General features: G+C 34.5%; 4 protein-coding genes across 5 annotated transcripts; all 4 read left to right on the top strand.

Moving 5' to 3' along the window:
* Positions 1-28,119: 28,119 nt before the first annotated feature.
* On the top strand, positions 28,120-31,994 carry LOC112015325 (uncharacterized). Its single transcript, XM_024047711.2, has 3 exons — positions 28,120-28,734; positions 30,130-30,210; positions 30,886-31,994. The coding sequence occupies exons 1-3, from the start codon at positions 28,356-28,358 to the stop codon at positions 31,302-31,304; spliced, it is 879 nt and encodes a 292-aa protein (XP_023903479.1). The 5' UTR covers positions 28,120-28,355; the 3' UTR covers positions 31,305-31,994.
* Positions 31,995-33,170: 1,176 nt separating this feature from the next.
* On the top strand, positions 33,171-38,591 carry LOC112015326 (uncharacterized). The gene is made up of 7 exons (XM_024047712.2): positions 33,171-33,822; positions 35,009-35,340; positions 36,075-36,414; positions 37,163-37,311; positions 37,410-37,503; positions 38,090-38,161; positions 38,278-38,591. The coding sequence occupies exons 1-7, from the start codon at positions 33,283-33,285 to the stop codon at positions 38,320-38,322; spliced, it is 1,572 nt and encodes a 523-aa protein (XP_023903480.2). The 5' UTR covers positions 33,171-33,282; the 3' UTR covers positions 38,323-38,591.
* A 4,079-nt stretch (positions 38,592-42,670) lies between these two features.
* Positions 42,671-45,339, top strand: LOC112015327 (tetraspanin-19). Of its 2 annotated transcripts, XM_024047713.2 has the most exons (5): positions 42,679-43,032; positions 43,384-43,483; positions 44,026-44,106; positions 44,196-44,300; positions 44,956-45,339. In XM_024047713.2, exons 1-5 carry the CDS (start codon positions 42,869-42,871, stop codon positions 45,211-45,213), a joined length of 708 nt encoding a protein of 235 aa, XP_023903481.1. In that variant the 5' UTR covers positions 42,679-42,868; the 3' UTR covers positions 45,214-45,339. The 2 variants fall into 2 exon arrangements, with proteins under 2 accessions (XP_023903482.1, XP_023903481.1); XM_024047714.2 differs by lacking the exon at positions 43,384-43,483 and having other exon boundaries at positions 42,671-43,032; positions 44,019-44,106.
* Positions 45,340-52,367: 7,028 nt separating this feature from the next.
* On the top strand, positions 52,368-58,121 carry LOC112015329 (aspartate aminotransferase, cytoplasmic). The gene is made up of 12 exons (XM_024047715.2): positions 52,368-52,674; positions 53,105-53,176; positions 53,883-53,944; positions 54,033-54,116; positions 54,267-54,366; positions 54,496-54,616; positions 54,922-55,085; positions 55,339-55,476; positions 55,834-55,955; positions 56,243-56,337; positions 56,658-56,778; positions 57,820-58,121. The coding sequence occupies exons 1-12, from the start codon at positions 52,405-52,407 to the stop codon at positions 57,902-57,904; spliced, it is 1,434 nt and encodes a 477-aa protein (XP_023903483.1). The 5' UTR covers positions 52,368-52,404; the 3' UTR covers positions 57,905-58,121.
* The last annotated feature ends 13,968 nt before the right edge of the window (positions 58,122-72,089 follow it).

Below are 72,089 nucleotides of genomic sequence, written 5' to 3'. Positions count from 1 at the left end.
TCAAACATGAGAGGTTTATTTATATTTATTAATTATGCACATAACTTTAACAACTGCAATTGGTAATGCTAATTTTAAAGTCTATATACAGATACGTTGGGTTATGTGTGTTATGAGTAAAATATGTAAATGCTCAACAATGAATCCACCAGTCGCTAAAGAAGATAGTATACTTAGTTGATTTTCATATTGAAGCTGGACTCAAAACAAAATCGGCGGGTGACATTTTTCAAAAATGTTTTTCATATATATATATATATATATATTTAAAGAGTTTTTTCAAAGATATTTTGGAGTCCAATAGAAATTATGAAATCAAGAAATTAAGGGTTATATAAGCTAGGGACATGACAGTGATATTAATTTAGTCCTAGTGGCTTGTGGGAATATAGTGTGGTGGAAGGAAATAGATATAAAATTGTAAGTAATGTGACCTCATTTGTAATTCTCTAATCTTTGGGCATCAATTGCATGTGTTGATGGACATTATTGCAATCTGTAGAAGTTCAAATATTTTCTTGACATTGTTGAGAAATTTAAGGAATAATTTTGAAAAAGTTTCAATATAAGTCAATAACATTCAAAAAGTTATTGATTAATCCTATAGCTAAAGATTAAGATTACTAAAGATCTCATGTCCAATCTCTCTCTTGGGTTTTAGAAGTCTTAAATAAAAATAAGATTTTAAATATATCATATCAGGAGTTGGTCATCAGAACTACTGACATCTTCTGGAAACCCAAAAAGAAACAAACGTAAATATTTTGGGAGGCAACACGCTTAGGTTGTTAAGAGAGGTACACAATTTTGTCCTATTTAGAATCTATGATTGTGTGGTATAACGATCTTTAAATGAAAATATAAATTTTGTTTTATATTACTTCTGCAAATCTATAAGTTAGCCTATCGAAAATTGAAAAACTTGCTCTGTTTCTTGCACTTGATGAAGAGTCTTCAAGGTCTCACAAGTGCACGGAGGGACAGAAGTCAGCGTACTTAGTTCATCCCAATAATTTGATTGTTGTATAGTAGCTTGAAATAGACATAGACTCTTGCTTCAAGGGAGAGATGTCCTGCTTCAGCTTGTAAATTCAAGGATTATTGCTTTGTGAAAAAACAAGCTTCAAGATGGAGCCAAACAGCCTGAGCACTGTCATGGTATATGATATGAGGCTAGCGACAAGATTTTTATCAATGGAGTTAAGAATCCATGATAAAACCATGTCATTGCTGTGGTCCCAGAGTTGTGCATCAGATTGGGATTTTGTTGGCTTTGTGATAGAACTATCAATGAAGCCAAGTTTGTTCTTGGCATTGAGAGCCATCTTCATGGCACGTTTCCAAGTGAGATAATTCTCATTGTTGAGAGGAGTTGATAATTCTCATTTAAAAATGCGAAAATTGATTATTCTATTACTATTTTGTTAACAAATTTATAAAAATTTTAAAATATGTTTAATGAATTTTTCTTTTAAAAGAATATTTTATTAAAAGGAATCGCTTACTTCTCAAGTTATGTATTTTCCATCCATAACAGCAGGATCAATTTAACATTTCTTAAAATTCAGAAAATTAATTATTTCAAATTTAAAAAGACAAATGGTGATGTCAAAAAAAAAAAAAAAAAAAAAAAAGAAAGACAAATGGTAAATTTGATTTTGATCCAAAATTTAAGGAGTAATTTGTGTGTGTGTATTAATGCATACTTATACTAACGGAGAATCAAAGGGAGTGGAGCGATGGATAAAAACTCAATGCGTACCATGCAAATGAAGAAAAAAAATGTAGTGTAAGTTGACTATATGCAAAAGTTGCTTGAGAGTTTTTCTTTCTATAATCAATATACAAAAGTTCATAGTTGCTTGAGAGTCTTTTTTTAATTTTTTTGTTTCAGTAATGAGTAAAGAAGAAGATTTCTTCCCGAAGAAAAATAATGTTATTTGCAATCTATTCTTGCAACTTGATGGATATCATAAAAGGAATTTATTGCTAAGAAGAAATAGGAAATGTGAAATACATATACACTCTGTTTGTTTAGTTGGAAAACTTTCTATAAGGATAGTTTTTCACATTTTCCAGTATTTGGTAGTATAAAAAAAGATTGGTTAATGGAAAACTATCTTTGGTCAATGGAAAACTATATTTGGTCAACGGAAAGCTCTTATAAAAATGAGGCTTATTTTCTATATGTTGTTTTCCAATTTTTTTTTTTGGAAAGCAATCTCTCTCTCTCACACAGTGTATAGCTCCTATAAATATTATCTTTATCTGACCTAAGAAAAAATATTTTCTTTCTCTCATTCAACCTTTCTCACAATAAACTCTCTCACTTCTTCTCCTCCCTTTGTTTTTTCTCTCTTCTCACACTATCATCCCCTCTAGCCTCTTCTCTTCCCACAGATTCTCTCTCTATCTGCCTCTCTTCTCTTTTTTCTCCCTATTTCTTCTCCCCTCTATAGCATCGTTATTTAATAAGGTTTTTTATTTTTATTTTCTCCTCACATATCGGTCAACGGTTCTATAACAATTTTTGGTATATTTATCAAACTATTTGCACTGGATTAGTTTGCCAGTAAAATTATTTGGCCTATATGGCATTTTGAACTATTTAAAATGGAACTTAAGGTTCTAATGGTTATTTTGAATTATGAGAAGTATGGTTTATATATATATATGATGTACGTTACTATTCATATGCATGAGCAAGATGAGTATTTGAGATCATGAAAATTGGATAGGTAATTTTGATTGTATCTGTTGTCAAAATTTTAGTTTGAAAACCAAATTCATTCTTTTTTTTTTTAATTATATATTTATATTGATTACATTAGGTGGATTTACACAATACATATATTATACATGTTTTAAATTATACAAGAAATGTTATAAAAATTGTGGATACCAAATACCAGAAAACATTCTTAAGCCCATTTTTAAGATTGTTACCAAACACCAGAAAATGAGATAGTAATCCAGAAAATGCTCTCTGAAAGATTAATTATTTTTCAGAAAATGTTAATGCCGATACAAACAGAGCCATAATATAGTTTATTATTTTTAGGAATGAACATTTGCATTTATGTATTTTCTTTTGTAGAGTGATAAATATAGTATGTATTAGTTTTTCCTTCAATAAATAAAACAATGTTTTCCCTTTTGTTGAGTATGTTAAAGGATTCATAATATGTGTAAATGTTACATTATTAGGATTAAAAAAAAAAAAAAAATCATCAAATGAGACGTACCTGTATATCTACTTGGAGAGAGGAAGATAATAAAATTGATGGGACGCGCAGAGTGTAGTGGTCCAATTTTGAGTTTGTTCAATTAACGTGCCATCCACGTGTACAAAAATGATAAACATAGGGTGCATTTGTATAAGCTTGTTTTGAGTTAAAAATAAGTATTTGTAAAAAAGTTACGAGAAGTTGTGATTGCAAAACAAAATTTTAGGTTTTAGTAATGTTTTTTTAATCTCTCAAAACGCCTCAGTAGTAGTTTAATCATTAATGAAAAGCCTCATATTCATATATGCGTCCACTATATTCTTTTCTCATCTGCCAACTTCTTCTTCTTCTTCTTCTTTTTGGTGTGTGTGTCATACATTTAATTGCTACCATTATATGTATGATAACCAAAAAAAAAGAAAAAAGAAAAAAAGAAGAACATTAATTGAAAGACCATATTTTCATTTACCTTAAATTTTAATTTTACTTTGTTACCCCTAAACTTAATTTTGTTTCTTTTCTGAGGTTATTTGCAATCTATTTTATTATTATTTTGTGTTGTGGGAGTTCGAGTGCCATCATTGGCATACTTGTTGACATACAAATATTTGTATCTAAAAACAATTTGATGATAAAAAATGTGATTAAAAACATTGGACATGGAGTTGTTGTGATGCTAAACAATTTGTATATGTTGAGACATGGTTGAGCTAAACTAAATTATCTTGAGACTTTCACATGTCTAAGGGCAATGAATTTGACCACTCAAAAGATGCACACAAAGATAATTACAAGTATTTGATATGAAAGATAGAGAGAGAGAGACAGAGAGCTAGTTCTGTTAAAATAATAGGACCTTGTTTTTAGATTCCAAGCTCTTAAGTATAGGAAAAAGATTAGTGGTCATCCATTCAAAAGCCACAAGGATTTTGACATGTTCCAATCCTCATTCCTCCACCTAACTAGCGTCTTAGATTACAGTGGCTAGGTAGGTGAGGTCCACAAATTTTTGTAGGCCAATTAAGTTTGTCTTTCTCAAGTTAGTAAAGATTAAACTAATCAAAGTGATAATGATGATGATGATGATGATAACCATAACAACGTTCATAATCATGCCTTGTTAAAATAACCATAAAGTGCACTTGGCTCAGCTCAGCTAAGCTCTTAATAATTAAAATTATCAGTCGAGTATACTTGTATTGGTGGGATTCATGATGATGATGATGATACTCAGTAGAAGATAGGCAGGCAAGTCCAACTTAGTTTTCAGGATATGTTTTTCTAATCTTTCTTCTTTAAGGGATTGCTGGTTGCCTACGTATACTTCATTTTAAGTATGTTCAGAAGAGATAATGATATGCATATGTAAACATTACAAAATTCAACCATGACCAATGTAAGTTAATATTGGATCGATATCTGCTGTATGTGTTGTATTGGACAAAAAATTAGAATTGATACCCTTTGGATGTACTAGATAAAATACCAGTCTATACCAGCCTGTAACGAGGATTTTATATATATATATATATATATTTGAGAAACTTTTATATATATATATATATATATATATTTTTTTTTTTACAGTGTTGTGACCACTTCATTTGAGTTGGTACATTATGTTTATGTATTTAGGCTTATAAAATAAGTGGTTTTAAATTCTGTGTTAATAAACATATAAGTAATAAATCATAGGCCACAATTTGAATGACCCCTTGTGATTAAACCAATTAATTACTTAGCCAAGTTATTAATTAATCAATTTATCATGCAATTGCGTAGAAGCACAAACAAATCACCAAAAACTAAATATGCAGCGGAAATTAAATAATACGGTAATTTGTTTACGAATGGGGAAAAACCTCGCGGCAAAAACCCCACCGGATGATTTTCAGGTCACTACTCCCGAAACTCCACTATTATCAAATCAAGCGGTTATAAGTAAAAGAATCCCAAGTACCTTACCAACTTACAGTTGAACCCTTACCCTAATACCCAATTGGACTTGATCTGTAGTGACAGTTCCCCCTTTTGATGCACGGCTCTCAAATACGTGACTAACCAATTTGATGCGCGGATCCCAGTACGCAGCTTACTCCTTTGCACGAATCCCAGTACGTGACTAACTCCACAGCAACCCTTTGATTGTTGTAGTTGATTTGTAGTAGCTTCACATAGAAACACCAATAAGATCTTCAATGTTGGTGCAAGAGACTTTGCTTGGTTACAGAACCCAAAGGCGTACAAGAAATGCAGCAAGAACTCTTTCTTCTGTAGGAGGAGGCTAGGGTTTCAAAAAGAAACCTTATTAAGCTCTCTAGGGTTAGGTTTTTCTTTTTCCCACCTCTTTTAAATAGGAGCTTAATGGGCTCTCCTATTCCAAATAGGTTTACACAAACCTTAGGCTTTCCTAGTCCAATAAGGATTATACAAACCCATAAACAAATAGCCTTTTGGAATAAAAATATTGTGGCTATAATCTGAAAATCCGTAAGCTCGATCGATTGAGACATCTATCGAGCTTTAATGAATCTCGACAGATAGAGCTTTTGTCGAGAAGGTATCGAGACCTTCAGATTGCACTTTTCTTGAGCAGTTTTTGAGTAATCTTCATGTCTTCAATTTAATCACTTGTGATGATCATCTTGAACCTACTTAGATTTATCCAAATGCAAGTAAAGTGCGTTTTGTCAAAGTATATGCAAATTACATAAAAATATATCCCCAACAATTTTCCCCTTTGGCAATCTGTGACAAAACCATAAGAGTACATTGAATGTCCTAGAATATATTCTCTCAAGATTATAGAATAAATAAGCCTAGTCTAAAAGATCTGAACCTTGGAAGTTGCTGCAAGAAGAAGGTTCGGAATCTTGACTTGGCTTTAACTTGTCTTTCCTAAAAGGCACTAAACAAAACACATCAAGGTACCATGTGGAAAATAATGACAAGTTAAATAAATAAGAAACATGTGTATAAAGAGAGAAAAGAAACAACATATGTGAGATAAAGAGTGAAACACATACATTATCATCAAATATAGAAATAACACATGATGTATGTAAATGGTTACAAAACCAAAAGACACACAACACAAAATATATGTCAATATTAATGTGTATCAAACTAACTCTCCCTTTTTATTAGTTACATCAAAAACATTCTTCCCTTTAACATGAAGTTCTCCCCCTAAGTCTATTACTCCCCCTGAGGAATGACATTCAATTCTCAAATTTCTCCCATTTTTTGACACGATTGTCAAAGGGCATAAAAAGCCAAAAGACATGACAGGAGACAGACAGAAAACTGACAAAGAGGGAAACGAGGAGAACAAGGAACCATAGACCTACAAGAAAAAGAAGAACAAGATGCTATGGTCACAAAAAAAAAAATGCAAAAAAAAAAGAAAAAGAAATGCATGCAAGGGAAACTCGATCGATCGAGAGGTGTCGAGACAGGTGTCAAGAAAGAAGGCAAAGACACAATAACAAAAGCTCGATCGATCGACCAGGTATCGAGAAGGTATCGAGGAGACAGGAACTTTCTCGATCGATCCATCAGGTGTCGAGATTGCGATAAGAAAAAAATTTGAGAATCTCGACAGATAACCAGGTATCGAGGAGGAGTCAAGGAGGTGTCGAGGAGGTGTCGAGCCAGCAAATAAAAGCAATTTTTCGAGAATTGAAAAACACAGTTATGAATGCAATCCAACAAACACCTCAACCATTGATCCAATCAACATATAAAGCTCTCAAAATCATCTCTCAACAAGGAATTAAGCACATGGATCCTCAAAAACACACAAACACACACACACACACACAAAACCAGTCTAATCAATTTTATTTTTCAAAAACAAGTCAAGACAGTTTAGTGAGCATACATTAGCACATGTAAACACTTGTGATGGCCAAATCACATTGTACCTGCACACGTATCAAAAGTAGCAAAGAATATTGCGTGTTGTGTCTGAAAAACATCGCAATATTGCATATGTGTATACATGTTATGACGATTTGAGATATGATAAAAATAACTTTAACTCACACACAATCATAACTGTTTGATGGAAATTATCACATTTGAGGTACATCCTATAACTCCCACATCTCCTAGAACACACACTTGCAATCATATTTAAAGCATTTTTGATCTTTTGCTTTTTTTATTTTTATTTTTTTTTCTTTGCATATTTTCTTTTATTTTAGCATACCATACATGGGTATATAAAAGAGAGAAAAGAAATACCTAAGATGTTAAGCATTTGACATCGCACTTTTGCTATGCCGAAGTATACGAATGTCTTTGACACTGCACTTTTGCTATGCCGAAGCATACAGGTGTCTTTGACACTGCACTTTTGCTTTGCCGAAGCATACATGTGTCATATTATGATTGGCGGGCAACAATGGTGAGATGGTTATTTATGCCTTTCTCTTAGGATTTTATAGTCCTACTTGTCAAAAAGAGTGATACGACTGTTAAGTTTACGAGATAACTTAATTTTACTCATCACAAACAAGAGCCACAAAACTCACTTGCTTAGTTGTGCATAGAGATGCTCATCTAAGTTACAAGAGATACAAAGTTTAGAAACTTTGTTTTAATGGCCATCCAATGTACACAAGTACCAAAGTACACAAAACACACACTGTTTTTGTATTTTTCTAATTTTTCATTTTTTTTATTTGTTTATTTTTTAATTTTTATCAAAAAACAAAAATAAGAAAAATTGAAAATAAACAAACAAAAACATGTTAAGTAAAGCATGAAAGAGAGATGCATATGCATAAAGGCATGATAGAAGAGTGCAGATGCATGAAAATATGATTTCAAAAACAGATAAGAAATCAAGCAAAGAAAGTCCAACTTTAAATAGAAAGAATTAAAGCAGAGGACAAACAGAAAAGACAATTAAGTCTTAGAATCCTTTATCACCCACACAGCACGAGTCTTTGGCCGTGAAGATGAAAAGGCACGTGTCCTAGTACGATTACTAAAGGACATAGAGGAATTAGAATTCCCCTGAAATTGAGTCAAAAACCTTAAAACTTTTAATAACTCACCAAGAATAGGTATAAAGCCTTTAGACAAAGGATGAGACCTATTTGACACTCACTTGTGAGGAAACAACTTGAAATAATTAGGGTGAGTGTGACTAGAATCACCACAATGGTGACAAATATGAGTAGTTTTAGAGCTACTTAACTTCCTAAAAGGAGGTCTAACCTTAGAGGTTGACAGCCTAGGACAATTTGGCCTAATATGACCAACAATATGATAATGATAACAAATGGGGACAAATTCAGAATTTTTATTCAACCTAGGAGGAGTTTTAGACATAGGTTTAGAAACTTCAGCGTTAACATCAGGAATTTTACCTTTGTCTATCCTAGCAATATTAGCCTTCAACTCTTCATTATTCCTTTTAAATGGGGGAATATAAATTTTTTTTTCTTTTGAGTTAGGCTCAACAACAAGCTTGGCACTAGTTAATTTTTCAACTTCAGTTTTAAATTCAACTAGTTGCTCTTCCAAACTCTTAATTTTGTCCACCTGAGATGAAATTTGATTTTTAAAATTCTCATTCAAATTATTGGCTTCATCCAATTTTGCAATCAAATAATCTTTTTCAAGTTTGACCTTTTTAAATTTAGCTTTTAATTTTGAAGAACATTCAAGAGATTTCATACAAAAATTATAAAGCTTGCAATAGGCATCTTGAATATCATCATCATCATTCAACATAAGATCATGCAAATCAAAACAATCAAGAGTTTCCATAACAACAGGGGTCAATAGATCAACACAACAAAGATTAAACCTAATCAGAGTGTGCCTGCTTTGATACCACTTGATAGGCCAAAATCTGAATGACCCCTTGTGATTAAACCAATTAATTACTTAGCCAAGTTATTAATTAATCAATTTATCATGCAATTGCATGGAAGCACAAACAAATCACCAAAAACTAAATATGCAGCGGAAATCAAATAACACGGTAATTTGTTTATGAATGGGGAAAAGCCTTGCGGCAAAAACCTCACCGGGTGATTTTCAGATCACCACTCCCGAAACTCCACTATTATCAAATCAAACGGTTACAAGTAAAGGAATCCCAAGTACCTTACCAACCTACAATTGAACCCTTACCCCAATACCCAATTGGACTTGATCTGTAGTGACAGTTCCCCCTTTTGATGCACGGCTCCCAAGTACGTGACTAACCAATTTGATGCGCGGATCCCAGTACGCGGCTTACTCCTTTGCATGAATCTCAGTACGTGACTAACTCCACAGCAACCCTTTGATTGTTGTAGTTGATTTGCAACAGCTTCACATAGAAACACCAATAAGATCTTCAATGTTGGTGCAAGAGACTTTGCTTGGTTACAGAATCCAAAGGCGTACAAGAAACGCAGCAAGAACTCTTTCTTCTGTAGGAGGAGGCTAGGGTTTCAAAAATGAAACTTTATGAAGTTCTCTAGGGTTAGGTTTTTCTTTTTCCCACCTCCTTTAAATAGGAGCTTAATGGGCTCTCCTATTCCAAACAGGTTTACACAAACCTTGGACTTTCCTAGTCCAATAAGGATTATACAAACCTATAAACAAATAGCCTTTTAGAATAAAAACATTGTGGCTATAATCTGAAAATCCGTAAGCTCGATCGATCGAGACATCTATCGAGCTTTAATGAATCTCGATAGATAGAGCTTCTATCGAGAAGGTATCGATACCTACAGATTGCACTTTTCTTGAGCAGTTTTTGAGTAATCTTCATGTCTTCAATTTAACCACTTGTGATGATCATCTTAAACCTACTTAGATTTACCCAAATACAAGTAAAGTGCGTTTTGTCAAAGGATATGCCAATTACATAAAAATATGTCCCCAACAATAAATACATACAAACATGCATAAACATATATAAATATAGTCAATGGCTTTAAAATTGTAAACTGATATTAACTCGTGCAGAAATATTTCCAATGGCTCAAAGTTTCTGGGAAGGTCAAACATTTATGTGGAGATCATGCATAAACTCCCTTCCAGTAAAGCTGAATCTGCTCAAGAGGAAATTTTGTAGCGACTCTAGATGCCATTTGTGTGATAAGGGTGAAGAATTTGTTATGCACGCTCTTTGGGAATGTGATAAGTTTCGGCAAGTTTGGTATAAGAGATTTAGGTGGGGTAGAAATTGGCATTGGGCTTGTTCTTAGAGTTAACCTTCTTGATTCAGGAGAATGCGCAGATGTTGGAGTCTTTCACGGTCATGGCCTAGTAAATATGAATTCACCGGAATAAATCTTGGCTAAATGACGTTCTGATTCTGTTGGATAGAGTGGTTGAATTGGTCTCATCCTATCTTCGACTCTTTCAAAAAAGTCAAGTCATTAAGCCGAAACATCAAACTTGTTGATGAGAATCAACAAGCATTCAAGGATCCATTACATGTTCCAGTTGGACCTATTACTAAAGCAAGATAAAAGAAGATCAAAGAAGCACTTAATGGGCTGATTCAAGAGATTTGGGTTGATTCTAACGGAGGACATTCCAAGCTTGGCCCAAAGGAAGATAAATGTGTAATAAATTTAATCCAAGCTATTGAGGGCTAATCTGGCTTAATTGGGCGTGATTTATGGCATGGATTAATGACTGATTGATTTTCCAACTCCATATCAGTTAATAGATATTTTTCCTAGTCTGGAGCATCTAGTTTTGGACCAGATCTACCTTAATTTTAGGTTTTTATTATTTAGAACGTTTTTAGCTATTTTTTCTATTTTGGATCTGCTAATTTAAGACCAAATCAACTTTTATTTAGGGCTTTACTATTTTGTACGTTTTTTATTTTATTTTATTTTATTTTTTTTTTATATTTTTCTATTTTCAGTCATGCCTTATAAATAGCATGCACTCATTGTAATAAGAGAGAATTGAATAAAAATCAGAAAAGGTGAGGCTTTGCTCTTCTTTTGGTTCTTCAAGAACTGTGAACTTATTAGGGATTCTTTCTTGTGGCGTTCAAACTTTATACCTTTGGTTCGTGATTCATTATAATCATTGGGTCAAGGTCTATTACTTATACATTTGGTTCGCGTTTCGCTTATAAACGTTGGGTCAGGGTTCTATCAAAAATTTGAATTTTAGCTTTCTTGGGCAAGTATTCCAATATTTTTGTTGGGTCTCAAAGCGTGTCGATTGAGGTTCGCATCACTTGTGCAGGTAAGAATACTTAGATTCCTCATCCACTAGATTCTTATAAAACAAACTTCAACGGAGCTGTTTTTAAAGATTCTTTTGAAACTGGAATTGGTGTGGTAATCCAAAACTCCGCTGATGAGATTATTGCAGCTATGTCAGAGAAAATTTCAATGCCTCCCTCTGTGGTTATACTGGAATCTCTAGCTGCTAGAGAAGCTATTCTTTTTGCCCATGAAGTAGGAATTACTAAATCTTCTTTTGAAGGGAATTCTGAGATTGTTATTAATTCTTTACAAGCTAGGGATAAGCTCTCTCCCTCTTTTGGCCATTTACTTAGGGTCTGTTTGGGAGTTTATAAATGAATGAAATGGAATGATCATTAAAAGAATGTAATGGAATTGAAAGGAATGGAATGGATTTAGTAGGAAAAGGAATGGAATGGAATTTAAAAATCTTGTTTCGATGTTATAAAATAAAGGAATGAAAAGTAAGTAACACCGTTTGAAAGTAACATTGGAAGGAATGGAATTGAATCATTTTATAATAACATTACTATTATACCTCTCATTTTAAAGAACATAAAAAATAATCAATGAGAACTTATAATTGCTTTGAAATATTTAGTATTTAGTGGATGATATGAAACTAGTTAGCCACAATTAGGTCTGTGTTAGATTATTGAATTATAATATAGTTTTGTCAAGGTGAATAGATTGCATCACCCTAATTAGGGATGACCATACCCATTGGGTAATGGATATCCAACCCTACCCGGTCCAATTATTTTGGGTAATACCCAGTTCTTAATGGGTAGAAGGCTACCCATTTACCCATTATTACCCATTTAACTAATTAGATCTAACTCAAACCCAACTTAACCAAATTATTATGGTCAAACCTCAATCCACCCAATTACCCAATAATCAAAATTACAAAATTGCCCCTAAAACTTGAAAATGACCAAATTATTCCTAAAATCCTCTAAAATTGCTGAAATGCACTCTAAACCTAAAAAATGATCAAAATACCCCTAGAAACTAAAAATTACCAAAATACCCCATAAACCTAAAAAATGACCAAAAGACCACCAAAACCTAAAAATTACCAAAATAACCCCTAAACCTAAAAAATGACCGGAAGACCACTAAAACCTAAAAAATGACCAGAATACTCCCAAAACCTAAAAATTACCAAAATACCATCAAAACCTAAAAAATGACCAAAATACCTTCGAAACATAAGAAAATGACCGAAATACTCCTGAAATCTAAAAATTACCAAAATACTCTCAAAACCTAAAAAATAACCGAAATACCCCTGAAACATAAAAAATGACTGAAATACCCCCGAAACCTTAAAATTACCAAAAAAAACCCCCCTAAAACATTAAAAAAATGATCGAAACACCCATGAAACCTAAAAAATAACCAAAATACCCCTGAAACCTAAAAATGGACCAAAATACCCCCGAAAGCTAAAAATTACCAAAATAACCCCTAAACCTAAAAAATGACCGAAAGATCACTAAAACCTAAAAAATGACCAAAATATCTTCGAAACCTAAAAATTACCAAAATACCCTCAAAACCTAAAAAATGACTGAAATACCCCCAAAACATAAAAAATTACCGAAATACCCCATGAAACCTAAAAATGACCAAAATACCCTCCCCAATAAATTTAAAATTACCAAAATACCCTCTAAAGCTAAAAAATGTTTGAAATACCCCCGAAACCTATAAAATAACCAAAATACCCCATAAATCTAAAAATTGACCGAAATACTCCTGAAACTTATAAAATTACTAAAATAACCTGAAACCTATAAAATGACAAAAATGCCCCTAAAACCTATAAGATGATAAAAATACACCCAACCCTAAGAAATGATTGCAATAACCTCGAAACCTAAAAAATGATCAAAAGATCCCAAAACCTAAAAATAGCCCCAAAATATAAAATTTTTTGAAATACCCCTAAAACCTAAAAAGAAGAAAAAAAAATTCCCCCATAATCTAAAAAATAACTAAAATACCCTTAGAATCTAAAAAATGACCAAATAACCCCAAAACCTAAAAAATTACCAAAATTCCCTCAAACCTACAAAATGACTGAAATATTTTTAGAACCTTTAATCTTGACAAAAATACCCTCGAAACATCCAAAATACCCCAAACCTCTATTTTGGTAATTTAAGAGGTTACAAATGTATTTTGGTCATCTTATAGGTTTGGGGGTATTTTAGTCACTTTAAAGGGTTCGAGGGTGTTTTGGTCATTTTAGATATTTTCTTGGGGGTATTTGGTTGTTTTAGAGGTTTAGGGCTATTTTGGTTGATTTATAGGTTTCGGGGTATTTTTGGTAATTTTAGAGGTTTGGGGTTATTTTTGGTCATTTCAGAGGTTTTGGGCGTATTTGGTCACTTTACAGGTTTAGGGTGTATTTTGGTCATTTTATAGGTTTGAGGGTATTTCAGGCATTTTTTAGGTTTATGGTGTATTTTTACCTTCATATAGGTTTTAGGGGCATTTTTATCATTTTATAGATTTCAGGAGTATTTTGGTCATTTTATAGGTTTTGGGGGTATTTTGGTAATTTCTAAGGTTTACGGGGTATTTCTGTTAATTTTTAGGTTTCAGGGGTATTTTGGTAATTTTTAAGTATTAGGGGTGTTTTAGTAAGTTTTTAGGTTTCTGGGATATTTTGGTCATTTTTTAGGTTTAGGGGTTATTTCAGTCATTTTTTTATGTTTCAAAGTTATTTTGGTAGTTTTTAAGTTTCAAGGGTATTTCATTCAAATTTTAGGTTTCTGGGGTATTTTGGTCATTTTCTAGGTATAGGGGTATTTTGGTAATTTTTGGGTTTCAAAAACATTTTGGACCTTTTTTTAGGTTTCGTGGGTATTTAGTCATTTTTTAAGTTTCGGGGGTATTTTGGTCATTTTTTAGGTTTATGGGGGTATTTTGGTAATTTTAAGTGGTTTTTGAGCATATTTAGCGATTTTAGGGGTATTTTGGTCATTTTAGAAATTTCATGGGTATTTTGCTCATTTTAGAGATTTTGAGATATTTTGGTCATTTTAGTGGTTTTTTAGCATAATTAGTGATTTTAGAGGTTTCATGGGCATTTTGCTCATTTAGAGATTTTGAGAATATTTTGGTTTTTTTTAGTAGTTTTTGAGCATATTTGGTGATTTTATAAAAATTGGGTTTGGGTAGGGTATGGATATCCATGGGTAAACAAACTGGGTAACAATTGGGTATGTATACTAATTGGGTAAGGTAATTGGATATCCATGGATAAATTAATTGGGTTGGGTATGGGTATACCCTACCCATGGTCATCCCTAACCTTAATCAATAATTTAACAGATGAAGTTAATGGCATGAAAAATTGACAATAGCACAATTTCTTTATTTCAATTTGCAAATTTTTGTTAGGGGCTGCTAGTTTTAGATTGGATCTTTTTTGGCTGGTGTGCTTTACAATGGATTTGATAATTTAATACATCTCCATCTCCTAATTTCTTTAAGGAAAAAGGAAAATTTTTATTGTAGCTAAAAAACAAGTTATGCATATTTCTATGTTGTAAAGCAATTCACGCATCATATATTTATTCTCAACAAAATAAATATTGTCTAAAAAAGCAAACAAATATCTTTAAAAAAAAAAAAAAACTCCGGTAATGAGTCTTGCCATTTTTAATTTTTTTTACTCTTGTTTTTTTTCTTAACCACACAACTGTCTTTTGTCTAAACTTGTACACTAACTTTTGTAGACATTTCCTCTTAACCATACACGTGGTGAAGCCTTGGAGATATTAACTAATTGGATGGTTGAATTAAAACTTCAAGTTTAACACACCACTTGCTTCGTAAGAGCACTTACAGCAGTAGAGGCATATTGTTATATTGCTAAAATTTAGTTCTACAAATACAAAAATCTTGCTGCAGCAGTAGAGCTAAATCTAAAAATTTTAGCTCCATTACTACAGTGCACATCTATAAATAGATGTGCACTGTTCATGAGAGCTAAAAAAAAAATTATTTTATTCGATTAAAATATTATCACTTGCTCTCTCTCCCTTAGGCCGTGCCTCTCTCTCTCCCTCAGACCGTGCCTCTCTCTCTCTCATTCACTCCCATCTCATCTCTGAAGCTCATCACTCTGGTCTTTCACTAACCCACCAGCCACCATTCGCCTTAGACCCACGCTGCCGATCTGGGTTTTAAGATTTCTAATTGTGCGTATTGTGTGCTCTTGGCTTGGGTATCTTGAGGGTGAGATTTCCGGGTTTTTTTTTTTTTTTTTTTTTTTTTTTTTTTTTTTTTTTTTTTTTCCAATTGGTTGCTAGTTTTTTGGTTGAGCTTGAGGCTACTGTGACGGTGGTTGTGGTTTGGTTGCACTGCGATGGTGGAGGTGGATTTTGGTGTGAGTTTGTTTGTTTTTGTTTTTGTTTTTGATTTTGTTTTTTGTTTTTTTTTTTTCCTGTTGTGGACTGGTGGTGGTGGTGGTGGTTGTGGCTGTGGCTGATGGTAGAGTGAGTTTGTTTTGTGGTGCTGTGTTGGCGGTGGTTGTGCCGTGTTTTGTGATGCTGTGGGGTTTNGGTTATTTTTGGTCATTTCAGAGGTTTTGGGCGTATTTGGTCACTTTACAGGTTTAGGGTGTATTTTGGTCATTTTATAGGTTTGAGGGTATTTTAGGCATTTTTTAGGTTTATGGTGTATTTTTACCTTCATATAGGTTTTAGGGGCATTTTTATCATTTTATAGATTTCAGGAGTATTTTGGTCATTTTATAGGTTTTGGGGGTATTTTGGTAATTTCTAAGGTTTACGGGGTATTTCTGTTAATTTTTAGGTTTCAGGGGTATTTTGGTAATTTTTAAGTATTAGGGGTGTTTTAGTAAGTTTTTAGGTTTCTGGGATATTTTGGTCATTTTTTAGGTTTAGGGGTTATTTCAGTCATTTTTTTATGTTTCAAAGTTATTTTGGTAGTTTTTAAGTTTCAAGGGTATTTCATTCAAATTTTAGGTTTCTGGGGTATTTTGGTCATTTTCTAGGTATAGGGGTATTTTGGTAATTTTTGGGTTTCAAAAACATTTTGGACCTTTTTTTAGGTTTCGTGGGTATTTAGTCATTTTTTAAGTTTCGGGGGTATTTTGGTCATTTTTTAGGTTTATGGGGGTATTTTGGTAATTTTAAGTGGTTTTTGAGCATATTTAGCGATTTTAGGGGTATTTTGGTCATTTTAGAAATTTCATGGGTATTTTGCTCATTTTAGAGATTTTGAGATATTTTGGTCATTTTAGTGGTTTTTTAGCATAATTAGTGATTTTAGAGGTTTCATGGGCATTTTGCTCATTTAGAGATTTTGAGGATATTTTGGTTTTTTTTAGTAGTTTTTGAGCATATTTGGTGATTTTATAAAAATTGGGTTTGGGTAGGGTATGGATATCCATGGGTAAACAAACTGGGTAACAATTGGGTATGTATACTAATTGGGTAAGGTAATTGGATATCCATGGATAAATTAATTGGGTTAGGTATGGGTATACCCTACCCATGGTCATCCCTAACCTTAATCAATAATTTAACAGATGAAGTTAATGGCATGAAAAATTGACAATAGCACAATTTCTTTATTTCAATTTGCAAATTTTTGTTAGGGGCTACTAGTTTTAGATTGGATCTTTTTTGGCTGGTGTGCTTTACAATGGATTTGATAATTTAATACATCTCCATCTCCTAATTTCTTTAAGGAAAAAGGAAAATTTTTATTGTAGCTAAAAAACAAGTTATGCATATTTCTATGTTGTAAAGCAATTCACGCATCATATATTTATTCTCAACAAAATAAATATTGTCTAAAAAAGCAAACAAATATCTTTAAAAAAAAAAAAAAACTCCGGTAATGAGTCTTGCCAAAACAAAACAAAATAACATAATCCATTCCAAAACTAAGGTTGGCCAAAAAAGTCCCACACTTTTTTAATTTTTAGGCCTAGACATCTGTGTCAATAAGACACATTTGTACTTATGATCTGGGCAACCAAAAACATCTCCTTATATGTTAGATTTTCCATAAAAAATATGTAGACCTCAGTCTTTGATATTGGATCTAAGTCCAATACGCCCGAAGCTGCGTGAACTTTTGCTCCATATGACTTTGAAAAGCACTTTGCCATAACCTCATTCGCCCTATCAATTGCCTTTTATACACTATCAAATGACTGAGAAATTATATTCTCGAGTTCATCATCTTCTGCCAGTCGCCTTTTCTTACTTTTAGAAGACATTGCATCTTGTGATGGCACTCGAGAATGTGCAACATTAATTTTTGGTGACCTCTGATCATCTTCCACTTCAAAGTTCTCCAAAGAAACTTCATTTTGAGATATCAAATTATCAATCTCATCAATAGTGGTCGATGCAGCATACCTAGCACATTTCTCCTTTGTAGTTTCAGCATGATCACCTTTTGCTTTATCTTTAGCCCAAAGTTGTGCCATCTTAGAGTAGTTGGGTATAGGTGTTGTCATCCACTTCTTGGCTGTAGGTTTAGACTGTTACAAACCAAGACAAATGGTTAAACAACAGATATAATTATGTAATACAAAATTAAACTCACAAAAAATGGTAATTTACCGCTATGAGTGGCTCCTAAACTTCTGGTTCAGTTGTCCACATATTTAAAGAATCATTCCATCCAAAACCACTCAATCCATCTTTAAATATGTCATAGCATTCATGAAAATTCTTCTTCAGTGTCTTCTGTTGATTTTTCACCTTATCCTTGTTAATCTCCATGTCAAATTTTTTGACCAACTCTTTCACTATGTCATCAAATGCCTTAGAGGTAAAAGTTCCATTAGGTCTAAGTAATTGAAACATAGCATAGTCTTAAACGACATGACAACAATAAACCCAAAAGTTATCACATTTGGATATAGTTTTGCCACATGACTGATGCTATAAAATCTCTTATAATATCTCATTGCCTAGTATCCTCATCATTTTCTCTTGGATAGGGGCCACACGTTCACGATGAGAATGCAAAACCTCTTCATCAACTTCAGCAATAACCTTTCATCAGGATCGACACCCATTAAATAATTATGAAGTATGCAACATGCTAAAATGATTTCATTTTGTGTGTCAACACAATAATTAGGCTCTGTAGTACTTGCTATGATAGGAAATCTCTTTTTAAGTACACCAAATGCTCTTTCAGTAGTAGTGCGCAATGATGCATGTCACAAATTAAACAATTTTTAGCATTTTCAGGAGATGAACAGAGTACTCTTTTAAATGATAACGCACTCTCCTATAAGGTGCAATCAGACGACTTCTATTCATGTATCTCGCATCAAAAAGATAATATTTACCTAATAAACAATAACAACCATTAATTCTATACTACAAAATTTTTAATTATAAATAATACACCCTAATACGTATTGAATTAATTTTTTTTTTTTTTCCCCTTGCTGTGGACTGCTGGTGGTGGTTGTGGGTGTGGCTGTGACTATGGCTGATGGTAGAATGATTGTGGTTGGTGCTGTGGTTATTTTTTTGGTAGTAGGATATATTATTTTATTGTAGTGGTTATATTATTTGATTGCGATGTGTATATTATTTTATTGTGTTGAAAGCTAAAATAGATTCATTGCTGCAGTATGTGTAGGTAAAATAGATAAAGTGACTTTTTGTGTAGTTAAATAGCTAAAATTTTGCCTTCACTGCTGTGAATGTTCTAAATAACAGAAGAAACAAAGAGGAAGCATAGTAAAAAGCAAATTAGTTAAGTTCTCTAGCAGTTCTCACTTTCAAATTTACAACAGTTCTACAACAGTTTTCCAACAGTTCTCACTTTCAAATTTCTAAATACAATTTTTTTTTAGCTGTACAGGTAACTTTCTTCGTTTCATTTCTTTTCATTTTTTCCATTTAAAGGTTTTTAGGTGTACAAAATGCTAGTTTGTTTTGGTTTTTAGGTGTACAAAAACACTATATATCACTCTCACGAATGACTAGCAAACAGTTCATTAAAAAGAAAAAAAAGAAAAAAAAAAAAGATAAAGACTAGCAAAAAACCGAAAAGAAAAAGAAAAAGATAGACATACTTGGTTTGAGCAATAACCGAAAATTGCAGCAAACAAAAGAAAAAGAAAAAAAAGACCAGTGGCAGCAGCTTCACTTTGCAGAGGACGAGCAATATGGTGCAAGAATGATAGCTATATTTTTTTCCGGTTGAATGAGAAAAATAGGGTTGATATTAAAGGGGTATTTTAGAGATTTTAACAAAAAATTCATAAAACCTAAATCCATTCCCTCCCATTCCTCCCAATTTTGAGGGGAACAAAAATTTGAGGTTTTGAGGGAAAAGGGAGGAATGAGCATTTCCTTCTAACCATTTCATTTCCTCCCACTTAGACTCCTAAACAAGAGGATGGATCTTCTATTCCCGCTGTTAAAACTCCCAAACAAGGGGAAGGGAGAATATTCTAAAAATATTCCTTTTATTTCATTCCCTTCTCTCCTCCCAAAATGGAGCCTTAGAGACATTTTATTTTACGCTTGCTCGCTTTTCTTTCTCCCATACTATTAGGAAAGATAATACTGTTGCTCATGCTTTAGCCAAAAGAGCCAAATTATCTTTTTTGTTGCTTGTTTGGATGGTGTCTGTTTCTCTAGATTCATTTTCTGCAGTTGCAACTAATTTTCCAGCTATTTAATAACTTGCTCGATGTCTTTTTTCTCAAAAAAATATGCGGTTTTAAATTCTGTGTTAATAAACGTATAAAAAATAAATATATACAAACATGCATAAACATATATAAATATATGCAATGGCTTCAAAATGGTAAACTGATATTAATTTGTACAAAAATATTTCGTTTTTCTAGCTAAATAAAATATATCTTTCGATACAATATTAACTACTTTAATGGTTTGACCTTGTCTCGAAAATCTCCCTAAACCCAAAGGAAAACATGGGTATAGGTAGAAATTTTTATACTAGTGAAAAAAATAAGTCAACTTGTACCCACCGCATTGAAATACCGAGTTGAGTTGACCCACGAGTCACATAGGTTAACCCCTTTTTGTGTAAAGGGAAATTTACTTTTTACATATTTTTCCACTATCTAGTTATGTGTAAACATGTTTCACACTTTCACTTTTGCTCTTTTTTTTTTTTTTTTTTTTTTGTCCCCCCCCTCCCTTGATTCAATTTGTACAAAAACATTACAAACTAATATATTACCAATCACAAAAATATAAATTAAGTCATATTGTTGAAATTATTAATAATACTCACTTGAATGTCATAATTTAAGTCATTTATAAGACATGTTTTCTTTGGACTTGGCTAGAGCACTGAACTTGTTAAGATCGCCACACATGTCTACTATTGACAACATGTCACAATTGTAACGGGTTTTGTCCAAGTTTTGCCTTTTTTCTTCCCTGTGGAAATAAACCAAACTGGGGGCAAAACCATTATTGCCTCCAATTCTTGACCTAACCCTATTTTTGACATGTTTTCACCAATTTTCACTTGTTTTGGGGTATTTTTACCGGACTGAATTGGTGCACGGTTCTTGATTGAACCAGATGAACTGGCTGGTCTGGTTTTTAAAACCATGTTCTTCCAATTGAATTTCTATTTTGTTGGGTAAAAGTTAATAATTTGCATTCATTATAATTTGAAATTACTAAATTTTTCAATCACAAAAATAAATAAATAAATAAATAAATTTTAGGGATGTGATGAGTATTATGCGTTTACCGGTAAAATAATTTTTCATTTGTAGGGTTAGGATTTGTGGCCCAAGCCCAGAACAATGAATTTGTAGAGAATGGGTGAAAGAGCTAGGTTGATTATGAAATCGACAACAATTAATCACAACCCTCAAGCATAAACCAACATGAAGTTACTCATAAAAAAATGGAATGACTTTGTTCCCGAAGAGGCATATCATTGATCATATAGCGGTTACAATTCTTAAAATTACAGTAAGATTTTCTTTTTCCTTTTTCTTCCCCCCTTTTCTCAGGAGCCTCCTTCCTTTATATATCCTCTCTTCTCCTCATCTCCATCGTCCACTTGTACCTCATCCGTGTGCCTACTTGAGTATATGTCATGTCAAGCATTTCTTTTAGCTTTGTGTGAGTGGCGGTAGGTGAGGTTACACTGTTCAGGGGTCTTCTCCACATAAATGCGGCCAAAAAAGTTGCTGCAGAGCATTAAATACGGTGGTAGCAGCTTTCTCTTTAGATATTTTTTCATCCTTATCGTCTCCAAGTATACTCAGAGCTTATCTTAATCAGGAGAAGTCTTCGGAAGATCATTTTGACCTTTTATACGTTCAATTGATCCATACTATTCACGTCAGAGGAATATAATCTCTTCGGACAGAAGGCGATCTCTTCGGATTGTAATCACTTTTCTTTCTGGGGGTCCTTCTTCCAGATGGGCCTTGCCCTTACCTCTCCTTCTCTTCGGACGCACAGTAATCTTCGCATGGGGTTCTAGGCCCACTACATTAAACTAGGCCTTTTCCCCCCACATCATTAATGCTAAGTTAAAATCCATATATATATTTTTTATATTATCAGTACTGAATTCAGTCCCAAATTTGTGGGCATATCTAAACTTTTATTTTTTATTTTTAGTGAAGTATATTCATTTTTAAATGTTTCATTTATCCAAACTTTTATTTACACATCTTTCCTCAACTATTTATTATATTTTTTTAAGAGAAAATTCTGATTTATTGATGGGAGTTATCTACTTATCTTCAATCCTAAAATTTAGCCACCTAAAACACATCCATAACAAAAAAATTAAAAAAAAATAATTTAAACTTTCATTACTATATATTTATATTATAATCAATGTTAATAATATTTTATCATATCATTTATTTTTATGAGCCATCTCAAAAGGAGTAATATATTGAAATAATTATAATTAAAATCCTTCAAATATATTCATATTTCATAGTTTTATTCTTAAACAATCAAATATAACTTTTAATGTTTTTTTATTCTTTATTATTTTTATAAATTTTCTTATAATTTTTGGAGAATAATTTTATTTTGCTTAGATATAATTTTTTTTTTAAATCAATTGTAGGGTCACAATTTAGGGCCTGAGCCCAAAGAAGAATTGAGAGATGGCCCAATGAGCCCAATATAATAAATTTGTAGAGAATGGGTTAAAGACCTTGGCCTTAATGAAGTTAATAATGACTAGTATGGATTTAGAAGATGATCAAGCAAGAACAAGACTCATTGGATTGAATAAATTCACTGTCCAAGGAGATCATTCGGAGTATAAATCAATATAGCTGTTTATAAATAAAACTTTGATTACTACAGTGTTTCTTTTCTCTTTTTTCTTCAATCCCCCTCTCGTGGAAGGTCTCTCACATTATATAGTTCATTTCAAGCCATCCTGATCCTACACTTGTCAATCATCTAAACTTTCATTTGAGTGTCTGTCTCATCAGACGCCTTCTTTGACTTTTTGTGAGTAGTAGTAGCGGAGACTGCACTGTTCAGGGGTCTTCTCCACATAAATGCGGCTAGAAAAGTAGCTGCAATGCATTTAATGTGGTGGTAGCAACTTTTCCTTTAGATATTTATGAGTTCTTATCACTCCAATACATGCTTGAAGCTTATCTTCATAGTGTAAACCTCCTGATATGTCACCTAGGTTGCTGGACTATAGATTCGAACTGTATTTTTCGTGTCCAAGGAGGATTTACTCATCGGACCGTTCTTCGTCTGTTCCTTCTTTGTGAGACTTTAAACTTGGAATCTCTCTCAATTACTTACCTCTCCTCGGACACGCCAACGTTCCCAGATAAGGCCCAATGCTCAATATACAAATTTGAGCCTTTATCCCTACATCAATGTTGCTCAGTTTTTTTAAATTTATTTCATTTATTTATATTTTAGTTAATTATTAATTCATTATGACATCATCACGATCCAATCTCGGTCCAACCTCTAAAACCTTTAACTTCTCTCTTTTTCAATTCTTTGAACGGTCTGAGTTTCAAAATCATGATTATATTTAACCCACAATAATTTAGATTAAGAACGAGAACTTTCTATCACCAAACAAGAGAATTTCATCTTGCCTAGCAAGTCTAGTCTACAATGCATATAAGGTATCATCATATGAAAATAGCTAATGTAAATTTGATAGTGAAAATTATATAAAAATAAGTAAGGATAAAAGATATGTTTGATACTGCAGGGCAGGGACGGACCCAGGTGCAGGGCAAAGGGGGCCCGGGCCCCCCCTGGGTCCAAAAAAAAAAAAAATTTAGTATATAAAATTTTAAAAAAACAGGTTTGGGCCCCTTGGTTTTTAGCTTGGGCCTCCCTTGGTTTTTAGCTCAGGCCCCTCAGCTAGCCAGCCCATGAAAACCTTAAAAAAAAAAAATTGTCTAAATCTATAATAATAATAATAATAATATAATATATAATAATGTGGTTTATATTAGAATATTATATTATCTATTTATATCTGATAATAGTAGGAGGACAAATAATTTTTTAATTGTTTGATTTGATCTAATTGCACTTAAATAGTAATTTGCACCTCATTGTTCACACTTTTTTTTAACAAAAATTATTGTATAAATCTTCAAAATTTCATACCTATTAATCAATTTTTTATCCTAAATGCTGAAACATTAGATGTAACTTCTTAGAAAAGCTCTAAAATGTAAAAAGGTAAGTGCAAACCTATTAACCTAAGCACAAATAATTTAGTACAGTGAAAAAAATGTAGGCACAAGTTTACTTAAAGTTAGTTTGTGAAATAAAGTAATTTAATTTTGGCCATAATTTGGGCCAAATTAACTTGAGTTTTTTGCATTTTGAGCCAATGTAGGCTTAACCTATTAACACAATGTAGGCATAACTAACTTGCTCCTCCTAAGAAAATTTCCTGGCTCCGCCAGTGACTATATGGATGTGTGTTTGAATTTTTTTTTTTTTTTTTTTGCTTATCTCTGGCCCGCCTAGCTTGAAATCTTGCATCCGTCCCTGCTGCAGGGTGAATATTTAAGAGATAGACTACACTAAAGATTGTAATAGAACATGGTGGTGGAATGAACAAAAATTCATTGCCGCCAAATTGGAGCCAGAGAGGATAATACAACCTATTTCCTAAGCTTTGGTCCAACACGTGGGGGTGGTAGGAGGCACTTTGTAGTAAGTGGCACTTTGTAGTAAGTAGTGCGGTCACCATGTGGATGTGGACGTGGTCTTAGTATTAGTAGGACTATAAACAAGTATTCAAAGTTCATGATTATTAATAATACAACCTATTTCCTAAGCTTTGGTCCAACACGTGGGGGTGGTAGGAGGCACTTTGTAGTAAGTGGCACTTTGTAGTAAGTAGTGCGGTCACCATGTGGATGTGGACGTGGTCTTAGTATTAGTAGGACTATAAACAAGTATTCAAAGTTCATGATTATTAATTTAATATTGTTTCACACACAAATCAAGCTTGAACTCAACATCAAACTATATTATATGTTCAAGTTTGATTCATTTTCTTGTTAAACAAGTTCAAGTTTGTTTATGAATTACTTAGGTGGGGTTTGGATTCGGCTTATTGCGTCCACGTTTTGCTTTTAGCGCATTTCAGGCTTTTTTTTTAGTTGCACTTGTTGACTTTTTTATGTGAACAGTGCATCCGTGCACTATTCACGGACCCACAAATTTCATTTTTCAACAATTTTGTTATTAAAAATGAGTCCCAATGCACTATTCATACATTTAAAAATTATTTTGTTACAATATTTTCAATTTTCAGTTTTCAGTTTCAGCAAAATAAGTTCTATCCAAATAAACACTTAATCAAATAATTATTTTTCTTATATATAATAAGCACAATGATTAATAATTTTGTACTCTTTCTTTTTTTTTTTTTTTGGTAAAGGGGGAGCAATTTCATTAATAAACAACAGAAGTTTCACAAACAGGGGAGCCAAGCCTACTTCGGTGCTTGCCCATAAAATCAAAATTTAAAAGGGGGATAACACTATGGGGAGGGGTAACAAAATAACTATCTCCACCATCGCCAGCAGCTCCCAAACGTGCCAAGGCGTCAGCGCAAGAGTTGGCCTCGCGGTAGCAGTGCAGCATCCTAACTTGAGGCAACTGCAGCAACAGGTCCCTGCAATCATCAACAAGGCCAGAGAGGTCCCCATTAGTATTGCTATTCCCAGAGAGAAAGGAAATTGCTGCTGTTGCATCAAGTTTGATCTCCATTGCCTGTGGCTGCAAGTCCAAACAGAGGGTGAGCCCCTCCCTCAACGCCCACATCTCAGAAGCAAGACTCGAATTAACCACCACAGTTTTTGCAAAACCCCTAATCCACAACCCATTACTGTCCCTAATGAGACCCCCACATCCGGAATTGACACCTTCACCCCCAAAGGAACCATCCGTATTCAGCTTGAGCCACCCATCACCTGGTTTGGACCACCTAACATGCAAGATTTCCTTGTTCCTTATCTCATCCTGGTTAGCCACACAGTAAAAGAACTCTCTAACTTGCATCTCCACCGCCTGAAGAAGATTGAGGCTAGCTTCTTGCTGTTTAAAGGCCTTGCGGTTGCGTTGCAGCCAGAGATTCCAGACCCCAAATAGAAAAAAACACTTCCACGGATAGTCCTTGTGAACAGCCCGAAGTGGGCTATGGGCATTCACCTGAAGCCAATCCACGAGACCACCAGAGAAAGAAGCTTGAACTTGAGGAGGGCACCCAGCCACGCGCCAAAACTCCTGTGCAACTGGGCACTCCCTTAACACATGCAGAATACTTTCATCATTGTCTGAGCAAAAAACACAACCTCCTAACCCCACAATGCCTCTATGCGCAAGGATGCTTTTTACAGGAAGGCTATTATGGAGGCATTTCCAAAGAAAAACTTGGATTTTAGGCAGAGTCTTGACCTTCCAAACCCACTTCCCGAAAAAGACACTAGCAGTCAGGTCTTCTCCACTAGCCAACAGATAGGCATTTCTAGAATTAAAATCACCATTGGTGCTCGAAATCCAACTCAGTTGGTCCTCCTTCACCGAGACTCTTCTAAGCGTGGTTGCCTGAATAGCATTCAAGATAAAAGGACTAAGCGGGACAGAGAGCAAATGCAGATCCCAACTACCATTTGCAGTAACATCCTTGATCATTAAGTTGTCCTCACCACTGGTCAGGGGACCTTCAACTAAGGATCTCAAAGTACCTATATTAAGCCATTTATCATGCCAGAATCTGAGACTACTATGGCTACCAATAGTCCATTTGGCTCCTTGGTCGCAAATAACCTTGCCCTTTTCCACAGCAGCCCACACACGGGACTGCCTGCTACTCTTGGTCTGCCTCCTACACTGATACTTCTTGTGAAGGACTTTAGCCCAGCCCGCATCCTTGCACCTATTCATTCTCCAGTACAGTTTGGCTGCAAGAGTAAGGTTCCTTCCTTTGGCATCCTGAACACCCAAGCCACCTCGATCCTTAGGTTTAGCAATCTTAGACCAGCTCACCAAGTGCATTTTTTTCCCCACTTCACTTGCACCCTATAAGAAGTCTCTATTGATTTTATCAAGGTGGTTGAGTACCCTACTTGGTAAGACACAGCCTTGCATAACATAAGAGGGGATAGTCGAAATGACTGATTGAGACAATATGACTCTCCCGGCCATTGACAGCATGTTGGCTTTCCAACCTTGTAGTTTAGCCTGGACCCTTTCAATAATGAAATTGAAATCACGAGAAGAAGAACCCGGATGCTTTAAGGGGAAACCCAAGTACTTCCCTAAGTTAGGCGTAGAGCTAAAACCCAAGACCTCACAAAATTCGGCCCTAGATTCTTGACTGACATTTGGGGAGAAGTAAACCTTAGACTTGTGTAGACTTACTTTCTGCCCAGACAGTTCGCAAAAGGAGTCAAGTGCTTCTCTAATATGGCAGCAGTTCTTAGAGTCAGCTTTGACAAAAAAAACTAGATCGTCCGCGAAGAACAAGTGAGAAAAAGCCGGGCCATTTCTTGAGGCTTTAACTGGGTCCCAAAGCTTAGCCTCACATTTTTCCCAAATAAGAACACTCAACATCTCCATACATAAGATAAAGAGATAAGGAGACATCGGGTCTCTTTGCCTAATTCCACGAGAGGGCAAGAAAGGCTCTAATTTTCAAATCTATACTAAAATTTACTAACTAAATTATATGAATTATTTTTATTATCAATGAATTACAAATATTTATTTGAAAGTCGAAACTAGTATTTTAACACTCGAGCCTAAAAACTTTCAATAAACATAAACAAGTACTTTTTCCGAGTCAAACTCAAATTGTTGAACAACTTAGTTTATTTCTAGCCGTTACAACAAACTATGACCGAATTAATAGAAACACAATACTGAATAAAAGTAAAAGTTAATCAGGGGATTAAAATCAATCAAAATATACAAAATTAAACTGAACGTTAATTTTAAAACGAAACAGATTGGTCCCAAGTGTCGGTTCCTCGTATTAGCTCATCCTGTTACGAATCAATACTAGAGTTCGTGTTATCAAAAAAAATAAAATACTAGAGTTCGAGTCACTGTACACGTCACCACACGAGAACACCCGCCAAAAATCTCTTAAAAAAAAAAAAAAAAAAAGCACAAAACATGCGTGAAAATGTTGCTCTCCAAGATCTGAAAGGTACGACACAATGTCTATCTATCTTTTGTTTTTCATTCATTACTATTTATATCAAACAGATCCTAATTTTGAAGCCTAGGTCTCCAAATCTTCCAATTAGGGTTCCTCAAAATTGATTTTTCTCAAATCCCCAAACTCGAGCCTTTTCAATTAGGGTTTTTGTTTTGGTTTGGCTCCGATGGCGATAATCGGCGACGCTCTTCGCCAAGCGTTCATGCCGAAGCACGAGTACGAGAGCCTCAGGGACGAAGAGAAAGCTTGGGGAAAGCTTCAGAGACCTCTTGTGGTGACTCTCATGGCGCTTGTTTCGGTCACGGTGATTGTAAGTACGGTTATCAGCTTGAACATCGTGTTCCCTGGTAGCAATGGAAAGAGACCGTTTTGTAGCGACGAGAGGCTTCAGCCTCTGCCTTTCAACGCTAAAGGCCGAGGCTATATCGAGCATTTTCCGGGTGCTTTTTTTCTTACGGATCAGGAAACTGTGGATTATTACTGGATGGTTGTGTTCCTTCCTTCGATCTTCATTTTCTTTGTCTCGCTTGCCTATCTTGTTGCGGGTAAGCAAAAATTTGCGGACTTTTGTTGTCTCATTTGTTTCGGTTTTTCGATATGTGAATTGGGTTTTTCAGTTTTCAGTTCTTTGTGTTGGTTTGGTGTGTGAGTAGAAAAAGATTATAGGTGATTTGCTTCTTATCAAAAGAAGAAAAAACAAAAGCTGTATAAAGAATAAAATTTTTTGTTGCTTATGGCTGCTTTCCTCTGTTTCATGTCAATGCTAAGTTTTTGGAAAGTAGTGTGTATTTCAGATGTAGCTGCAGATTTGGAATATATGGGAAATGGAATGCAGGGTTATTTGGTATTTGCTCTTATAGTATTTGGGGAGCTTTGTGCACTGGGTGCGACCTTTATTATTTAGGAGCTTATAAGATTATCAAATTCTGAGGATTCACTGTCTTTCTAAACTTGATATTGATTCCAAAAAATAGTCATTGCATGTATAATTTAATTAATAGGGCATCTTGTGTGTGGAAAAAAAATGTAAATGAAAAGGTTAATAATGAATATTTTGTTTGATTCCTAATTTTAGTCATTTTCTGTATAATTTGATTTATAGGGCATTTTGTGTGCGGAAAATTTAAATGAAAAAGTTAATAATTAAGTATTCGGACTTAATATCGTCAACTATTTAATTTGGATTCTTAAGTAGTTGATTTGCATGCTGTAGCATGGGGATATGCTGTCTTTGCAACATCCTAAGCATAAAGCATACTTACTTGAATGGGAATCCGATCTGAAATATGTATACAGTGAGATGCATGGAGTCTAATTGGAAACTCTATAATTGCCTTATGCAAACCCTTTTTCTCTCTTCTTCTGTGCTAAGTTAAGAAAGTACGAAAGTTCTCCAAACTTCTTGTTATGAAATTATATCTTTATCTTCTCCCATCATGTCTGAGGCATAGGGTTCTGACCAGAGACCTAGAATTTTTATCTAAATTTATAAACTTTTGTTACTTGTTTTATCTAATGTAGGATCTTTTAGATATTGGGTTTGCAAAATTGAGCATTGAAGCATTTGAAGATACTGCACTGCGTGTAAACTGATATATGTGACAAGGATGAAGGACCAAACTCCCTTTGTTGTGTACTCTATGTATTTATCAATTGGATTGTATTATTTGCAGCATTGTTGTTTACCGAAAGAACCTGGCAATATTTTCTGGCCTCTTGTATATAAGCTCTGATCCTTCAATTGTTCACTATTATATGGAAAACTCATGGACTGCATTGATATTTAGTTGCTCTGGGATCAAATCTGAGGGATGTTGTTTCATTGGAAAATTTCTCACATAGGTTCTACATTGTTTATTTGTAATTATAACTAGGTAATCTACTACTTTTTTTTTTAAGCCTGATGATTTTCATTTCTCATAGTTTTAGTTTTGCCACAGGAATCACTGTTGCTTATTCTGCTCCAACAAGACATGGGTGCTTAAAAGTAGTTGAGAATAATTACTGTGCTTCAAAAAGAGGTATGCTCTCTCTTTTCCTCTCTGTGACTGGCTTTTTTCTCATGTGTAAATGAAAATTTAGTTGGTACTTGGTATATGTGGTATTGTTCTTTCCTGCTGAATGTTTGGCTAAGTAACACCCCCTGCTCTCTCTCTCTCTCTTTCTTCAATTCTTGAACACATCAAACAAATAATTATTTACAAAATAGATCAGGAGTGAGCACGTTCTGTTGTATTTTAGAAATAGCTGGACATAATATTTGGGCGTTTCAATGCTCTCTTCTTTGAATCATTGGTGTTTTTCTCATCTCTAATGCTCAGATTTTAACTAATTGAATTCATATTTATAAAATAAAATAAAACAATAACAAAAACAAAAACAAAGGTGAATTTATTCTCAATTTAGCCTGCAAAATTTTGGTTTATGATGATATATTCTCCCTAAGATAGCCGTATTATGCTTCCTTTGTTTGCCAACAAGACTGAAGAAAGAAAGGTTGGAGCCTTATAGCTTCTAGGTAGTATGGATACAACTTTATTGATTTGAGGCCGATTCATATGAATAATTAACACCTTTTTGGCCAGGAATATAAGGTACTTGATCGCAATTTTGTTTAAGTGAATTACTGTTTGGTTGTTTGGGTGTTGACTGACAACTTCAAATAAATGGATTTTAAGCTTCCTTGTAATCTACAGGTGGGGTTCGTTGTTTATCTGTGCTGAATGTTGTCTTTGCCATCATCTTTGGTCTTCTTGCATTATTTCTTGGATCAACCCTCCTCACTTTAGGGAACAGCTGTGCTGAGCCCCTGTTTTGGTGCTATGAGATCTCATCATGGGGGCTGGTTATTCTTTATGGGGGAACTGCATTTTTCCTAAAAAGGAAAGCAGCAGTTTCTCTTGATGAGAGAGACTCTGGTGGTCGAAACCTTGGGCTGGAAATGTTGGAAGCACATCCCTTGGACGTCACACCAGAGGTGGAAAGGCGTCTTAATGAAGGGTTTAAGGCATGGATGGGGTCATCCCTCCTATCCTCTGATGAAGAAGATGAATCTGAGAGTTATCAGGAAGTGCCTCATATTATTCATACTAATTCTAACAGGCAAAGAACGTGATCTTTAAACTAGGTGTTCAGAGCTAGACATCTTCCTTGCAAGCAACTTATGACTGAAGCATGGGGAGAGGAGTTCAGTGTTGTTTATTGAATGCATGAGCTTTGTGATGGTCCCACTGATGTCATTATAACACGAGTTAATGCTAAATTGGATTGGGATGATGTACACTGTATAAGGTGTTGGTTCCGTCATCTTATTCTTAGGTAATCTTTATAGCTTGTGAATAATTAACTACTTGGAGAGGGAAGAAGAGGAAAAAAAGGGGGTTGGGGGATGAGTCGGGAAGCCTGAGTCACGGAAATGGAAGCATTTGTTATACCCTTGCTGGGTTTTGTATCTAGTTCTGGGAATTCTTTGATGACTGATAATTACTAATGGATGTGAGAAATTTCTGCTTCTGACTAAACATGGTGGGCAGATGGTGCACCTGTTGGTGCAGATCCCTTGTTTGAGCACGGGGCTGTGCATATTTTAATATGTCTGTCAATATGCACTACCAGTCTACCACAAGTTACTAGTTATGAGACTGGTGTTGTGCTTACTTTAATCTGGCTGTGGTCATGAGTGGTCATAATTTTTAGTTGGTTCCAGCTGATGTCTTGTGCGTGTGTGCACAATGTTCTAAAACCTGGCTACAGAAATGGATGCCTTTTTTCAATTAAATATTCTTTCTAATTGTTTTTCTCTTAAGATTTGAATATGCTGAGCTATTTATCAGCATTTATAAGTCTAGAAGATTGGGGAAAGAAAAAAGCGATGCTATTCTTAAGCAAAATATGGGAGTGAATTGGTTTCAAATTGCAAGTCTAATAACTATTCTTAGAATCTATCTAAAAGGAAATGACACTGTGAAATGATTGCTTTGCCACTTTGGCAAGGAGTCCAGCAAGGACAAGCTTGAAAGGTTTCAACTTCCAACATATCTTGAGTCGCCTTCCCAGCCAAGCAGCCTACAAACATAGAATTGTTCCACGCGATTAGGCCGTGGAAATTGCTGCATGTGAATGGATTGGTGCTTACGAGACTTTGACCAGTAATGAAACAAAAGTTAAATATATACTAGGATGTTTGTAGAAGTAAAAGTAAAAATAATTAATGTAAAGAAAATAAAATGCAAAAATAAAATATTTGAATTGAAAATAATGAAAATGATTTTAAAATTGTATATGTTTCTTTATGATCATTATATAAATTAAGAGTTGCATTCTAAACGGGGGAGAAAGGCTTATGTCTCATGCGTCCTGTGCATTGACCCAATAGAATGCTGCCATGTGATAGCATCCTATCAAGTCCAGTGTACAGGACACCAAATCCAAGCCAAACTCTTAAAACTATTTATTTTAAAAAAATTAACTATCAAAAAAATAACTAATTTAGAGTACATAAGTAATCCAAATACATTTACTAATTACTAATTCATTAATTTGACCGGTTGGGTCAGTCTCGATTTAATTACTATGCTAAATTGTTAATGTGAAACACATGATAATTTACTATTGAAGATGGATTCATCTCAAAAATTAACAGTCTATAGAGTATGCCAAGATTTTTTTAACTCAATTGACATTTCTTGAAATTTCCAACGAGGTCATAAGTTCAAATGAATCAAATTCCCTCTTCTCGAGCAGTTTTTATATGCTGTACCCGGCATATACCCGGCATATATGCCGGGTACAGCATACAACACCTCCTTCTCGAGCCAAGAATTATCAAAACAAAAAAGGGCCCATCAGGCAGGCTGTGCTATAACCTATGAGGCTATTATACAGTTAGGGCCAACATATTGGATTTTGGGTATTTGGGTCTCTCACATATTCACAATAACCAAAAGTCCAAAATCATCCAAAAACCCAAATATCAATAACGATAGATCCGTTTCTCTCTCTCTCCCCCCACAGTAACGCATAAACCCTAACCTCTCTCTCTTCTCACTCTCTCTTCCTCTTCTCTCAGCCTCAAACACTCTGCTAACCCAAAAATGGCGAACTTCGATCACGACGATGCACCACCCAACTCGGCGGCTCCACCACCACCAGCCTCCTCCGATGCACTCGGGTACGACCCGAATTTCGTACCCGACTCCGTCAAATCCTTCGTGGTTCACCTGTACCGTCACATCCGAGAGAAAAACGTGTACGAGATCCACCAGATGTACGAGACCTCGTTCCAGACACTCTCCGAGCGACTCTTCAAGGACACGCCGTGGCCCTCGGTGGACGCCGTCGCTCACTACGTCGACAACGACCACGTGTTCTGCCTCCTCTACCGGGAGATGTGGTTCCGGCACCTGTACGCGAGACTTTCACCTACGCTGAAGCAGAGGATCGATTCTTGGGACAATTACTGTAGCTTGTTTCAGGTTGTGCTTCACGGTGTTGTGAACATGCAGCTGCCGAATCAGTGGCTTTGGGATATGGTGGATGAGTTTGTGTACCAGTTTCAGAGCTTCTGTCAGTATAGAGCTAAGATGAAGAACAAGACTGAACAGGAGATTGCGCTTCTCACTCAATTCGATCAGGTCATTTCATCTTCTTCTTCTTCTTCTTCTTCTTCTTCTTTTGTTTCTATATTGCTTTATGAGAATGGATTACTCGGTTGGCGAATTTGATTGCATAAATTGAATTGATATAGTTTCAAATTGCGTTGTAGTTAATTGTTTGGAACAACTGTGGTGAGTTTTAAGATATTAAAATTTTGGCATCAATAAGTCTAATGTTGCAAAAAAATTTCACAACTGTCGATGTTAAAAGTTGTTATTGGTAGTTAAAAAAGTAATGTTAGTTTGGGCTGATAAGAACCAGTTAGAACTTGTCAACTCAGCTGATGTGAAAATTGTTGTGTATATAGCATTACTCTTTTTGAACTTATTTTTTTTATAAGTAAAAAAAATTATTAGGAAAAAGAAAGGGAAAGACACAAAATGGATGTGTATTAGTCTAGAAAGCATGGACACGGGTACAGTTAGACACAGCAACACATGCAATCTCTGAAAAATTATAACATGAAACGGCTGGTACAACACAAGTATGGCACCCTAAATGAAGTGTTCATTCTTCCTAGGTATTAGGCGCCCCCCCCCCCCTCCCCCCCCCCCCCCCCCCCCCTTTTTTTTTTTGATAGGTAAGAAAACTTGTATTAAGAGAAGACTACTTCATTAGAAAAATGAAGTAGCCAGAAAAATATGTACAAACAGCAAAGAAGAAAAAGAGAGAAAAAAAACCATGTACTGGACCCTTTTCAAAGAATACAACTCAAAAGGAAAGAGATGGTCAATAAAATCAACAAAAGAAATGGTGGGGGTGCTTTCTAGAGCATGTATCCAATCAAACAATGTCTGCAAAATATGCTATTTCCACATGACACACAAGGGCAATGCTTGCCATACCTTGCCAACATCCCAACAGTTCAATCGCCCATCTGGGCTTCACTCGCACAAAGCAAATTAAACCTTATAGTTTTCAATAGTGACAAAGTTTTTAAAAGTAACAAATTAAACCCTAGGTTTCAAAATTTACAAATTAAACCTCCACCCATTTAAGTCGAACGACATTATGTTTAGGATTTAAAATATGGTAAGGGTTTAATTTGTTACATTTGAAACTATAGGGGATTACCAGTGTGCTATAGCTCAACTGGTACTTCCTCTTCTGATCTCTTCCCATAATCCATGGATTGAAATTTGGATCTTGGTGTTTTTAATGCAGGCTTGGAATGTGTATGGTGTGCTCAACTTCTTGCAAGCACTTGTGGAGAAGTCCATGATTGTTCAGATTCTTGAGCAGGAGAAAGAGGGTTTGGAACAATTTACTTCGACAGATGGATATGATTACAATGGAGGGAGTAATGTCTTAAAGGTATTGGGCTATTTCAGCATGGTGGGATTGCTGAGGGTTCATTGCCTTTTAGGTGATTATCACACTGGTTTAAAGTGTTTACAGCCTATTGACATTAGTCAACAAGGCGTTTATACAAGTGTGATAGGAAGCCACATTACCACCATATATCATTACGGGTTTGCCAATTTAATGTTGCGGAGGTATGTTTACCCATTTTGCTGTTTTATCTTTTCATTTATAGCTATTTTAACACCTTTTGAATGTTTGCTGTTATTGCTTTTCTAAAGATGCAGTGTTATCTACTATCTTGAGCGATTTCTGTATCCATTCTCTTAGCTTTGTTATTTTACTCCCATTTTTTATTGATTATTTAGTAATTAAAGTAAACTTTTGGATTCCGACTAGTGTCTTCTAATATATAAGTTGTGGATGGTTGTCGTTACTTCCCCAATTCAAAAGTATTGGTCCTAACAATGATTTAGAATTTTGCCTTCTCAGCAGAGTTTAGAGGTGCAAGCATGAAGCAAAATTCAAAAAAAAAAAAAAAAAAAACCTTATGGAAAGTATGATTATTTATGATTGTGAAATCAAAATTCAGATGTTGGAAACTCTAATAGTAGACATTGAATTTTTTTTTAGGGAGTCTGTATTGGTAGAAGAAACCTAGGAAGCACCAAGATTAACAGGGGAGTGGGACATGGATAAGACATGAGACAAATATGGTGATACTTTAGTTCTTAGATTGTTTTGTTGACAATACATTAACACCAAGATTGACAAAACTGTATGAAATTCTGAGAGTAAAGGAGTCTCTTTAAGTTTGGGTAGACAACAAAACTACTTTCATTTAAATTGTTCTGTTTGTTATAAAACTACTATAAAACTACAATTCCCTGCTTTTTGATATCAATGTCTACTGTTATGTATCTTTCAGGTATGTGGAGGCAATTCGTGAATTCAATAAGATTCTTTTGTACATTTACAAGACCAAGCAATATCATCAGAAGTCTCCACAGTATGAGCAAATACTAAAGAAGAATGAGCAGATGTATGCCTTGCTGGCTATTTGCCTTTCACTTTGTCCCCAAGTGAAGCTTGTTGAGGAAACTGTGAACTCTCAGTTACGGGAGAAGTATGGTGAAAAGATGATCAGAATGCAAAGATATGATGATGAGGCATTTGCTATTTATGATGAGCTCTTCTCATACGCATGCCCTAAGTTCATTACCCCCTCGGCTCCAAGTTTTGAGGAGCCTCTTGTAAATTACAACCAGGTATTTACCTGCCCTTTGATTTTGGAGCCTATATGCTTGGAAAGGATTTGGACTTAAGTGCGCATCTTCTTTAGGCTTTTTTCCCTACCAGATGTCTTTGGCAGAATGCTTTTTGAGATTAGAAGCAAAGATATTCTTTTCTCATTGGCTAAATGAACCACTTTGTTTTAGATAGTGTAACTTTAAAGCCAAAAAGGGGATATTGGGGGAAAGAAAAATAGCCAGTCTAGAGATTTCTCATGAAAACTAATTTTATATGGTTTAAGTATTATATACATCATTTTTTTTTTTTTTGGATAAGTATTCTATTCATCATTAACAGTATTCAGTAATTTGCAAACTAATATTAGGTGCTAGATTCGTTGGGACTAAGGCTTGGTTGTTGTTGATTCTTCAGAAACATCAACTGGTTGGTCCTTAAATATATGTGAAATGACTTGTTTAGAAATATTATCATGTGAGCATTAATAATTCCCCATGAGTGTAACTTTAGACATTCTGAACAAGGTACGGGCTCCTCCAATTATGTTCTTGGGGCTTCCATGGTTTCACCATCACTTTGTGGAAGCGTACTGTCTGCCCTCTTCAATTTTTTTTTTTTTTTAATGTTAATATCTCACTAATTTTTTGGAGATGGTTATGATCCTCAATTTTTCCATACTTTGGTTGGGTTATTTAACTTACTCTATATGTTTGGTCGCATGTTTGCTCTCTCTCTTATTTTACCGACTGCATTTATTTATTGCAGGATGCCTATAGGCTTCAGTTGAAACTATTCCTTTATGAGGTGAAGCAACAACAGTTATTATCAGGCGTCAGGACCTTCTTGAAAGTATATTCAACCATCTCTCTTGGGAAGCTTGCAAACTATATGGAAGTTGATGAACCCACGTTGAGGTATTTCATGAGAAACACGGTTTTGGCTTTATGCCTATTACTTTGTGTGATAACATGTGAAAATGGTATCTTGAGCATTTTCCTGCTTTGCCTTACAGGACTATCTTGATGACATACAAGCATAAGACACATGCTGTTGATGGTGATGGAAAAATTATATCCAATGCTGATTTGGATTTCTACATTGACGATGTATGCCAGTTTGTCTTCTTCAGTTATTTTATTTCCTTTTTTTGTTTTTGGTCCTTGGGAAACTTGTATGGGTTAGAAATAGTTCAACTGCAAAATAGAGTATATCATATGGTTGAATTTAAAGACAATTTTGAGCTCTTGTTGATGGAGTTTTTGCAAAATAAATATGAAATTTCATAGCCTAACTTAATGCAATATGGTCAGCTGAAGTCATGCCCTTATCCCTTACTTTGTGTCGACGCATGCATTTTCAACTCTTATATGGATTACAAGTAGTACTAACATGTTTGTTGAATAATAAAATGGTACTTCAAGTCTCTGGAAACTATTGGTGACTGTGACCTTGCCTTCTCTTGCTCAGTGGCCCTGCCTATTTAATGTTCTTTTGTTATATCTCTCATGTATATTGATGTTCAGTAAAATAAGACTTGGATTACTTCAGTCTATGTAGCTAAGATATAAGTAATAAATAAGCTAAACATACATGAAGTTTTAAAGCCAAACATGACTAGGTTGTTGAACAATTGAAATGTTTAGAAGAGGATCATTTAAGAGTGCTGGTAGTCATCTTTTTATATTGCTGCAGGACATGATTCATGTTGTCGAATCTAGACCAGCTAAGAGATATGGGGACTACTTCTTGAGACAGATTGTCAAGGTATGCATGTTCTGTTGCTGTGAAGCTATTTTCTGTCACTCCAATGTCTAGAAATTTTATTATTATAATTATTATTATTTGTTTAAAGTGATCTTCCATGTTTTCTTTGGTAACAGCTTGAAGGGGTGATCAATGATGTGGACAGGATAAAGCTGGAATGAGTTGCCCATCACCTTCTAGTCTTGGCCCCTGTGGTCATGCCTTTGTTCTTTTCGATTCTTATACTAGACAACGTTTTTTTTTTTTTTTCCTTTACTTATTTATCATTTCCATGCCTTTTTGAATTAGTGATTGTGGTTAGCTATTTAATATGTGATTCAAGTTGCGGTGCATTTCTTAAACCTCGTTATAATTTCTTGTTAAGAACAAGGGTAGCAATTTTGTTTTGCAGGCATGCTAATTAGCTTATATCCAAATAGTGCTTTTATTATGTTTTTATAATGGTAGGTTAAATTCTTTAGAGCATCCGTAGCAGATGTTCTATAAAAAATATCATTTTGACATACCAAAAGTCTACTTTATTATTTTATCACATCATTTTACATCTCATTTATCAAATGTTTTATTATTCAATTTTATACATTAAAATAATATTTACTACACATTAAAATAATACATTATCTCCTCTCTATCATCACCATCAACAACACCGGCACATCCACCACTGCCACAATAACAGCCACCAACAATAGCAACACCGACCAGCCACTACCGACACAACCCCACATCCACCAAAGCCACCTTTAAAAAAAAAAAAAAAGAAGAAAAAAAAAAGAAGAAGATTGGCACAACTACAAATCTCAAACCTATCATCCAACAGAATCACACTCTTCCATCTCAACCTAGCAAACCCATATCCATCCTAGCCACCACCACTAAAAAAAAAAATAATAATTAAAAAAAAAAACTAGGAAATGCAGAAAAACCCACGGAGACCCACAAAGATTCACCACAAAACCCAGAAAACAACAGCATCCACAAAACCCAAAATCGGACCAAATCTCAACCACGATCTTAGCCACCACCGGAGATTCTAGAGAAGTAATCAAATTGAATCTCAGCCACAATCCACCAAATTAGACCAACAACATCCATCAAATCGGAGTAAATCTCAGCCATGATCCATAATCCACCACACCACGATCCATCGGTGAGAAGAAGGAGAGAGAACCGGTGAAAAGAGAGGAAAAATAAAATAAAATAAAAAGAGAGAGAGAGAGAGAGAGAGAAACTTGGGTGAGATGGTGAGAGGGAGAGGAAGAAGCTTGGGTGAGATAGTGTGACAGAGGAAAAGTGAGGGAGGAGAGAGAAGAGACTTGGGAAGGAGACAAACACGGAAGAGAGAGAAAAAAATTAATAAAAAATAATAGTATTGTGCTACAGATCTCAAAAAATGAGAGCACACTGTAGCAATATTGCAAATTTTTTAGCACATGCAATTTTTGATGGAGCAAGTTTTTAAGTTATAAATGCTAAAAAAAAAAAAGCATCTTTTAGCATATGCGATCCTCAAAGGGAATGCTCTTAGGGGCTCCTAAGAGCATCTATAGCAGCTCTCTTAAATGTGCCAAATGCTAAATATTTGGCACATTTGACACATCAAACACAAAAATGAAGCTTTATTAGATGTGTTAAATATATCAAACTTTTGCAATATTGAACAGTACCGTTGCAATTTTGACAATGTATGGATGAGAATGACATTTGCGTTTATTATTTTTTTATTTGACTTTTCTCTCTCCTCTCACTACTTTAATTGATTTTTTCTCTCTCTCCCAATCAGTGCTCTTTCCTCTGCAGATCAGATTCCCAACTCCTCCCTCAACCTCAAACGTCTCTCTCTCTTTGTACCTCAAATCAAACCCAAAAATCTTCTATCTTTTCTCTTTATCGATCAGCAGAGTTGTGGACTGGGTTGTGATTGGTTGAGACAGTAGATGAGTCAGTTGGGTTGGGATTTTTGGCAAGTTGTTGGTTGAGTTTTGGGTTTGGGTGGTGGAGTTGGTTGAGTCGTGGTTGGCTAATTTGAGCAGTAGTTGGTTGATTTTGAGATGGTGCTGTGGATTTGAGATTTGGGATGGTGCCAGATAGGTGGGTATGGGTGGTTGGTGTTTTTTTCTGGTGGTAGTGGATGGGGTGGGTATAGGTTTGCTGTGTTGAGAATGTCAAGTTTGCTGGGTTGAGAGTGATAGAGAGGAAGAGAGAGAAAGAAATATAATTGAAGAATAAAGAAATAATAAAAAAAATATTTAAATAAAGTGGTAAAAATTATAGAATCTTTGATGTTAGGTGTATTATAAAATGAGTTATTAAAAGTTAAAATTTTGGGTTTTGAGGTGGTATATGCTAAAAATTTTACTTCCCTCGATGGGAATGCTCTAAAGTGTCCAAAAAAATCTCTTCCGTGGGGTCTAATTACTAGTAGATTGCAAATGCTTTTGTTTTCTGGATTGCATTCAACAACGACAATAATTGGCCATCCTGGCGTCATGAAAAGGAATAATTGCAGTTTGGTTGCAGGTTCTTTCCTAAAGACACTTGCATGGGCCTTACTGAAATTTAATATCATTGCTGTAGCTATGCTTAGTTAGGCGACTTAATCAGCAGTAATTGATGATGCTGATATTGAACGATTGTTTCCATGATCTATTGATTATTAATCAAAGTTTTAGTTTAAGTTAGATCTGTTTGAATATTTAATTTTCAACCATTTTGGAATTTGGTGTACATGAGGAAATGTAATCTAATAGACTTATAAAAAGTTGGAGAAAGATAACGATTTGTCAAATGTTTCTTATGGTATTTGTGGGAATGGATGCAATTGATGTATAATGTAAACTAGGAGACTATCCTCCCCACTAATTAATGATAAGATTTGTATTAATTTGGATAATATATAAAACTATAATCGAATTAGTTTTGATATTATTTTTTTTATTGAAATTTGTGTGGTTATATGTAGGGGTGACAATTTGTATTCAAGTGTCAGCTAATAAGTATTCGGTTGATTCTACATGTTTATTAAACGGGTCAAAATTCATCAATTTTAATACAACTTATTTATTAAACGGTCAATCATGTCAACTCATTTATCATATTTTATCAAAATGAAGAAAAAAAATACAAATTTTAGAATTAACCAAATTGATCTAAATTATGAAAGATAAAATATATATATATATATATATAATTAAGAACTAATAAATAAATGCATCACAAATAATCATTTAAAATTAGAAAATATCTCAATATCACTATATATTAAAGAAAATAAACCATAACAACTAATAATTTTATATATCTAGGGTTTGAAGAATATATTGGTAAAATATCATTTAATTAAACGGGTTAAACGGGTTTCATGGATTGGACACTAACTAGACCCATTTATTAAACGGGTTAGTCGCATCGACTCGAATATGACACGAACCCGCTAAGTCTCAACCCATAACACGCTAATTTCGTATCGAGTCGTATCGTGTTTGTGAGTCGTGTCAAATTTTGCTACCCTTAGTTATATGCCACGTAATGTTATATAATTATTTTTTGAGAGGATAATGTTATATAAGTTATACTAAAGTAAATCGAATTTTTTTATTAAACAAAAAGAAAAAGAAAAAATACTTTTATTTATGAATATTATTCTTCAATGCCTAATCCTCCAGCAGATAATTATGGTATTATTTGTTGTTATTGAGTTCTAATTCAAATGACCACCTCTACTCACAGACCCAGCGCCCTCGGCCCTCACCCAAGAATAAATCAAAGTCTATTAATAAATTCAAGTAATCAGCAATCAACGTTGCTTACGAAGAAAGCACCAATTATTACTTACAAGTATTACCAAGCAAAAGAATAAAATAAATTTGAACACGATGTTTTGCTTGATTTTAATTTAACACTACACCGACACACCCCACCCCCCCCCCCCCCCCCCCACATCACCAAAAAAAAGGGTTCTCCCAAGACGTTGGAGAGGCTATTATTTTTCCTTTTTGTCTAAACCACACAAAATTTAAAGATTCTGCGATTGAGAGACAAGGACATGCACGATAGCAATGAACTTAAACGACCCACCTTAAATTATTGCACATTGCACAAGCTGTTGCTATCATTAAGTTTCACATGGCTGGTTGGCATCGGCATTAACATTAAACAAAAGTAGGCTAATGTAGCAAATTTACGTCTTTCCATTTTTTATTTCATGAATCAATCAAAACTTAGAAATATATAAGAGTACAAGAACTGCATGCCTTGGACTATAAAAGCCAAAATTAAAAATCATAATCATAATCATCTTAATCGAACGCGTCTAGATTTTGGTAACTCAGATTGTTTGGTCTATTTTTTTAATGAAAACAACAGTGTTATCCAAAAAGTTAAGCTAGCATAAATGAAAACACATGGAGCTAATATTGCCTCATTAGCTATGTTTTGAATGTCACTTAAAAAAAAAAAAAGGGGCTATGTTTTGAATGGTAGGTGGGCATATGTATATGTAGTCACTCCCCAGTTCCTACTCCCCCGTCTCTGTCTCTAACACAAACACCTGTGGCAGATGGTAAAAAAACACGCACCTATCTCAACCAAACACCTACGCAAACTGTAGCAAATTTTTTGCTCAAAAGAGACGTTAAGAGTTAGTTAAGCTAGCTGCAGACTCATTTGAAATGGGAGGAAACTGAGCGTTAAAGACTGGCGAAGAACATGGCGAGTTGTAGAAGGTGTTGCTTGCATAGCTCAATCAGAGCAGTGAATCTGATAGTGAATATTTGTGGGGTTGGAATGATCATATACTCACTTTGGTTGCTCAAGAAGTGGCAAGATGGGGTTGCGTACCTGCCTTCTGTTTCTTTTCTACCTAGACCCTGGTAAATTTTCCTTCTCTACCTTAAAAACACAGTTTCTCTGCAAAACTTAAAGCCTGAATTGGTTCAAAGTTCTTTTTCTTTATAAAAAGTAAAGTAAATAGAGCAGAAAAATTTTATTTGTTCAAAAGAACGCAACCAATTCAACCACAATTACGGTTCCAATTTAATTTGTAAAGAGTGCTCCTCAATGACATTCAACTTTTATGATAACTTAATCATAAGCATTGGAATTTTCCTTCACAAATATATGTCTGGCTCTTATTTCCTTTCATATTGTTCTTGCAAATTTGCATATCTTTGTAATTTTTACTGCATATCTAAGAAAAAAAATATTTTTTTTTCCTTTATCAGGTTTATATACACATGTTTAGGCGTGGGAATTGCTGTCTGCCTGAGCACTCTCTCTGGTTGTATGGTTGCTAATTGTATTAGCAATTATACACTTTGCATAGTATCCTCTTTAATTTTCTTGTAACTTGAAGCATGGCACTCTTTTAGGCAATTTAGTCTTCTTTTTTCTTTTTTTGATGGCCTGGCTTTTTAGTCTTTAGGCTTCATTTCTTACTATAAAAATAATTTCCTTAAGGACTTTTGTCTTGGGAGGAGAGCTTGAGGTTAAAACCTGGGAATAATTTCATGATAAGGTATTCGTTTGGATCTGGATGAAAAGCCAGCGTTTGCATCTGGCGTTTCCTTCTTTTTTATTTTCTTTTTTTGCACGCTTATTATACTATTCAAGAGACATTATGCACTGTTCATATACTATATATGAACTGTTTACAGGATCCATACCACTTTATTCAGAAAAAATATTAAAAATTGGTCTCACAATATTATTTACACATTTAAAAATTATTTTGCTACAGTGTTTTCAGCAAAATAAGCGGTATCCAAACAGATCCAAGCCTCATTTTCCATAATTCTATTGCAAAATTTTCTTCAAATTTTTTGTGCATCTTATGATTTATTCAGGCATCCTTGACTAGTTTTCAGTACGTTGTCTCCATCTGCTCGCTTCTTTTCCTAGAAGTTGCTGTGCTTGTCACCATTTTCTTCAAGATGGACTGGGCAGAAGTATGCTTTCTTATAATTATTGTCTTAAACTTCTGATGCAGCTATACGTTCTCATGTTATACTTGTCCACATTCCTTCTCTTGAGACAGGAACTTGCCAAGTACATCGACGAGAAACATACCGAGTTCAAGACTTTTGTGTTCTTCCATATAAAGATGTGCCGCTCGATTCTAATCATGATTTTGGTACCACAGGTATTTGAATCTTCATCTAAGATTATGAACTTAAAATAATATTATCACACCTTCAGCATTGCAGAAACGTATTGTCTTCTATGATTGTGATTGTATAACATCAACAAAATTGGCTATATCAATATAGCTAGAAAACAATGATAACAATTTATCTGATTTCTAAGAAAATCCAACGTAGAAAGATTGACATTGCAGCATACAGTATAATTTAAAATTTTCTGATTACTTTGCACCCACATAAAGTGAATTTTTTGCTTGAAAATAATTTGAATGCTATAAAATGGACCCTTTTTTGTACATCTTGGTTTTTTGGTACTGCCTGCGGATTTAGTTTTGTTAATTTTGTTTAGTCTTGACAAGAAAAACTTCATTGTCCTACATAAATTTATTTTTTGGGGTATTTTAATAGAAGGATTTCTTTATATAATAATTAGGGGTATGGTTTTGGTTTCCATTATTATCTTGGATTACTTTCTAGGCAAGATTTTAATAGCAGAAATAATTTCTTATTGTTTTCTGGCATCTTGGTACTTGCAACTTACAATGTAGTTTTTGGGAAATTAGTCAATTACTCTGAAAAGAATCAGTGTTTTAGCCACAAATTGGTTGTTCTATCTTGAAAATAAAACTGACACTTGTAGTACCTATTTTGCAGCTGTGTGTTATTGTGCTAGCCATTATTCTTTGGGCTATAGGCACTGAGCCAAGGACTCAAGGTGGCTATTTGAATATATCTGATTTTAATCATTCCTTTCTTGTAACACCTAACTCGCCTTCTGTACTCAGTGTCTCAGTACAAGTATGTCCAAAATGTGAAGTTTTCTACAGAACAAATCCACACCAAAGTTTTTTATCATATGTTAAAGGCCTTCTTAGAATGCAATTTCAAGGAAGGATCATTGATAGTTATTAGATTGTCATTGTCATTGTAATTGTAAATACCTTATTTCTTCTGGTGGGTACATTATGTGTGGAAGTACACAGGTACCTCTCTGCTTCTTTTGTGCAATTCAATGAGGAATTTGGGAGTTGCATACAATTTTTAGCATGACTTTCTAATTCTATAATATGACACCTAATGTTTTGAGAGAACACCTAATGTATACTGTATACTTTAAACATTGTGTTGTATTAGAAGTCATGCGGGGGAGTCAGCACTCAGCATACTAAGTTTGAAAATGTACATACCTATTTGAATTTAAACCCTTTCTCTCTCTCTCTAAAAATTTGGCTTGGTTTAGTATAACTTTTTTTCCGTTTTAAAAAATTAATTAAATGAGATTAAGGTGTTGGGGGAAGTTTTTGGCTATTTTTTAATTTATACTCCATTTGGTTCGACATAAAATATTTTTAGATGAATCGTTTTTTGTGTTTGATTGTAACTTTAAACATGAGCCATAAAACATATTATATTGTTCGATTCTTATGAAAAATAATCAATTTATCATAATCTCAAATAATTATATCAACAAACTTTCATTTAAGAAAACCTACCCCATATGGGATTTTTTTCCCTGCTATTGGGAGTCACAAATGAGAAAACAAACCCCAAATTCAGAACATACAAATAAAATTAACTGGAAAATTGAATAGTTTGAGAAAAAAAATGTTTTGTTTGAAAAAAAGTTAATAGTCAATCAACAGTTGATCTATGGATAGAGAAAGGGGTAGAGAGATTAGAGAAAGAAAAGTTATTATTTTAGATTTTTTTTGTGATGTAAATTTATTTGTAATAATATGTTGAATATGTAATGATGTAAAAGTGTGTTTCACTCTAATAGTCTACTAGGCTTGTTTTTCATTTTACTCAATTATCATAAAATAGGGAAAGTATTTTCTAAAACATGTGTATTTCCAAAAACAAACAGAGGGTTGGATACAAAACTTCGGAGGAAATAGGTAACTATTTTTTTTTCTATAACTATCTAGTTAGTTGGTCCGGTTCGGAAACTATATTGATTAGTAGCACCTCGAGTCTCAGAAAGTCGAGTTGTGCGCTCATACCTTGAGTCTTTGAGGCTCGATTTTTATAGTTTGACCTGGCCTAGTTCCACGTGGCATCCCACATGGAACTCGAGTTTTTGAGACTCGAGGTCTAAGCTCATATATAAACCACAGCCACCCAGAAAGAAATTAGAGCATGAAGAAAAAAAAAATTAGAGCATGAAGAAAAAAAAAAACCCCGAAGAAGAAGAAAGAAGCCGAAAGCCAGAAGAAAAAAAAAAAAGAAAAAGAAAAACCCAAAACAAGCTCCAGGCCGGCGCGACCGGGGCCGCAGTGCAGCCAGGGTCGGCGCGACCTAGGGCTCGCGCGGCCCGGGTCGCAGCGGTCGCGCGGCCTGCGCGACCCAGGGCTCGCGCGGCCTGCGCGACCCTGGCCGCACTGCGGCGTCAGTCGCGCCGACCTGGGGCTTGCCGGCCTGGAGCTTGTTTTTTTTTTTTTTTTTTTTTTTTTTTTTTTTTTTTTTTTTTTTTTTTTTTTTTTTTTTCTGATGAACACATATATGGTATTTCAGCATCTTTTCTAGATTCTTTCTCTCTCTCTGTGATCTGATTTTTTTTTTTTTTGGTATTTTGGTTTGTAGATGAGAGACTTGGATACTTGAAATATTTTCAAATTTTTTTGATTTGGAAATCGAGTTTCTGAGACTCGAGGTCCACGTAGACGCCACATAGACCTCGAGTCTCAGAAACTCGAGTTCCATGTGGGATGCCATGTGGAACTAGGCCAGGTCAAACTCGACTTTCTAAGACTCGAGGTGCTACTAATCAATATAGTTTCCGAACCGGACCAACTAACTAGATAGTTATAGAAAAAAAATAGTTACCTATTTCCTCCCAAAACTTCGTAATCTTTTTAGAAGTTGAAATATGACATGATGTTGTAAGATATAATATTTTATATAAAAAATCGTATGATTAATTGGTTTATTGGCCTATTTGTAGGGTTGTAAACAAGCTAACTGAGCCAAGTAGTTAAAAGTTCAAATTATTCATTTAATTATATTTCAAATATGAACTGAATTCGAGTTTATCACCAAACATAATTATATATATATATAGTAAACACTAGGTCTAAATTAGTTTACCCATTTACAAATAAGTTAGTACATAATAATTAAATTATAGTTGAAATTATATTTGAGTGAATTAAATATATGAATAAAATTACACTCAACAACCTTTCATTATTCATAATTATATATGATTTTATTACAAAATTGACTATTTATATTATCAATAAGTAATAAATAATAATTTAATATCTTAAGTCCAAACTTATACAATTCAATCCTCAACCTATATAAGTATATTTATAATTTATTAGCTCAATTAGCATTTCTTAGTGATCTAACATAAACATCTAGGATGCAAATCTCACTTCCTCATTGTAATTTGTAACTATTGAATTATTTCCTATATTTTAAATGTTTCATATATGTAAACATATAATCTAATATATACTTTAGTTAAGTCTTATACGGGCAAAATAGGTGAATACTCTTAATTTTAAAACTATGTAACAAAATACTCCTCTTTCCAAGGTATTTAGCAAAATGCCAATGTTTTTGGAATCTAGTTTTGATAAAATTAAGTTACAGGTGGAACTCAACATTATATATTTTGCCACTTAAATGTTTTTGAAAATTTAAGTGAAATTCAACATTGCTAATATCGAATTTTATTTAAAAATACACATAAAACTTGATTTTGAAGATATTGAGTTTCGCTGAGCTCTATGATGTGGGCTTGTAACCCAAGTGGGGGCATTAAGCTGTTGGGTGGGATTGGGCTCTGGAGCTCACAATTGTCTCGTTATGCCAAAGATCAGAGAAGATATTGAGTTTCACACATAACTCGATTTTGATAAAATTAAGTTCTAAAACAGACATTCTCTAAATACTTTGGATAGATAGATATTTTGCTATATAATTTTAAAATTAAGAGCACTTAGTACTCACCTATTTTGCTTGTCTTATTCTCATAAATTTGTTCATGACTATATTACTTTGTTTAAATTTGATTTATTTAATATTTTAAATTAAACTCAATAATTGATATATTGAATAAACATTTTTTTTAATAGATTGAATAAACACATATAAACAAATATTTTCGAGATGAAATGGATTCAAGTTACACATGGTGTAACTTCACAAGAGTTATATATTTTATGGACCATTGATTACTATTAGATCTAAGGGTCAAAAACACTCATAGTAATGTTATTATTACTCCCTAGAAATTAGTGATTTAGGAAGAAAAAAAAAAAAACCACAGCATTAACTTTTTTTTTTCTTCCATATCATCATCTTCTTCCTCCGCATTTCTTTTTCCAAATCAATACATTTGTTGTTTTGCCGTTCAAACTCACTAACGAAGCTCATGTGAAACTCGTGTGCAACTAGATCGCCAAAGCTAGACGCCCAAACCAATGAGAGAGAAAAATTTGGGTTCAACAGTGATACAGAGAGAGGTTGAGGCTCGCTGGACTTTGTGCTTCCACAACTGCTCGTTGTTCCTGCTGTTGATCTCACCATTCTTGGCTTCCTCCGCTGTTTCATGGTTTCCTACAATAACTAATAAATAAATAGGCACAATTTGGACCATTGAATGGAATCAGTGATAAATTGTACTCCTCCATTTAGAATTGCTCTTGACCTCCATATATGTACCTGTTGTTGTCGTTAAAGATTCTTCATTAAGCCTTGAAATTGAACCCCTCTCTATCTCTTGTAAAAGATCACCAATCACACATAACAAGTAACTAAAATCTCTCTGTATATTTAGATATTTTTTGTTGTTTGTTTTCACTTAGATTTAATCCATTCATCCTTTTAATTGATCGTGTTTACTATTCAGTCACTTTAGTGTTTTCCAATTGGTTATACATAGATCAAAACATTAGAATTACAATTTCCATTTATTAGGCTTTTGTAGGTATGGTTTTTGTGTGTACACTACATATATCAGTTGCTATTAAAAAACCACAAATCGTGGCCAAGGACAGCAATATCAGCAGCGGGAAAGACCAGAGCAATGGGACAATGAAGTTCGGTGAGTAGTAGCCTTTCTCTCCTCTTAGCCTTTCTCTATCAATTAATGCTGTGATTTTTTTTTCTTTAATAATAAGAATTAATATCTAAATCACTAATTTCTAGAGAATAATAATGATATAATTATGAGTATTTTGACTCTTAGATATAATAATAATAATAATCATAAAATATGTAATTCTTATATTATACTAAGAATAGCTTAATACTATTATCAATATATTTATAAAAATTAAAAATACATCATTGAACGACGTGCCTTTGCTAATGCTCACAAGTATTTTTCTTGACGTTTTTTCCAATTGTTGCATCCTGAAACGTCAGAAAGCTGCCTCAACATCGACTTAAGTGCCACCAAGACTAGAAAGCAAGTGCCACGTGTTCGAGGCTCGCCTTATCCTTTGGTCCCGTTAAAAATCTACATCATTGGATAACAGCTTCTGACCTGATCTGATCTGAATCTTCCATTTATTTTTTTGCTAAATTATTTATTTGATTTATGGAATGTCAAGTGTTTGTCAAGAGACCTCATTCATGACACAGTCATGAGTCATGAGTCCACATTCTTTTAATATGTATCAATTTCATATATAACATCATTTTATAAGATAATTTTTTCAAAATTACTCACTCCAACTATTAACGTGTCAAAAAATAGTATTGTGAAACCCAAATGGTTAAACCTCAATAGCCTAATTGATTTTTTTTTTTTACTAGAGTACATGTAAATTGTACAAAAAGTAGTCAAGTAAATTTCTTTTTTAGAAAAGAGTCAAGTAAAATTTGACGATAAAAATTCTGTTTATTTGTACTAAGTTAAGTATTAATGATAATTAATTATCCCATTTAAATTCAAACACATGATTATAATGATGTCGAAGACTCCAACGTATATTAATGTTATACAATAGTATTATATAAGGACAATTAAATTAAAAAAAAAAAAATCAAAGTAGTGATGCATTTGATAAACTATACTTAAATTTTACCTCATGAGTAAAACAACTTTAATGTAGTGAATGATGCACATTATTGTCAACAAATTCTGTTTTTTTTTTTCCCTAATACATGATTTTTTTTTCACCTCGTGAGTAAAAACAACTTTAATGTAGTGAACGACAACGCATTACAATCAATAATTATGTTATTTTTTTCCCTAATGCATGATTATTTTAATTTTTGTTTTTTTTTACCTTGTGAGTAAGACAACTTTAATGTATGATGTATGGGCAAAATTGCTAGTTGGATTTTTTAAGAATTTTTTGTGGTGAACAGCACACGCGTGAAACTAATTTGTTAGTTGGACTGTTTTTGAAAATCGAGTTTAAGAAATCGAGTTTCAACCCATTTTTCTCTTGCCCGCACCCTGTCAGTGACTAAAAAAAAAAAAGTGGAAGTCGAGTTTAAGAAACTCGAGTTGCATTTGCACAGAAGTCGAGTTTCTTAAACTCGACTTCCACTTTTTTTTTTGGATACAGTCTAACTAACGATATAGTTTCAAGCACATTTTGCTCACAAAAAAACTTCTAAAATCAGTCTATTTAGCAATTTTGCCTATGATGTATCAAGTGACTACACATTATCATCAACAAATTCTGTCATTTTTTCCCTAATACATATATATATATATATATTGATAAACCTAATATATAAAATTGATAATGTATAAAAGATCATCCCTCTCCCAGAGAAAAAAAAAAGAAAAAGAAGTCGCATGCGTCATGCCTCAATACTATTTACAGTCACTATCCAACTATTTTTGTCTCATTCCCAAGCTATAGTATGCAATTAACTTGTCAATTTGTCACGTCAAACAACTAAAAAGAGGAAGATAACAGTGATACTACTTACTATACCAATAACCAAGTCAAAAGTGTCAACAGTTTGTGTCACACTCTAATAATAGATATAATCTATCAATAGATATAATTAGAATATTTTATTTCTCAAAAAAAAAAAAAAAATATTTTTGTAACAATTTATTTATACCACCAGGTGAGTTAAGTAGTATGATACCTCGCAATGCCTTAAGTGCACGATGAGGAAGACTTTGAGGTCCGAGACGAGAAGAAGTGATGTGGTCTCTATGTATTAATATTTCTAATCAAATCAAAAACAAAACAAACATTGTTATCTAATTAATTTAATAATAGGACGACTAAAATTAAAATACTGTCATATTTAATTAACAAAAAAAAAAAAAAGACAGTATAAGATAAGACTAGCCCACTATATATTATAAAAATTTAATTAAAAAAAAAAGATAAGAAAGAGAGAGAGTCTTTAGGTGGCGTTTGGAATTGTTGTTTAAATAAAAGTTTTCCTTGTGAAACATGTATTTTCACAATACTTTTTAACTTATATGTATGTCTACAACACTAAAATAACGTTACTAAAAATCTCTTACCAAACGGCTCTACATATTTTGAAAAGCATGAACACAAGAAATTATAAGATTCACATGGTGGACTAGTGATGTGGTCCACCATTCTACTAAAAAAATTGTCACTTATTTAAAATTGTTAGTTACGACATTTTTTTAACAAAAATTAATTACTGACTCAGTAATTTTAAACAAGTAAAAATTTTTAGTGAAATTGTGAACAAATAATATGATCCATCAAAGTATTCTATAATTTCTCCATGAACACGCAGCAGCCTAGAGCGCTGACACGTAAGCAGCAAGAAAACCTGTACACGCTATAAAAGGCAATACCGCAATAGGGAGAGAGTACTCATTAAAAAAAAAAAATACTACGTTTATAACAATTTTATAATATTTTTACACCAAATCACACGTGGTTAGTTGTTATTGGTTCAAATTTGAAACTAACACTAAGATTAGTTTTTTACCCTAATAATAATAACCAGTAACAACCTGTCACTTAAAATTTATTATAAAAATATTGTAAACATATCATTTCTATTAAAAAAAAAGTTGCACATGCCACGTACCACATAACACTAAAATTAGCTATTTATAAAGAGAAAAAAAGCAGCAGCGAAATTTGTATATTCCATAACGTATTAGGAAAAGCTTAAAAAAAAATGCGCCAACAGGTTACGTCACTTGAAGCCCACGGTTTTGAATCTCCAACAACAGAAAGTGCTTTTTCTTCTACTATTTCTTCATCTTCCTCAGCCAGTGATCGGAGATTGAAAGCTCTCGCAAGACACTTTGTAGACTCATCGCCTGTGATGGATTCTCATTCTCAGAACCCTAACGACACCGTTTCTCCCTCTCCCACCTCTTCTGCCTTCCATGCCGATTCCGTCTTCGCTCACCTCGTTCGCGCTCCCGAAGATCCTATCCTCGGCGTAATCTCTCTCTCTCTCTCTCTACTCTCTTTTTTATCTATCTATGTATATGTATGTTTGTAATTGTAGATACGTGCTAGCCTCTGTTTGGTTGCAGAGAAAACTGAGAGAAAAAGAAAATCTGATTTCTCTGTGATTCGTTTTTTTTTTTTTTTTTTTTTTGTGATTGAAATTGTTCGTTGTCGGTGTAAGGATGTTGATCACGAACGCAAAAGATTGTGAGATCTCTAAAAATTTATCGAGTTTATTTCGCTGCTCTGTATTTTTCTCAGCATCCAAACAGAGCGTCAGCGATATTATTATGTGATCCGAGTGAAAAATAAATAATAATAATTATTTGACTGTCGAGTTTTAATTGGTTGATATTATTATTGTTGTTTATTGGTATTGATAATAGTAATAATTATATGTATCACTGTTTGAAAATTAGGTCACCGTTGCATATAACAAAGATCCAAGCCCGATTAAGCTGAACTTGGGCGTTGGTGCTTATCGAACTGAGGTGAGTCTTTTTTCCTTTTCATGGACGTGCAATTCAATTACTCTTGTTGAAAATTTGTTATATAATATTAAATTATCGATTGTCCAAAAAAGTTAATAGAAATCAGTGAATTTAATCGCTTAATCAATATCTTGACATCTCTCCTCAGATGTGGGCCCAGACTTTCCTATGATCAGTGGGGTCCAACTCATGGGATTTTGGTTTCTCAAAAAAAAAAAAAACTCATGGGATTTTGAACCTTTTAAATGAGAGATAGCCCAAAAATTGGGTTTGAATTTGAGATCACCTGAACTAGTACTATAATGAATACCGATTGTTCTAAAAGCTTAAGGTGATAGGAATTTAATCACACTTAATCAATGGTCTTAGGACAATTATTAATAAACCATTCTCAAAAAGTTTTAATACTCTTTTAGGAAATAGAAAAAGTTGTCAACAAATTAATTGATTTTTTTTTTTTTCCTATAAAAACTTTCCTAAAATAGTTCACTAAGAAATGCCCTTAGAGGTATTCATTAACTTTTTCCATTAATTAGATATGGAAGGTGAGAGGCAGATTATTAATTATTTATTTGCCAAGTGTAATTGGCTGCAAATTTGGCTTAATTGATTGTACGCAAAGTCACAAACAGCTTAAGAGGAATTTGATTGTGTTGAAATGTCTTTATATCTGTTTTCTGAGCTAGTAGTATCAATGGCATAACAGGAAGGAAAACCTCTTGTTCTGAATGTAGTGAGGCAAGCAGAGCAGCAGCTTGTTAATGACAGGTAAATTTATGTTTATGGTTATCATTGTGATCTTAACCCTGTAGTTTGTGCAAACTAGTGACTGAATTCCAATTTACATGATAACCAGGTCACGTGTGAAGGAGTATCTTCCTATTGTTGGACTTGCTGAGTACAACAAATTGAGTGCTAAGCTTATTCTTGGCGCTGACAGGTGCATTAGCCCATTGTTTTATGTGATAAATTAGAGCTAGTAGTGTCTGATTACACATTGTATGGAATATCAGGATGTTCGATTTAAGAGGTTTCTTGCTGGTTCTTTGCCTGATTGCTTACCCTTCTGATTTTTTGGCAATGGATACAGCCCTGCTATTCAAGAGAACAGGGTTACCACTGTTCAATGCTTGTCTGGTACAGGCTCTTTGAGAGTTGGAGGTGAATTTTTGGCTAGACACTATCATCAAGTAAATTTCTAACTCTTATTACTTATCAAAAAAAGAAGAAGTAAATTTCAAACTCATTGAATTGTCTTTTCGGTTTTAAATTGATAATTATATGACATCATAAACCTTGCCACCTATCTTTTTCTGCAGCTTACAATATACATTCCCCTGCCAACGTGGGGAAACCACCCAAAAATATTCACTCTGGCAGGTCTATCTGTGAAAACATACCGCTACTATGATCCTGCAACACGTGGACTGGACTTCCAAGGTTTGGAACTATCTACTGTACTAGTTGTTAATTGATGCTCTTAGATGCATATTGCTATTCATGTAGATTTGATCTATATACGTACATTAGAAATATCATCAGGTGATATTCTTAATTATTTTTCCTTATGTTTCTTGTATTTTGTTTTTATCTTATGATCTTCTCCCTTTAATTTTATATTTCTTTCTTAACTTAAGTTGTTTATATTAGAGTAGTTATGTTTCTCTTGTGTATGTAACTCACAAAGAACGTAATAATTTTTTGGCTCTTTCTCATGTTATGTGTTACTTTATTATGGCTAACAGGCCTCCTAGAAGACCTTAGTTCTGCCCCATCTGGAGCTATAGTGCTGCTTCATGCATGTGCACACAACCCCACCGGTGTTGATCCAACCATTCAGCAATGGGAGCAGATCAGGCAGCTGATGAGATCCAAAGCATTATTGCCATTTTTTGACAGTGCTTATCAGGTAGGTAACTGTGTATGCAACAAATGCAGCAAGCATTTTATTTATTATAAAGTTTCCCATGCACCCATGCACCCAGTGGGTCTTGAATCCCATGACTGCACCCTCCACCTAGCATTTGCAAGGGGAGGAGGTGCTAGTTGAGCTAGACCTCATTGGCAACAAGTAATTTCCCTATCACTATAATTCAAGTGCTTATTCTAGTTTAACTCCATTCCATTCTTGTGAACTAAAATTATTCTTTCTGGTGTCATAGGGTTTTGCTAGTGGGAGTCTGGATGCAGATGCACAGCCTGTTCGTATGTTTGTTGCAGATGGTGGTGAATGCCTTGTTGCTCAGAGTTATGCCAAGAACATGGGACTCTATGGGGAACGTGTTGGTGCCTTGAGCATAGTAAGACTCTTACTTCTACTCAATTAATGTTTGTTTGGGGGGGGAGGGGGCAGTTCTTACCTTAATGGTTAAATATCGTAAGAATGAGTAGGTTGATTTGTATATCCATGTAAATTATATGTTCATAACTTTGTATTTTCTTTTATTCTTCTGTGCATCTTGCATATTACTAAATGTGAATGGATTTTTTTTTTTTTGGCCGGTGTTAATGTTTTTATAACTTCAAAATGTGACTTTAAATCATGTTTTCAGCTATATATCACAGAACACACACCGTAAAACAAGTTTTTGCCTTTTTTTTATTCACCTCTTCCATCTCTCTGATTATTTTTTTCTCGACCTTATATTTGATTATAGGTCTGCAAGTCAGCTGATGTTGCGAGCAGGGTTGAGAGCCAGCTGAAACTTGTGATCAGACCCATGTATTCAAGCCCACCCATTCATGGTGCATCTATTGTTGCTACAATCCTCAAGGACAGGTAGTCATTCTAAAGCTTGACAAGATGCTTGGCTATTGCACAATTAGGCAAGGGAGGATTAACTTTTAAGTATTGGGATTATTCTTTTCTTGTTTTACATTTTCTTAAAAAAAATTAATTAATTAAGAACTGATATCAAACTGACCAAATCAAAAGTGATAGAGTTTGTGGTGGCTTCCACTATTTATTTTATTCAATGAGAAAAAAAGGAGATCCTAACAATAGACAGCATGCGTGATGAATTTCCTTCACTTGTGGAGTTCTTATTTTGTTCTGTTGCATCACAGGAACTTGTACACTGAGTGGACCATTGAGTTAAAGGCAATGGCTGACCGTATTATCAGCATGCGTCAACAACTTTTTGATGCCTTACGTGCTAGAGGTCAGCATTTTTTTTTAGTTTACTGTTCTCTGATGCTCCTAAACTCATTTCTTGTCCTTCAATAGTAGCATAAGATTTGTTTTTACTCTTTTTAACTTCTACTTATTGGGTTTGTGTTGGTCTTGAGTGTGCATTAGCTAAAGTCTGTGGACTCTGAACAAGTATAGATTGATCCAATCTCTATCTCTCTCTCTCCCCCCTCTTCCTTTGGCCTCTGGTTTAGGCATTGGTGTGCATAACATGAATGCATGTTTGCCTTTTAATTGTGTGATAAAAAGTGTACATAATATAGGCATTCATGTTGTTTATTTATTCGGCAGGTACACCTGGGGACTGGAGTCACATTATTAAGCAGATTGGTATGTTTACTTTTACGGGGTTGAACTCAGAACAAGTGGCTTTCATGACTAGGGAGTACCATATATACATGACATCTGATGGGTAAGAAGCTTTTTCCTGACTTTATTAATATGCAGGTGTAGTTTTTTTTTTAATAAAAGAAATTCCTGACTTGAGGATATTTGCGACTCTTATATCTGTGGCTTAATATTGTGATCATGCATTAGTCCATGTGACATTTGTTTTTTTTATGTTTATTAATTTTATGCACTTGCTTGAATCCATGTTACGTTGTTCATGGTGGTTATGATGTCATCTAGATTTTGAAGTACTAATCTTTTCCTGCAATCCTTGCTTCCTAGGCATCACAATCTTGTTCATTCATGGTCTACCTAAGAACATTCTTTATTAAACAAAAAACAATTAGAAAATATATCATGCCTAGCTCCTAAGTTCCTTGTGAAGCTTGATTTCGATTGTAATTTAAGAATATGCATGAAAGTGTTACTTTGGCAAATTCATGGCAATGTGGTTGATTACGGTAAGAAGCAATTTTGGTGTTTGATGTTCTATCCTCATGTCAAATAGATTTGTTGTGCTAAATGAAATACCATCCTTATTAGGGGCTCACCTATAATCTATGCACTTATCTTTCAATTATCCCCAAAGCCTTACTTGGAAGCTCTTGAGGACACATTGCTAAACTATGGTCGGCATAAATGTATCCACCACACAGTTAATCCCCCCAAATACAAGATTATGTGCCTCTTTTTAAAATGTTACAGTAGATAATAAAATTGCTAAGGCTTGAGAAGGAATAAAATCTTTAGTATTATCGATTTAAAAATAGAAATCCAAACGTGTCAAGTGTCTCTGCTGTGGAGTTAGGATTTGTGGAAGGGCAGTTTTCTTTTTCCTGCCTAATTTGAGGGTTTTTTTTTGGCTGAAAACACAGTACTCTCATTTTGTCATAATGGTGATCCAGTTTGGATAGACGCATGAAAAATATCACTTTTCAAATCCAAAGCCTTGGGACGAAGTTTAGAAGCATGATTAAACATTCGGGTGAAACAATACATTCTTATGAGACAAAACAATTGTAGACTCTGATTACTAAGTCCTTGCTTTCTATCAAATATGCAGGAGGATTAGCATGGCAGGTCTGAGCTCCAGGACAGTCCCTCATCTTGCAGATGCTATTCATGCAGCTGTTACTAGTTTTGCCTGATTTTGTTGCAGGCAACATTTTTCTATTGGGACTGTAAGGCCTTCCCATTTCGATTGACTCGTCCCCTTTACTATTTTGTTGTAATAATTGGCCCCCCAACTATTGAGAGTTAAAAGATATAGCCCTCAACCATTGAGAGTTTAAAGATATAGCGTTTTGTTAAGTGGAGGAATATTTCAAAAGATTTTTTATTGCAGCTTAAATTTTATAGCGTTCACGTTGCTTCTAGAGAAGTATTTCTTTAATCCGCAATTACTTTGACAACACTGGAAGAAAAAGATGAGAAATATTAGTTCGACCATATAAGGTCAAAAATTTCTTCCAAACTGGTTTGGAGGAAAATTCCTCAAACCTACTATGTGATGATTTATAAATCATCCAAGTGTACTTTTATTTACATAACTTATCTAAATGATTTTATATACAATCATGGATTTAACTTGGAAAAAAAAGTTATTCATGTTTATTTATTTAATCAATTATCTTCTCTCTCTCTCTATATATAATCAATTAGTCAAGCCCACCTTTGAGGCGTAATTTATAAACAAACTAGGTTTAAATGTAATAACATATTCTTGGACAAGTTTATATCAAATATATGTATGTATATTTCTATTTATAATTGTAGGTACATTTTCTATTTATAAAATAAACTTTTATAAAAACTTGATATTGGATTTTCTGAACTTTATTTTGTGTATTAGGCATAAATGGCTATTGATTTTAATTTTGTTGATGTAAATATTCCAAATTATGGTAAAGTTTTTATATAACTTGTACAAATATAAGGTTAGTAGGTTAAAAGTTAGAATCTCATTCCCTCTCCCTCTCGAGTGTTTACCAAATTGCACCAAACCTGTCCGCAAAATAGAATAATCACATTGCATGGTACAATGTGGTTTGCAGTTTTATAAAAAGAAAACCACACGCATCACACCCTTTTTATATATTAATATATTTATTTATTTTAATATTAAATATATTATTAATAGTTTAATAGCCCTAGATATATATATATATATATATAAAAGATTTGATAATCCTAGCAAGTGTTGACAGAAAAACTAGCTCAATAGTTTAAAACTTGGCTTAAACAAAGGGAAAAATTAGTTTTGGACTAGGTAGAAAAAGCCCAAAACTTGAAAAATACACCGACTTTAAACTATTCAAATTACATCTTATATACTGCACCGTATATGTGATCGTAAAATAAAGTGCAATGCAGTTATAATTTTGGCTAAATTCTAAACCACACCGCACTTAATGGCTCAAAACCACACCGCATCACAAACAGCCTTTCCGTCCCTTCTCCCCATGTGTTTTTTATTTTTGTAAGTTCATGCATCAGAGATCTAACTAGTAAATCCAATTAAGTTGAAAATATAATAGTGCAAATGCGTTCCATGCACTTTCAACTTGTGAACAAAAATATAAATCCACGTTTAAGCGTCGAGCTTCACCTGAACCAAAGGTCTTTATGTTGTCTATAGGACGGAAAGCAAGAAGCAATCCATCCAAACCAACGATAAGAAGCTTTTTCTCAAAAGAAGAACACAGAGGGTCCCCCATATTGTCCTACACACAAAGTTATGCAAACAAGAAAATTTTTTTAAAGTAGTAGCTCAACATTTTTCATGGAAAAAGATTTTAGCTTTCTATACAAACCGATAAATTGTGTCTAGAAACAGTCACTGTATCATCGGCGGTAGGGTCAGCAATTTCAGTTTCCATGGAATTAAAATGCTGAGGCATCTCATCCAAAAATGCATCAACAGTGGCATGGTCAGCACCCTCCTGCGTCTTATCCTGAAAAGCCTGAAGCGCCTCATCCTACACACAAAGTTATGCAAACAAGAAAAAATTTAAAAGTAGTAGCTCAACATTTTTCATGGAAAAAAATTTTAGCTTTCTATACAAACCGATAAATTGTGTCTAGAAAGAGTCACTGTATCATCGGCGATAGGGTCAGCAGTTCCAGTTTCCATGGAATTAAAATGCTGAGGCATCTCATCCAAAAATGCATCAACAGCAGCACAGTCAGCACTCTCCTGCGTCTCATCCTGAAAAGCCTGAAGCGTCTCATCCTGAACAGCATGCATTCATTTTTTTATCCCATCTTGAGACGCACGCAAGGGCTGAATCAAGGATTCTAATGGAGGTGACTGACTAGTCGTAGCATCATTAAAAGGATCAATATTTACAGATGCAAGACGCTCCAGATTAAGAACAGGCCGCCGAAGATGGCTTCTACTATATTCCAAAGAAAATTTATTGAAGGGTTTTTGACGGCTAGGAGGCTTGAAATATTCAGGCTCGGGAACATTAAAATCCTTATGCGACAACAGCTTGGTAACTAAGGATGGAAAAGGGAGAACAAAACGTACATCCCCTTTAGATTTAACAGATGCATGGCACATCACATGAAAGAGGTGATATGGAAGATCAATAGGTCGGTTGTTAAACATATCATAAAGGAAAAACATTCGCCGTAGAGTAAGTTCTGTCCGGTTGGCAGTAGGGAAAAGGTTAGTATTCATAATATTCATACCTAACCTATAGACAGGATTTACAAATTTATTGGCTTGAAGAGTGGTAGCTTTTTTTGGCTGAGGACAAAATGAGTCACCGGTAAAAAATCGCGTGATTTCATCGCGATTACTATTATTTCTAATTAAATACGATCCTTTACTAGAGATATCATCAATAAGTGAAAGATTAAGAACCGTAGCAATTATTTTGGGAGTAAGATGTATCCTGACACCTTCTACAGTGGTCTCGACTGAATGTTCATGTTTGTTGCGGAAGTTTTCATAAAATTCCTTGACCCAACTCATCTTAGGTGTAGAGAAATCTTTATACATGATTCCCCAATCCAATCTATTAAACGAATTCAAAGAGTTATCATCAATTTCGGAGAATTTTACCTCCCGCTCCATCAACAGCCGGGATGGTTTGAAAGACTTATTAGACTCTTTTAGTCTCTTAGACCTTCGGAAGGAAGCAGACTTGGCCTCTGTAATTCGCTTTCGCTTGGATGTCGAAGCTTTAGCCATGACTGACCAAAAGGAAATATGCATGATCGTGAGTATGAGAGATCAAAACATAACTGTGCAATGATGACAATAAGAACAAATACACAAGTGTGCGCCCAAACATTACTTAAAGTTTCTATCATACATTTTCATAAACTGTATTTCTAAAATCAACATTAAAATAAAATGAAAAATTTAGAAATTCAGTGTACCAGCGGAGATTTCAGGAGCTGTGAGCTTCAGAGAGAGAGAAAGAGAGAGAATAAATTTTGAATTTTGATTTTTGTTCGGTTTGAAATATTGCGGTGAAATTATCTTTTTAAATTTGATGGCATAGGATTGAGATTTAAGTTATTGTACCCAATCCGGGTTTGATGGAGTGCTATTGTACCCAATCCGTACCCAATCCGGGTTTGCTGGAGTAGCTTCTCGAACGAAACGAATTGGTTTTATCTTTCTCTTCATAATTATGTATAAAAGTCCAACAATATTTATGAAGAGATGTACAAAAGTCATGCAACATTAATGAAGATATGATATTAAACTTGTGAGACATGTTAAAAGGAAGAAAAGAAGAAACACATGAAGAAACAAGGAGAGGCCATTCGGCCATTTGGAGATGGGGGGAAGTGAAGTCCTAGAGAAAGTAAGGACTCAATGCAGTCTTGAAGAACTGTGTGAGTGAGTGGACAAACAAAAGAGGAGAAATATAAAGAGAGTAAGAGAAAACTATGAGAGATACAAAGTGAAAAAAAGAGCAGTGAGCGAAAAGAAAAAGTTTTTTTTTTTTTTTTCCCTTTTAGGGAAGATTTTCAGTGTACCAGCGGAGATTTCAGAGCTGTGAGCTTCAAGAGAGAGAGAGAGAGAGATAAATTTTGAATTTTGATTTTTGTTCGGTTTGAAATATTGCGGTGAAATTATCTTTTTAAATTTGATGGCATAGGATTGAGATTTAAGTTATTGTACCCAATCCGGGTTTGTGGAGTGCTATTGTACCCAATCCGGTTTGCTGGAGTAGCTTCTCGAACGAAACGAATTGGTTTTATCTTTCTCTTCATAATTATGTATAAAAGTCCAACAATATTTATGAAGAGATGTACAAAAGTCATGCAACATTAATGAAGATATGATATTAAACTTGTGAGACATGTTAAAAGGAAGAAAAGAAGAAAACATGAAGAAATAAGGAGAGGCCATTCGGCCATTTGGAGATGGGGGGAAGTGAAGTCCTAGAGAAAGTAAGGACTCATGCAGTCTTGAAGAACTGTGTGAGTGAGTGGGCAAACAAAAGAGGAGAAATATAAAGAGAGTAAGAGAAAATTATGAGAGATACAAAGTGAAAAAAAGAGCAGTGAGCGAAAAGAAAAAGTTTTTTTTTTTTTTTTTCCCTTTTAGGGAAGATTCCTTTATTAAGAGATTCTGTCATTGTAGAGCATGAAAACAGGACCCAATGAACATTCGTATGTATATGAAGGGTCCCATTTGAATTTGTGATCCAATGCATCTCTGCAGGGTGGAAAATTTCGTCTGCCCGGATATCATTTTTGAAATTGAGCTTGGCTACTAAACATGCTGAAGTGACCTTATGACCAAATCTTGCGTGTTCTGTTTTTGGATACTTGATCCATTCATCATCATGGGCATTTTTTCAAAATCTCAAACCAAAATTTGTGAAAATATTTATTTCCATGAGGGAAAATATATCTGTAAAACTCCGGTTCAAAATGAAAACATAGGTAATACTCATTGAGTAAATACCACATGTAGAGGTAATGTGCAACATTCCAGTTGGTTATCCAAAAGGCGAAAGGGGTTTTCCATGGTTGTCTATGTCAGGGAAAAAGCTAGGAAGTGACAATGGTGTTTTTTAAGATAATCATGAAGGATTCTAATAATTCTTTTAGTTCTGGCTTGAAGAGGTCAAAGTTTTTATTTGGTCTTTTATTTCTGAAGGGAGGGTTTCTTTCAGGTAAGGATATCATCAGGGTCTGTAAGGGAGGGACCTGAGGATGATGATGGATCAGCGATAGGATATACACACAGGGGTGGAGGAATAATAGTAGTATTAAGGACATGAGACTTTCTAGAAAGGTAGTCAGTGATAAGATTATCTCTGCCTTTAATATGTTTTACCCAAAAAAAACCATTGTGAAAACCAATTTGACAATTTGAGTAGCTGAGGATGTGGGAACATTTTCCTTTTGAATTAGAGCATATTGGGAAAAGAAGACATATCCATTTCTACTAAAAAGTTGTGCCAAGAAGATGGAATTAGAATTTTACAATCTCATGTTTAACTGCTAGGATCTCTTTGAAGGTGGAATGGTAATGAAGTTCTGAAGGCTTGAAGCACCACTTTTATAACCACAAATACTCATCTTGCCTTCAATTTCTTCAAAAGAGCTGCTGCCCAGATTCATCACTTGCATCTGTCTGCAGTATCCGTTGCCAGGTCCAGGAATCTGCAAAGGGGAGTCTTTCAGCTAATTTTTCAGTTGTGAACAGCCTCTGTATGAACAGTATTCCAGCTACTTTCCGTCCCTTCTCCCCATGTGTTTTTTATTTTTGTAAGTTCATGCATCTAGGGTCTGTAAGGGAGGGACCTGAGGATGATGATGGATCAGCGATAGGATATACACACAGGGGTGGAGGAATAATAGTAGTATTAAGGACATGAGACTTTCTAGAAAGGTAGTCAGTGATAAGATTATCTCTGCCTTTAATATGTTTTACCCAAAAAAAACCATTGTGAAAACCAATTTGACAATTTGAGTAGCTGAGGATGTGGGAACATTTTCCTTTTGAATTAGAGCATATTGGGAAAAGAAGACATATCCATTTCTACTAAAAAGTTGTGCCTAAGAAGATGGAATTAGAATTTTACAATCTCATGTTTAACTGCTAGGATCTCTTTGAAGGTGGAATGGTAATGAAGTTCTGAAGGCTTGAACGCACCACTTTTATAACCACAAATACTCATCTTGCCTTCAATTTCTTCAAAAAGAGCTGCTGCCCAGGATTCATCACTTGCATCTGTCTGCAGTATCCGTTAGCCAGGTCCAAGAATCTGCAAAGGGGGGAGTCTTTCAGCTAATTTTTTCAGTTGTTGAACAGCCTCTGTATGAACAGTATTCCAGCTAACTTTCCGTCCCTTCTCCCCATGTGTTTTTTATTTTTGTAAGTTCATGCATCTAAGATCTAACGAGTAAATCCAATTAAGTTGAAAATATAATAGTGCAAATGCGTTCCATGCACTTTCAACTTGTGAACAAAAGTATAAATCCACGTTTAAGCGTCGAGCTTCACCTAAAACAAAGGTCTTTATGTTGTTTGTAGGGTGGAAAGCAAGAAGCAATCCATCCAAACCAACGATAAGAAGCTTTTTCTCAAAAGAAGAACACGGAGGGTCCCCCCATATTGTCCTACACACAAAGTTATGCAAACAAGAAAAAATTTTAAAAGTAGTAGCTCAACATTTTTCATGGAAAAAGATTTTAGCTTTCTGTACAAACCGATAAATTGTGTCTAGAAACAGTCACTGTATCATCGGCGGTAGGGTCAGCAGTTTCAGTTTCCATGGAATTAAAATGCTAAGGCATCTCATCCAAAAATGCATCAACAGTGGCACGGTCAGCACCCTCCTGCATCTTATCCTAAAAAGCCTGAAGCGCCTCATCCTACACACAAAGTTATGCAAACAAGAAAAAATTTAAAAGCAGTAGCTCAACATTTTTCATGGAAAAAGATTTTAGCTTTCTATACAAACCAATAAATTGTGTCTAGAAAGAGTCACTGTATCATCGGTGGTAGGGTCAGCAGTTCCAGTTTCCATGAAATTAAAATGCTGAGGCATCTCATCCAAAAATGCATCAACAGCGGCATAGTCAGCACTCTCCTGCGTCTCATCCTGAAAAGCCTGAAGCGTCTCATCCTGAACAGAATGCATGCATTTTTTTTTTCCCATCTTGAGACGCACGCAAGGGCTGAATCAAGGATTCTAATGGAGGTGACTGACTAGTCGTAGCATCATTAAAAGGATCAACATTTGGAGATGCAGGACGCTCCAGATTAAGAACAGGCCGCCGAAGATGGCTTCTACTATATTCCAAAGAAAATTTATTGAAGGGTTTTTGACAGCTAGGAGGCTTGAAATATTCAGGCTCGAGAACATTAAAATCCTTATGCGACAACAGCTTGGTAACTGAGGATGGAAAAGGGACAACAAAACGTACATCCCTTTTAGATTTAACAGATGCATGGCACATCACATGAAAGAGGTGATGTGGAAGAACAATAGGTTGGTTGTTAAACATATCATAAAGAAAAAACATTCGCCGTAGATTAAGTTCTGTCCGGTTGGCAGTAGGGAAAAGGTTAGTGTTCATAATATTCATACCTAACCTATAGACAGGATTTACAAATTTATTGGCTTGAAGAGTGGTAGCTTTTTTTGGCTGATGACAGAATGAGTCACCAGTAAAAAATCGCGTGACTTCATCGCGATTACTATTATTTCTAATTAAATACGATCCTTTACTAGAGATATCATCAATAAGTGAAAGATTAAGAACCGTAGCAATTATTTTGGGAGTAAGATGTATCCTGACACCTTCTACAGTGGTCTCGACTGAATGTTCATGTTTGTTGCAAAAGTTTTCATAAAATTCCTTGACCCAACTCATCTTAGGTGTAGAGAAATCTTTATACATGATTCCCCAATCCTATCTATTAAACGAATTCAAAGAGTTATCATCAATTTCGGAGAATTTTACCTCCCGCTCCATCAACAGCCGGGATGGTTTGAAGGACTTATTAGACTCTTTTAGTCTCTTGGACCTTCGGGAGGAAGCAGACTTGGCCTCTGTAATTCGCTTTCGCTTGGATGTCGAAGCTTTAGCCATGACTGACCAAAAGGAAATATGCATGATCGTGAGTATGAGAGATCAAAACATAAGTGTGCAATGATGACAATAAGAACAAATACACAAGTGTGCGCCCAAACATTACTTCAAAGTTTCTATCAAACATTTTCACAAACTGTATTTCTAAAATCAACATTAAAATAAAATGAAAAATTTAGAAATTCAATGTACCAGCGGAGAGTAAATTTTGAATTTTGATTTTTGTTCGGTTTGAAATATTGCGATGAAATTATCTTTTTAAATTTGATGGCATAGGATTGAGATTTAAGTTATTGTACCTAATCCGGGTTTGCTGGAGTGCTATTGTACCCAATCCGGGTTTGCTGGAGTAGCTTCTCGAACGAAACGAATTGGTTTTATCTTTCTCTTCATAATTATGTATAAAAGTCCAACAATATTTATGAAGAGATGTACAAAAGTCATGCAACATTAATGAAGATATGATATTAAATTTGTGAGACATGTTAAAAGGAAGAAAAGAAGAAACACATGAAGAAATAAGGAGAGGCCATTCGGCCATTTGGAGATGAGGGGAAGTGAAGTCCTAGAGAAAGTAAGGACTCAGTGCAGTCTTGAAGAACTGTGTGAGTGAGTGGGCAAACAAAAGAGAAGAGAAATATAAAGAGAGTAAGAGAAAATTATGAGAGATACAAAGTGAAAAAAAGAGCAGTGAGCGAAAAGAAAAAGTTTTTTTTTTTTTTTTCCCTTTTAGGGAAGATTCCTTTATTAAGAGATTCTGTCATTGTATGAGCATGAAAACAGGATACCCAATGAACATTCGTATGTATATGAAGGGTCCCATTTGAATTTGTGATCCAATGCATCTCTGTAGGGTGGAAAATTTCGTCTGCCCGGATATCATTTTTGAAATTGAGCTTGGCTACTGAACATGCTGAAGTGACCTTATGACCAAATCTTGGGTGTTCTGTTTTTGGATACTTGATCCATTCATCATCATGGGCATTATTTTTCAAAATCTCAAACCAAAATTTGTGAAAATATTTATTTCCATGAGGGAAAATATATCTGTAAAACTCTGGTTCAAAATGAAAACATAGGTAATACTCATTGAGTAAATACTACATGTAGAGGTAATGTGCAACATTCCAGTTGGTTATCCAAAAGGCGAAAGGGGTTTTCCATGGTTGCTCTATGTCAGGGAAAATAGCTAGGAAGTGACAATGGTGTTTTTTAAGATAATCATGAAGGATTCTAATAATTCTTTTAGTTCTGGCTTGAAAGGTCAAAGTTTTTATTTGGTCTTTTATTTCTGAAGGGAGGGTTTCTTTCATGGTAAGGATATCATCAGGGTCTGTAAGGGAGGGACCTGAGGATGATGATGGATCAGCGATAGGATATACACACAGGGGTGGAGGAATAATAGTAGTATTAAGGACATGAGACTTTCTAGAAAGGTAGTCAGTGATAAGATTATCTCTGCCTTTAATATGTTTTACCCAAAAAAAACCATTGTGAAAACCAATTTGACAATTTGAGTAGCTGAGGATGTGGGAACATTTTCCTTTTGAATTAGAGCATATTGGGAAAAGAAGACATATCCATTTCTACTAAAAAGTTGTGCCTATGAAGATGGAATTAGAATTTTACAATCTCATGTTTAACTGCTAGGATCTCTTTGAAGGTGGAATGGTAATGAAGTTCTGAAGGCTTGAACGCACCACTTTTATAACCACAAATACTCATCTTGCCTTCAATTTCTTCAAAAAGAGCTGCTGCCCAGGATTCATCACTTGCATCTGTCTGCAGTATCCGTTAGCCAGGTCCAGGAATCTGCAAAGGGGGGAGTCTTTCAGCTAATTTTTTCAGTTGTTGAACAGCCTCTGTATGAACAGTATTCCAGCTAACTTTCCGTCCCTTCTCCCCATGTGTTTTTTATTTTTGTAAGTTCATGCATCTAAGATCTAACGAGTAAATCCAATTAAGTTGAAAATATAATAGTGCAAATGTGTTCCATGCACTTTCAACTTGTGAACAAAAGTATAAATCCACGTTTAAGCGTCGAGCTTCACCTAAAACAAAGGTCTTTATGTTGTTTGTAGGGTGGAAAGCAAGAAGCAATCCATCCAAACCAACGATAAGAAGCTTTTTCTCAAAAGAAGAACACGGAGGGTCCCCCCATATTGTCCTACACACAAAGTTATGCAAACAAGAAAAAATTTTAAAAGTAGTAGCTCAACATTTTTCATGGAAAAAGATTTTAGCTTTCTGTACAAACCGATAAATTGTGTCTAGAAACAGTCACTGTATCATCGGCGGTAGGGTCAGCAGTTTCAGTTTCCATGGAATTAAAATGCTAAGGCATCTCATCCAAAAATGCATCAACAGTGGCACGGTCAGCACCCTCCTGCATCTTATCCTAAAAAGCCTGAAGCGCCTCATCCTACACACAAAGTTATGCAAACAAGAAAAAATTTAAAAGCAGTAGCTCAACATTTTTCATGGAAAAAGATTTTAGCTTTCTATACAAACCAATAAATTGTGTCTAGAAAGAGTCACTGTATCATCGGTGGTAGGGTCAGCAGTTCCAGTTTCCATGAAATTAAAATGCTGAGGCATCTCATCCAAAAATGCATCAACAGCGGCATAGTCAGCACTCTCCTGCGTCTCATCCTGAAAAGCCTGAAGCGTCTCATCCTGAACAGAATGCATGCATTTTTTTTTTCCCATCTTGAGACGCACGCAAGGGCTGAATCAAGGATTCTAATGGAGGTGACTGACTAGTCGTAGCATCATTAAAAGGATCAACATTTGGAGATGCAGGACGCTCCAGATTAAGAACAGGCCGCCGAAGATGGCTTCTACTATATTCCAAAGAAAATTTATTGAAGGGTTTTTGACAGCTAGGAGGCTTGAAATATTCAGGCTCGAGAACATTAAAATCCTTATGCGACAACAGCTTGGTAACTGAGGATGGAAAAGGGACAACAAAACGTACATCCCTTTTAGATTTAACAGATGCATGGCACATCACATGAAAGAGGTGATGTGGAAGAACAATAGGTTGGTTGTTAAACATATCATAAAGAAAAAACATTCGCCGTAGATTAAGTTCTGTCCGGTTGGCAGTAGGGAAAAGGTTAGTGTTCATAATATTCATACCTAACCTATAGACAGGATTTACAAATTTATTGGCTTAAAGAGTGGTAGCTTTTTTTGGCTGATGACAGAATGTGTCACCAGTAAAAAATCGCGTGACTTCATCGCGATTACTATTATTTCTAATTAAATACGATCCTTTACTAGAGATATCATCAATAAGTGAAAGATTAAGAACCGTAGCAATTATTTTGGGAGTAAGATGTATCCTGACACCTTCTACAGTGGTCTCGACTGAATGTTCATGTTTGTTGCAAAAGTTTTCATAAAATTCCTTGACCCAACTCATCTTAGGTGTAGAGAAATCTTTATACATGATTCCCCAATCCTATCTATTAAACGAATTCAAAGAGTTATCATCAATTTCGGAGAATTTTACCTCCCGCTCCATCAACAGCCGGGATGGTTTGAAGGACTTATTAGACTCTTTTAGTCTCTTGGACCTTCGGGAGGAAGCAGACTTGGCCTCTGTAATTCGCTTTCGCTTGGATGTCGAAGCTTTAGCCATGACTGACCAAAAGGAAATATGCATGATCGTGAGTATGAGAGATCAAAACATAAGTGTGCAATGATGACAATAAGAACAAATACACAAGTGTGCGCCCAAACATTACTTCAAAGTTTCTATCAAACATTTTCACAAACTGTATTTCTAAAATCAACATTAAAATAAAATGAAAAATTTAGAAATTCAATGTACCAGCGGAGAGTAAATTTTGAATTTTGATTTTTGTTCGGTTTGAAATATTGCGATGAAATTATCTTTTTAAATTTGATGGCATAGGATTGAGATTTAAGTTATTGTACCTAATCCGGGTTTGCTGGAGTGCTATTGTACCCAATCCGGGTTTGCTGGAGTAGCTTCTCGAACGAAACGAATTGGTTTTATCTTTCTCTTCATAATTATGTATAAAAGTCCAACAATATTTATGAAGAGATGTACAAAAGTCATGCAACATTAATGAAGATATGATATTAAATTTGTGAGACATGTTAAAAGGAAGAAAAGAAGAAACACATGAAGAAATAAGGAGAGGCCATTCGGCCATTTGGAGATGAGGGGAAGTGAAGTCCTAGAGAAAGTAAGGACTCAGTGCAGTCTTGAAGAACTGTGTGAGTGAGTGGGCAAACAAAAGAGAAGAGAAATATAAAGAGAGTAAGAGAAAATTATGAGAGATACAAAGTGAAAAAAAGAGCAGTGAGCGAAAAGAAAAAGTTTTTTTTTTCTTCTCTTTTAGAGAAGATTCCTTTATTAAGAGATTCTGTCATTGTAAGAGCATGAAAACAGGATACCCAATGAACATTCGTATGTATATGAAGGGTCCCATTTCAATTTGTGATCCAATGCATATCTGTAGGATGGAAAATTTCGTCTGCCCGGATATCATTTTTGAAATTGAGCTTGGCTACTGAACATGCTGAAGTGACCTTATGACCAAATCTTGGGTGTTCTGTTTTTGGATACTTGATCCATTCATCATCATGGGCATCATTTTTCAAAATCTCAAACCAAAATTTGTGAAAATATTTATTTCCATGAGGGAAAATATATCTGTAAAACTCTGGTTCAAAATGAAAACATAGGTAATACTCATTGAGTAAATACTACATGTAGAGGTAATGTGCAACATTCCAGTTGGTTATCCAAAAGGCGAAAGGGGTTTTCCATGGTTGATCTATGTCAGGGAAAACAGCTAGGAAGTGACAATGGTGTTTTTTAAGATAATCATGAAGGATTCTAATAATTCTTTTAGTTCTGGCTTGAAAGGTCAAAGTTTTTATTTGGTCTTTTATTTCTGAAGGGAGGGTTTCTTTCATGGTAAGGATATCATCAGGGTCTGTAAGGGAGGGACCTGAGGATGATGATGGATCAGCGATAGGATATACACACAGGGGTGGAGGAATAATAGTAGTATTAAGGACATGAGACTTTCTAGAAAGGTAGTCAGTGATAAGATTATCTCTGCCTTTAATATGTTTTACCCAAAAAAAACCATTGTGAAAACCAATTTGACAATTTGAGTAGCTGAGGATGTGGGAACATTTTCCTTTTGAATTAGAGCATATTGGGAAAAGAAGACATATCCATTTCTACTAAAAAGTTGTGCCTAAGAAGATGGAATTAGAATTTTACAATCTCATGTTTAACTGCTAGGATCTCTTTGAAGGTGGAATGGTAATGAAGTTCTGAAGGCTTGAATGCACCACTTTTATAACCACAAATACTCATCTTGCCTTGAATTTCTTCAAAAAGAGCTGCTGCCCAGTATTCATCACTTGCATCTGTCTACAGTATCCGTTTGCCAGGTCCAGGAATCTGCAAAGGGGGGAGTCTTTCAGCTAATTTTTTCAGTTGTTGAACAGCCTCTGTATGAACAGTATTCCATTCTGAAGGTGATTTCTTCAGCAATTGAGCTAAACAACGTTGTATCTCTAAGTCTTGTAATTTCTATTTAATATAGTGAAATTATTCAGAGTTTGTCCCGTAGTTTTTTTCTTTGAAGGAGAGAGGATTTTCTCATAAATTTTCGTGTTTTTGTGTTGTTGTGCTTTCGCTGTACTTACTGAAATTTATTCACAGTTATATAAATTTTTTCCAACATATTATAGTATTGTAGTTGTAGTATATGAGTGTGAGATTCGATTCCATTTTATATTTAAGAGATGAGAGATGTTTGGGTTGAGATGTAGAAATACTTACGTACTTTGAAGTATGGAAAATGGTACCTTTTTTTCTTTTGATATTTATGATAATTTCAACCCATTAAATTCTTGCTGGGGTTTATTATGAATATTAAAAGAAGAAAAACTATTATCCGTATTCCGAAAGTACATAAGAATTTTCTATAAATGTAATCTACATAGTGTTATGAGTACAACAATTTGATAATAATTTCACGGCAAATTTTATTGTTAATAAATTAAGCAACCACACCAGCTCATGAATAGTCTTCTAAAATACAAAAAGCGCTTAATTTTACACATTTTAACTCAAATCCCCCCCCCCCCCCACACATTGGTCTTTGTAAGTAAAAATGTCTAAATATGCACAATGGTCTTGCAAATGAACCGTAACTATGTATATATACATGGTTATTGTTCATCGTGTAAATG

Source organism: Quercus suber, unplaced genomic scaffold, assembly GCF_002906115.3.
Source record: "Quercus suber isolate HL8 unplaced genomic scaffold, Cork oak 2.0 scaffold_606, whole genome shotgun sequence".
In the NCBI taxonomy this organism is placed as follows: domain Eukaryota; kingdom Viridiplantae; phylum Streptophyta; class Magnoliopsida; order Fagales; family Fagaceae; genus Quercus; species Quercus suber.
Note: the sequence above shows the minus strand (reverse complement) of the source record. Positions and strands in the feature narration are given on the sequence as shown.

Excerpts from the sequence above, each read along its gene's own strand:
- LOC112015325 (XM_024047711.2), top strand. The coding sequence starts at position 28,356 with ATGGCGATAATCGGCGACGCTCTTCGCCAAGCGTTCATGCCGAAGCAC. Across the intron at positions 28,735-30,129 it reads GCTTGCCTATCTTGTTGCGG|GAATCACTGTTGCTTATTCT; the intron begins GTAAGCAAAAAT and ends GTTTTGCCACAG. Across the intron at positions 30,211-30,885 it reads TTACTGTGCTTCAAAAAGAG|GTGGGGTTCGTTGTTTATCT; the intron begins GTATGCTCTCTC and ends TGTAATCTACAG.
- LOC112015326 (XM_024047712.2), top strand. The coding sequence starts at position 33,283 with ATGGCGAACTTCGATCACGACGATGCACCACCCAACTCGGCGGCTCCA. Across the intron at positions 36,415-37,162 it reads CTCTTGTAAATTACAACCAG|GATGCCTATAGGCTTCAGTT; the intron begins GTATTTACCTGC and ends TATTTATTGCAG. Across the intron at positions 37,312-37,409 it reads GTTGATGAACCCACGTTGAG|GACTATCTTGATGACATACA; the intron begins GTATTTCATGAG and ends TTTGCCTTACAG.
- LOC112015327 (XM_024047713.2), top strand. The coding sequence starts at position 42,869 with ATGGCGAGTTGTAGAAGGTGTTGCTTGCATAGCTCAATCAGAGCAGTG. Across the intron at positions 43,033-43,383 it reads TCTTTTCTACCTAGACCCTG|GTTTATATACACATGTTTAG; the intron begins GTAAATTTTCCT and ends TTCCTTTATCAG. Across the intron at positions 44,107-44,195 it reads TCAAGATGGACTGGGCAGAA|GAACTTGCCAAGTACATCGA; the intron begins GTATGCTTTCTT and ends CTCTTGAGACAG.
- LOC112015329 (XM_024047715.2), top strand. The coding sequence starts at position 52,405 with ATGCGCCAACAGGTTACGTCACTTGAAGCCCACGGTTTTGAATCTCCA. Across the intron at positions 53,177-53,882 it reads TTGGTGCTTATCGAACTGAG|GAAGGAAAACCTCTTGTTCT; the intron begins GTGAGTCTTTTT and ends ATGGCATAACAG. Across the intron at positions 56,779-57,819 it reads ATATACATGACATCTGATGG|GAGGATTAGCATGGCAGGTC; the intron begins GTAAGAAGCTTT and ends TCAAATATGCAG.